Source organism: Argiope bruennichi, chromosome 1 (genome assembly GCF_947563725.1).
Source record: "Argiope bruennichi chromosome 1, qqArgBrue1.1, whole genome shotgun sequence".
In the NCBI taxonomy this organism is placed as follows: domain Eukaryota; kingdom Metazoa; phylum Arthropoda; class Arachnida; order Araneae; family Araneidae; genus Argiope; species Argiope bruennichi.
The window spans coordinates 32,894,899-32,966,987 of NC_079151.1; the positions used below are offsets into that span (position 1 = coordinate 32,894,899).

Consider the following 72,089-nt stretch of genomic DNA (forward strand, 5'->3'; position numbering starts at 1 on the left):
AAAAACAATAACCCTCAACGGCGGCGGCGAATCTCGCCAATGGCGGCCAACCATCGCACACTTAACCGTTTGTATTTTGCGCTTGCTTATTTTGTTATGTTCTTATGTCCAGTGTCCAGGAAGTAACCACATAAATAAATTTTTAATAAACTTACTCTGCTGTGTTTCTATTGATCTTTTAATAGTAAAGATACTGAGATATTTTTTTAATGATTCAATAATTTTAAGTATTTCTTATTAAAAGTCACATTAAATTTAAAACTGTTTCTCACGGTCACCCTTTCAGTTTCATATAACAATAATGAAAACAATCAAAATCAGAAATAAGCATATTGAAATCATTTATTTCCAATATTTTTCTTTATTTCTTTTTTACATTAAACATTTGATGTATGCTCAAAATTTTATTTGATATCTCCTTATAGGATGTAGTTTTAGGTTTCTTAGTATTTCAAATGCATCCATAACCGAATTCCTAGATAAGAAACTGAAATTCATAACTTTGTTCATTATTTTTTAATCCATTTTTATTTTTTAATATAAATATTACTGACAAAGTCAGTTTCCTTTGCTCTCAACAAATGACAGACCATACATTCTGAAAGGATAATATGCATGCATGAGAGATTGACATGAGCAACAGATACTTCCCAAATACCTCAAATTATTATGATTAAATTTTTTATCTCCTTTTCTCTCTTGCACAAATTGCAAGGATGTATCCATGACAGATATGTAGATGTACAAGATAGTGACTGAGGTCTGGTACGACATTTTGATCTTAGCCAAAAGGCCAAGAAGCAATGGAAGTATCTGGTATATTAACTTTTCAAGGTTGTACAAATATTTAGTTAGAGCCTTAATGGGCAGTCATCTGTAATTAAAGATAATTATGGAGAACCACCACCATATGATGATTACAAAATTCAACAGTTATTTTCCACTGATGCCCATTTCTGAGAATCATTTTTCAGAATCCATAAGCAGGTAAATATCAAAGAACCAACATTTGAATGCATATTTGTCATACATAAATTCATATGAGTGACAATTTCTAATCGTCTAGTATACTTATAAAATTATGAATGTTTGATTAAAATTGCTGATCACATTAATAAACTGACATTTTGGAAAATGAAGTGTTTTGTACAATAAATGGATCAAATGAAAATAACTCAATTTAATTATTAAATAAAATATTCTTTATTGAAGGAACATCTGGATTATATATATATAATTCACATTAAAAGTATTTATTATGTACAGGCTGACTTCAAAGCCAGCAAAACAGTTTTAAAATAACAAAGAAACTGCATTTATTTCTAAATATATGGAAAATTCTGTGGTGGCATAGGACTTCTTACAGCAGGTAAAGTAAATGCAAATGGAGGAATTGTAGGAGGTGGAGTTTGACTAGGCAAAACTGGTGGATGTGGACTGGATAAAACATGGAAGCCTTGCTGCTGATTAATTATAGAAGGTGGAGGAGTTTGACAAGGTACAAATGGTGGAGTTGGACACGGTGACTGGTTGGGAACGATTACTGGCGATGTGATTTGAGGATACACATTATGCTGTGTATTTATAGGTGAGGAATAGAAAGGATTGGTTGAAATAGATTGCATTATACCGGAAGACTGACCTTGATATCCATTTGAGTTTGCAGGTGTAATATTTCTAGGTGGAGAAATATTTAAACTTCCTGATAAACTGGTAAGAGGATAATTTGATCCAAGTGGAAAATGAATCTGGTTGGCTGATGATTGATTTGCAATATTCTGCATAGCAGGTCTAATTGCAGGAGGAGCACCAAACATCGGAGGTGCAAAAGATTGAACCTGATGCAGAAAAGGCCTTGTGTTTTGATTAGAATTGTAATTAGGAGGAGGGTGAGACAAGAAAGAAGCAATTGGTTGTTGTGACTGCAACAGAAGCTGTTGTTGCAATGGAACATTATTTTGAGGTGCAGCCATAAGGGATGAAGGATTTTGTTGTACACCTGTAGAATGGGGTGGAGCAAAGTTTGGTGATGCTAAAACATTAGAAGTTGGAAGAAATGCAAAAGGTTGATATGATGGCACACTACTTTGTGGGAAAGTTCCAATAGGTGGAGGCATTCTACTTTGCGGTAAAGGTCCAAAAGTTTGAGCAGATGGGCCATTATTATGTGGAAAAAGTCCAAGAGGTTGTGAAGATGGTATGTTTCTAGATGAAAAAGGTCCAAAAGTTTGAGGAGTCGGCATACTACTTTGCGGAGAAGAGCTTAAAGGAAAAGCTGGCCTATTATTATTTGATGAAATAAGCCCAAATGGTTGAGGTGAAATAACATTTCTTTGTTGACTAAAAATATTAGATGACGGTAGTGTAGAACCAAAGGTTTGAGAAGAAGAGTAAGAATGAGATGATGATGAGCTTGATACATTAGATGCAGGTGACTGACACTGATTTCTTCTTATCCGATAAGTTCTTCTTTGATTGTAAGTAACTGAAAAATATACAACAATGAATTATAATGATAAAATTAAAGAACAGACAATTAATAGTCTATACTTATAATAAAGCTCAATGTGAGTGTGTGTGTGTTGGCGCTCTACAGGCCAGACCATTCAACCTACATCTACCAAATTTAGCACGTGTATACCTTGGAGGCCGGGAATGTGCACCTGGGGGTTATTTTTTCGAATTTTTAATTCGAATTTTATTTATTTAAAAATTAAGCAAAATTTTGGCATGTTTCTGCTATAACTTCTGAAAATATTACCGCACTAAAAAGAATTTTACATGAAGTTAAAGATCAAAAATTTATCTTTTAAATGATACTAATGTTTTAACCTTAAAATTAAGTTTCTATTTTTAATAAATTTTTATATACATATTTTAACTATATTTTTCAACAATTTTTTTCGTACAAAATAAAAATAAAATTTAAGCTGCATGAGCACGTTTCGCATTCATGGGAAAAAATTAGCTTTTTTCAAAGTGTTGCCATCACATTGATTAAAGCTCCAATTAAAAATAAATTTAATCTTTTGGGAAATGAAATCTTGAAAAATATAATTTTCAGCACGTGTCTGTAGGAAATGAAACAAATATGAAATATTAATTTTTCTAAAAAATAAATTCAAGAAAAATTATTTTGTGATCTTTTACACTCTCTATATTATTAATCCAATAAATCAGTTTTATTTTAAGGCAAGTTTTGTTTAATATGAACAGGATATCCATTCAAATCAGGGCCACACAGTTAATTTGTAAACAAGCAATTGTTTAGCAGATAGAAACAGATCTGCTAAAATGGTCTAAATGGAAAATGATTATATTTTATGTAGTTTGATTTAATAAATGCTCTAATAAATAACGAATTTTTGATTTTACATAAAGCTTCTGCTGTGGAAATCACGTTTAACAAAATGTTCTTGAAACACTAATATTTAAAAAAAAAAAAAGAGTTAATTTCCAATCAACTAAAGCAGTCACTTAAACTGGCTGATTTAAGAAAATTTGAATATCACTATTCAATAAAAAAAGGATAATTTTAGATTTTCCATCAATCATTTCAAAGAAAATACGCCAATCAGCGCGCAGGTTCCTCAAGATTAATTGACCTAAGATTATGAAAATGTTGAGCTTTTCTAAATTTTTAACATTCAAAACTTCATAAATCAGTCTTAGTTGATCGTGGAAAATAGAACATTCATTCATTTATTTAAAATTTGGTATGTCCAGAATATTTCTCAGAATATGATACCTTATTGCAGTAAATTTAGACTTCATAATTTTTTAAATATATTTATAGGTCGGAACAAAATATTATTGATTTCATTTCAATCCTTTTGAAAGCAAAACTAAAACTGAATTTTATGCTGAATCTGAGAAATTTTTATTGAATTATTCTTTGAGATATTACATAAATTATGAAAAATATTTTGTAGTTTACATAAGACTTAAATACCGATCGATTCTGTTTGCAGTACTCATATTCAATAATAATAATAAATAAAGATGATAAATAAAATAAAACGCTTTTTTTCATTAAAAAATATCTTTATATTAATTGCAATTTCAGCATTTCCACTTTAAATTAAAGTTGAAGTTTTACCGGAAATGACAACAAATTAGGAAAATATATATAGTAAATTAAACGAAACGATCTAAACAACGATCTATAAGTTTGGTATGACTATCAAAATTTGAAGATTAAAAATGTTTTGTTTGAGAAGCTATTAAGAGACCAGTTACTTAAAATATTTAATTGAAAATTGTAGCGAGCGGTAATACTGACGAACCAGCTGGTCGCCAAAGGCGGTTAATAATTAATAAAATACAGATAATGGAGTACAGAATTTAGAAGTTAAATATTCAAACTGAACAAGACTGGTAGGATGTGCAATAAGTGGTTAAATATTTAAGGTTGCAAATTTTATAAATAAAAAAGCATTGAATGCATGTTTATGGATACTTAAAAATGAGCCAACATTAGCAAGTTTGAAGTACTTTGAAATCAATCAAGGCATTATATATTATTTTTTTTCAAAAACTGCATTATGGAACATTATTATGTAAGAATATTTTTCATTAGATACTATTTCCATTTTAATCTTAAATAAATAAAACATCATAATAAAATGTGAATATATTATGCAGTTGACAGAAATTACATGCAACAATATAAAATAGAATAATTTTGCCTTCATAATTCCTTTTTTAAAGAGAGGGGGGAAGTTATAGCATACCATTTCTCCTCTCCATTTTATTTGGTGCCACATCCTCCCCTTCCTCGTCATTCCAATTTCGATCATTTCGTCTGTTCTTTGCTCTTCGTTTTTGCTTGGCAAGTTTTTCTTGCTCATCATCTGAATAATCTATTTGCTGCATCAGATACAAAAACATATTTTAACGAAATGTACATAGGTTTACACTCTAATATTCATATTTAAACCTATTTTCAAAAGCAATGTTCAAAAAAAATACAAATCAAGAAAGCTTTTAACTCATACAATACAATTCCCGAATATTCTGTTAAAAAATTTTTATTTTATTGTATTTTTGATGCAATTTATCACTTTTAGTACAATCAATTAAACAATTGCTTTAAATTACAAATTAATCAATAAAATTTCTTATTATAAATTAATTTTCTTTCCTTATTTCTACTTTATTATTGTCAATTGCCGTTTAACTTGATTTACAATTTCCAAATATTATGTTAAAATGGATTAGTATACAGATACAAAGGATTATTTTTTTAAATAGTACACAATGAAAAAATTATAGTAATGAACTCATTCACAAAATATAATGATACCCATTTAAATTATGAATTATATAGAAAAAGATATTTCATTTCAAAAGCTCAATTAAAAATGAGTGTTTCAAAAATTTTGGATATTTTACAAAGTCAAAGATATAGAAACAATTAGTCTCGAAATATATATAAGGTTGAAAGTTAGAATAGATTACTTCATTTTTCTAGTGAAATCTTATCATATCAGCTCTTTTCTAATTGAAAATTGGAGTCAGGGGAATTATAGTTAAAGTGTAAATATATATATATATATATATATATATATATATATATATATATATATATATATATATATATATATATATATATATATATATATATAAAATATAGAAAAATAGTCAAAATGTTTTTAAATTAGACTACTTAATATTAAAAAATTTATTATTTGTCAGGCAATTGAAGCTTTTTAAATATCAAATTAGGGTAATTTATGTAGAAATCATATTTGTATTTCTAAAATAATTGTTTCATTTGTTTCCATTAAATCAATAAGAATATTTTTAAGACATATAATAATTTCAAAAATATAACTTTGAATATATGAAATTAATAAAAAGCAATATGAAACAAAATTTATACTTGATTCTATTACAAATTGGGCCAAAACAAGAAAATAAATTCAAGCTTAATGAATTTTAACCATTTTGAACAAAAATAAGAAAGAGAATCTACTGCAGAAAAAGTATAAATCTGTCATCAATTTTACCATATTTGAAAGACTAGCACACATTAATTTATCTACATTTTAATAATTAGACAGAATTCGACCACTTTACATTGACAGCATGCAATTTCTAATTATTCAAGCAATTCAAGACATTTTTGTTAGATCACAAAAATTATGTATCAGAAAACTGTGAATTTAATACACTTACATCATCAGGAGGTTCATTATTATCCTTCCATGAAGCATCAGAACCCTTCTGCCTGAAACAATCATTTTATTCATGCATCAGTTTTGCAATAATTATATATTTATTTTTTTAACCTTAATTCTTTTTTTTTTCTTTTTTTTTTTGCCATTTTCATATACTGATAGAAAAACAGATGTAATTGCAGAGATGGGGTTTGTGTATTTTACAGATGTAGAAAGAAGTGGGGAAGGTGGGAGAGTAAAATTATCTACATCTTTTCAAAACTTTCAGCCACCATCTGACAGCACATTCTTTTATGTAACTTGTTTTGTCTTTCAATGGATACAGATGTACATAACTTCAATTCATTTTGAGTGATTTCAGTGTTTTTTTCCTGAGTATTTTGTGACCAGAATATCATGCGACATAGAAGAGTTGGTAGACAATATCTAATGAAAGAAGAGATGTTGGAAGTCTGTGGTGATAATTCCGGTTCAGAAATTGAACCTGATGAAATTCATTCCTATAATACATCCAATTTGCCCAATGAAAACTGAATCGCTCTTAATATTGCAACAACTGAATCCAAATCATCTGATACGAAGTCTGTTCATAAAACAACAAATAAAAATAAAAATTTAGTTCAAGAAAATATTTTATTGTCAGCTGATAGTACAGTTCAGAGGAGTAAAATCAGTAGCAATATTCAAACTAAAGAAAGTAATCCAGGATGATCAAACAAAACTCAAGAATGAAGAAAACATATCTAAAGTGTGGAAAATGAAAGAGAAGTAGAAACAACAAATGATGGTTCTGATTAGAAAATGGGAAATATTTTGACAAGTGTTACAGGGAAACTTCCTCAGCAAAAGATCTTGCAAGAAATTAATATAAAATTGATCTAAGAAAAAAATAACTGATGGCAACATAGGCAGTGCATGGATAATGTTTATCGATAAAATATATATTGCATCGCATTTAATGGTGCATCGAAGAAGCTCTTAAGAAATCACAAAATCCAAACTGGCATTTATCATTCAATGAGTTAAAATGCTTTCATTTCATTGTTATACACTGTTGTTATAGGTCTTCATCTGCAATAGGACTCTCGGTTTTGAACTTATCATCAAACTTAATTGCTGGAGCCTGAAATTCTTCTGAGTTAATGGCTGAGAACAGATTTCTGAAAATTATGAAGTACCTGAACTTCGATATAAAATCAACGAGATCCAAAAGATTGCAAACAAATTCATTTACCCCAACGTCAGATGTCTGGATCACATTTATAGAAAACTGCTCAATGTCTTATAAATAACCTGAAAATATAGCAACAGACAAATAATTGTTTGTATATTGTTATCATGTATTTTTGTAGTGTCCTAAAAAGTCAGTTAAATTTGGAAATAAATTTTGGCTTGCTACTGATGTGAAATCAAAATATTTAATTAACAGATATCCCTACTTAGACAAAGGTGAAACAAAGCCAACCAGAAGACATGCAATTTTTCGTTTGATGGAAGCTTACTGCAGTACTGGAAGGCTACAAATAATTTTTTCATTTCACTGAATTTAGTAAAACGAATGACGACAGCCGGAATAAGCTGTGTTGATACAATAAATCGCGCAAAGAAAGAAGTACCTGATTAGTTAAAAAAAGATGAACTCCATTCTAGTAAGACTGCTAAGCACTATATACCACATATTTCTGATCAAGGAAAAATGAATAAAAATGTTCTCCTCCTAAGTGCTTTATGCCCAACACTGGAAATCACATATAATGCAAAAAACATGCCTGAAGTTATGAAATATTAAAATTCAATGAAATATGGAGTTAATGTTTTGGAACAGATGCTTGGATAATTTATAAAGAGACAGATGGTTATAAAAACATCTATTGCCATAATTTTATTTTGGACATGGCTGGGAGCTTCGAAAGATATACATTTCTCCCCAAACTTTCCTCTTCAATTACTTTCCTTTTACTTTATTTTATGTTAACATTATTTTAAACCTCCTTTTTTAAAAGATACTTTACTAAAAGTTATACTTTAAATCTATTTAGATGTTAACAAGTTAGGATAGTGATTTTACATTATCAGCAATCTATGAAATTTAAAATATGTTAAGAATTTTTAAAGTTAAAACTTGGCATTCATATTCAGAGTGAAAAGACATCAAGATACTTACTGCTTTAATACATCCACAAGTACATAATGGGTAAGTTCATCATTTTCTGGTAAATAATATACATCTTGTCCTGCAGTAACACCTTTATCATATATGTCCTCAGCCTTGTTGAATCTAACAGTATAATTAGGCTTGCTAACACTTGCGAAGACATCATGTATCTGTTAATAAAACATTAAACATTTATAAAATGATAGCTTTATTTCAGAGAAGTGAAATTGAGCACTTATACCATCAGATATAAACTAGAGTAAATGTTGCAAATTCGGAACAGTATGGAAATAAATCGTAAATCAGTAACTGATGGCATAGAAAAAAAATAGAAAATGCAATATAAATGCTTCAACTGCATCATCAGGATTGAAAGCAATGTGGATCACACAGAAGAAAAATAACATTTTCTGCTACGGTATATCCCCCTTTCCCTTTTTTACTGATGTAAATTTTTAATTTTTCCCATTTACTTTGTTCCATTACATAGCATTTGGTACATTATATTGTATATATGATATATCCTTCATTTGTTAATACTATAACAAAAAACAATATTGCAATCCTATTGTGAGGTCTACTTAACTTTTATCCCCTGAAGAAACAATATATATATTTATGTGTGTTTTATAACCTTTTGTATTCTGATTTATAATTTTTTATATATGAGATTTCACTTATTAAGATATGGAGGAAGTTCAAAATGTCTAACACTCTTTTTACTCATTCACAGTCAGGGAGGCTTCCTTAAATAAGATTAACACTATCCCACCCGTTCATTCTCAAAACATAATTGCAGAAAATAAAACCTAACTTCCTAACACTTTCCATCTGGAAGAATCCTTAGCATGTCATTAACTGTTTTACCATTTGTATCCCTTCAACAATGCATTGTTACAAACCATCTCATTATAGATTTCTTATGACGAGCAAAGATAATTCAAAGTTGTATAATTAGAAATAATGCCACTGGAATAACAGTCCCACTTTCATTTTGGTGTTCAATATAATTTCATTAGTGGCTCATGTATAGATACAACACCACCTCAACTTTATTCAGTGTATTAATTTATTTTTAAATTTTCCATGTTTTAAAACACTTTTTGGAGAGGAAAGGTTTTTAGAACTTTAGGTCTAAGTTTCATTTTTAAATGTTTTGAAGTTTTTTTTAATCTTCAGAAAAAGAAAAACTGTAAGGAGAGACTCCTTGAAAAGATTCTAAGAGACATTGTTTACATTGGAATCTCATTTTTCTCCAACTTTATATGCACAGTAATATTTGAGCATGTTTCAGTTCTTGGTTGTTATAGAAAATGCAGTTTATTGTTCAGCAATTTCCAGAATTCTGTAAGACTTTTTTTTCCGTATGCAATCTTATTTGAGTAATTTCTGGGTTTTTTTTGTTTTTTTTTTCGAAAAAAGAAAAAGATAATAAGGGATTTGTAAAGATAATAAAATAATGAATAATATTATATTAAAAAATATGTATATTTGTATGTGTGTATAATCAGTATATATTACAAAGAGAAAACAAAAATAATAGCACTGTAAAATATGAAATCATTATATGTTTAATAAAAGTAGACAAGAAATGCATCAAAAGGAATTGAGAAGTTTATTTCCAACAGTTTCTAAAAATTTTAAAAATAGCACTTCCTTTCTAAACAAATTTTATAAAAGAATACTTTTTCTAAACAATTCATCAAAAGAAAAATTCATTTCTTACTTTTCCAAGTGGTTTATCTGAAGACAGAAACAGAACAGAATCTACATCAACAGGATTTGAATTTCCATCAGATGCCACAACCACCAAATATTCATTACGTTCTAAAAAAATATTAGTCGATTATAGAAGTTCAAGGAAAGGAAATGTAACTAATATAAAAAAGACAATATACCCATTAAAGAAAATATTTTTTTCATATTTAAAATTACAAACCTTAAAAACGTATTTACCAATTCAAGAATTTAAAACTAAATGGACATACGTACCTTTAGATATAATACTATGCAAAACTTTTCCTATTTTCTGTAACTCAGTAGCATTTACATTAATATCTAAATCCTCAACAGGAGGTAAATCCTGAAAAAAATATTTCAAAAAAGGATTATTAACCTAAACAAAGATCTAATTATAAAGCAATAAATTTGTAAATCAAGATATTTAAATCAATGTCAACTTAGAAAATTAAAACTACAAAAGGTAATTATTTAAAAATGCAAAAACCATTTCTAACGACTTATTCATTTCCCAAATCTTTTTTATATGTAATGCAAGTTAGTTTATGATATAAAAATTTCAGAAAAATGTCATGCATCTTAAAATAGATACCCTAAAATATGAGTCTACATAAACTAATCTACTTGTCTTAGATATGGATATTGAACTCTGGTTTTTATAATTACAACAAACTGATTTTTTTTTCCTCCATATTATATAGAAGCATTTAACTCCGTTTTCTAAGGCACTATTTCCTTAAAGATTAATTTTAAATTGGTGGATTTTTAAATTTTCAAAACAGCACAAATATTACATTAATAATAAAATCTGAAATATATAATCTTTGTATTCAAGCAGAAATTATTCCTTAATCTTGAAGGTGATACTCTTTTAAATTAATAATATTTTAAATCGGTTGTCATTCCTTATACAAAGGCACTTAAATGTTCATGATTTGCATATACCATAAGTAGAAAATTGTATGAATTCAATTGAATAGCAGTTATAAATAACAATCAACAATGATTTATAAGGTAACATATACAGTTTTAATTATATTATTATTTGTAAATTAAAGCAATGCCAATTCAATTACGTCTACAATGTCAATGACTTTAACAGCACAATCACATTATTCTAAATACTATTTTTGTTGTCAACATTCCTTTTTCTCCATTATACAAAGCTTACAGCACTGAACAATGTAGCAGTGGAGAGGATCTTTTACGTCTTTTAACCTCTTCTGCTATAATGATGTGCTATGTGTATCACTTATGCTTTTGCTAATTAATGTATAGCACCAGAAGTTTACTTCATCTGGATTTTAATTTCTAAAACAGCATACTCATTGTGTAGACACATTCTCTGTTTTGAATTGAGACTGAAAGAAAAAATAAATCATAGAAGGATAGTTCCCTTACACCATTTTTTTATTATTGTTATATATTATTCCATCTTACAAAACTAATCTATATAAACTGCATATCTTTATTCCACTAATCTAACCAAAATATTCAATTTCAATGATCGAATAAATATTGTATATTATTTGTTTGATTTTTTCCCTAGAGAGAGAATTCTGAATATGCTTAAGTTTCGCATGAGTTTAATGCCATTTGAAAATCGTCCACTGTTTATGGCATCGTCTTTTTTGAGGGGCAGATACCATATTGCATCCCCCTTTTGGATAGAGAGAAAATCTCCATAATTCTTACTGGTATAAAAGGTGGTGTTAAAGATAAAACACCTCCATTCAGAAACTATTTACTGAAATTAAACTAAAACTGAATTTAAACTATTTATATAACCCCACTAGTAATAAAAATAGGCTAATGCTTCTGAATGTGCACCAATTGTTTGGAATATAAACATAAATTGTTAGCTGAGAATTGTTGCAGCAAATAAGCAGGTCCAATAGTGCTCAACCTGAGATACAAACAAACTTCTAAGCATATTCGAACTGCTAGCCCTCATCCACAATTATCTTGCTGCAATATGTTCTAATTTACTCTTTTAACTGTTTTCTTTGTTATATCATATTTGGAAAATAGAATATCACTATCCAAGGAGAAAAAAAATGGGATTGTAATGTTTCAACTTACTATAAAGATAAAATTATCATTATAGATAGGGGCATTTGGAAGGTCATTATTTCAATAAGAAGGTTCAAAATACATTCAGTACCAAAGAAAATATCATTACAGGCACTATAGATAAAATAGATAAAATATAGAATTCATTATATAGATAATATTGTAGTGCAGAGTGCACTGCATTTTCCCCATTGTTAAATGCTAGGGAATGAAGATTATATTTTTTCCAGGCTCTTGACAATGTCATATTGAAGTTTTAATTTCTTATTATACTTCAAGAAATTTTTTGTGGAATCTTTAAATAAAGTCCTGTGAAATATTATGCAACATATCCAATATACTGAATGATTATGCAAGGTTATTTTTATTTCCTTCATGAGACTATTTTAAAATCAGTTAAGTTGTACCTAGTGTTGAACATGCTCATATAACCAATCATTATAGTGTTAGAAATAACTATAAATAGAATTGTTTTTAAGGCTTTTAAAATAACATATATTATCACAATTTAAAATTAAACACAACTAGTTGCTGAAAGCAGGTAATGTGAAGTTAATCTGATATAGCAGCACACACATGGAATAAACCTACTTCAAATTGCCAAAAAAAAAGTCAGCCACTTTTGCCAATACCAATAACTCCAATTTTTTTTTTTTTTTTTTGAAGACTATTTATAAAGATAAATATAGTAACAACTGCAAATTGCCAGAAATTTAGAGAATTTTTTATTAAAAGATAAACGATGACGTCAAAATAGACAATGCATATATATATTTGCAATTTATAATATTAATACTTTAATAACAGCATAACTAAAAACAATAAAATATTTTCTAAAATAACTAAAGGAGAAAGATAATAGGAATTAATAACAAGCAATATACCTCTATTAATAATTCTCCTTTAGTCTTCAGAGCAGGTAGTTGAGAAGGCGCCACACTGTAAAGGAAAGTCAAAATTTGAAGAAGAATATCATTTTAATTCATTTTTTCATTCATCCAGTTTAATTTTAAACAAATACAAATGATGTACATAAATTATTGCAACTTATAGATAAGAGTTGAAAATGTAAATAATTGTTACAAATAGCTTCTGTGTATTTTCTTTCAAACTATTACTTGAATAATTTTTCATTTTAAAAAATGACATGTAATAGCATGTCTATAAGTAAAACTCAAAGTAATATCCAGATTTATCCAATTGTACAAGATGTATTTAACTTTCTCAGGTTTACCGCTCGAACCTGGTAAAAAATTCCTATATGTAAATGCAGTATGAGAGGAAGTGCACAAATACACTTGTATTAGTTACATTAACCATCCTAGCTTTTATCAGCGAAGCAATCAGTAAGCAACAATTCAATATTATCTGAAATAATAGTATATTAAATGAATTTTTATATTTACACACAAAAAAATATTTTCCTTTTTTATTACCTAGAATTTTGCAAGACAAATTCGCATATTAGCAGGAGGGGGAATGTATTGATTATGTTCTCTAATTTAAAGTCATGAAATATTAAGGACTCGGGTGAAATGAAACAAAAAATAACATTCTTAAATATTGTATAAATGATTTCAGGAAATTTGCAGCAATGCTTCAAAATCTTTAGAAACTTCTCAATTTACCTTAAATTTAAATATCATATAAAACATGATTCACATTTTATTGAAATTGCATTAAGTCTTATACAAAAAAAAAAAACTGTTTAACCTACATTAATTTTTTTTATGTTTTCAATGGGTAAACAGTTAAAAGGTATTGCAAATATCATACAATATTGTATAGTACATGTGAGCTACTAGGGAAGTTAAATCTCAACCGACAGCCTAAACCAGAATAAACCCTGTGCAGAAAAAGGTGCACAACACTAAATGATGATAGAATAAGTAAAAGACTGAGTATAAATCAAAGAAGAAAATCCTCTGGAAATATACAAAGAGAAATGCCACAATGCAATGTGCAACTGAGTATGAAGATCATTCGACACAGAAAGCAGGAATTTGATTTAAATGCATGAATTTCACAAAAGAATCATCTTTAAATTGAAAATAAAGATTGAAATTAAATCAAGCATGTTGGGACAATAGAATAAGGGAGAAGTGTAATTTCGAATGATACGGTCAAACTCTCGCTATTTGGTAGCAATGGCATAAAATACTGACAGAGAAGAATAGGAAACAATTTTAATCCTGACTGTATTATACCAACTGTTATGATATAGGGTTGTATGACAGCAAAAGTTGTGGTCAGAATTTGTTTGATTAATGGAAATATAAATGTCCAAGAAAACATAAATGAAGTGCTTGTTCCTACACAGCTGCTTTTAGCATGTGATCTTTTCCTAAATAATATAGAATTTATATTTCATCAGAATTTAGCTCCATGTTATGTTGCCATACTAAGGAAAAACTGGTTTCAAGACACTACTAAAATGACCTGGAAACAACCCAGATCTTAACTCAATTGAAAATCTATGAAGCAGGTTAAAGGCATTTGGTACATAAAAGCAAACTAGCATTAAAGCCAAATTAACTGAAGCAATAACTTCTTCTAGTATCATAAGCAATATAACACACGAGGAAATAAAAACATCATTTGTGAATATTTTGTGAGATTGGAGGTAATCAGAAAAAAAGTGAAAAGAAGTTGAAAAGGTAAGGGTAAAAGAGCAAAGCAGTTTATATACTTTCTTAATTTTAACCCTTTAAAAGGCCATTTTTTTCTAGTCATAGTATAGTAGAATATTTTTTGGAATGAGACTGGCTAATGGATAGTGATTCATTTAACTTATCAGATACATTTAATTTGATTAATTAATTTACTGTGTTAATTAATAATTAAGTAACAAATCAAGACATGCCATTCTGACGTGACAAGGAATTGTAACATCTAAGTTTCTGTCATATTGAAAAATTAGTCAGAACTTAAGCCAATCTACATAACTTCACCCAAAGATAGATGAATTTGGTGGGAAGCATACTTCCCATGGCCTTACAAAGGGTTAATCTATTTTCTTTCCTTTTTAAATTAATTTGTAACAGTTGATTTTTTTTAATTTTTCTATATTTAATTATTGTATCTTAAATTCATCTGATATACAGATTTTACCCCTAGAATCTCTGTATAAAATTATTGAGCAAATAAACAATACATAAACTACCATTAAAACAAACAAAAATACAAACTTTTTATGTAAATTATCATAAAATTCATCCCAACTTGAAGAACTATCACTTTCATAATCAGATGAATCCGATGAATAATGAACATTTTCACGGTGGCTTTTACTGTCTTCAATGATGAGGGCTTCACTGGGTATCTAAAAAAAATAATAATAACAATAATAAATTTTAATAGCCATGGCTTAATAGCTGGCAATAAAGTTTTATTAGACACCCAAAAAAATATCAATTTTGAATATAGCAGATTGCACGTCGACCTTTAATGCTCTCTGATTATATAAATATATATATACATACACAAATATATATATACATACACAGATTGGCACTAGATGCTTCCTCAGGATAATTATTTCCTTTAACCCTTTCACCACTAAGCCAGCTGAGCCTGATTTTGAAAGTTCTATATTAATGGGCTGTTTCGGTACCATTTTCTATTTCAAACAAGAGGTGCAAGATGTAAAAGAAATTATTACTAAAGATGCCCTCACTTTACATCCTGAATTCCACATATAAAAAAGAAATTGGCTGAAAAATAACCCATAAGTATAGAATTCGCAAAGTCGGGTGGGCCCAATTAGTAGTGAGAAGGATAAAGTAATAAAAATTCATAGTGTCAATAGCATTGCCACCAGAGTGAAGCATTTTTATTGAAATTATTATTAATTGCATTTTTATTAAATAGCACAAATATTTCCCTAAATATGATTAAGAAATTTGGGAACTGCATAAAAATTTAGATCTGAAATTTCTTTAAGAATGTATTTATCGACTCAAACAGATAAGAGCAATTCTTGTAGACTTTTAGAGCATTTTTCCACTATAAATATATTTCTCTCTAAAACAGTTTAAAAGTTAACTATTAAGCCATCAGTGGAATGTATACTATATATATATACTCAAACTCGTTTTTGTACATTGCTCATGATAAAAAAAAAAGTATCATGAATACTTCAATTAAAATACATACATATTAAAAACCATTGAAAATATTTATGAAATACATACACAATTTATAATAACATTTGATAAGTCACAATTTGATTGCATATTTTATTACTTGAAAATAAATTTGTTTAAAAAATATGTATTAAAACTTCTTTAAAGTACTTTAAAGAAAATGCAATAAATAACCAATTAATTGAAACATTTTAATTCATGGAAATATTCTCAACATTTTTTTATCGCAGTAATGCATAATCTAAAAATGCTTAAGTAAATATAAAAAAAATTTAGAAACTATTTTTTTGCTTTTATGCAATGATTAGAAGGCAATTTATAAACAAATTTATATATAAAGAAAAGAAAAATTTAAGCAAAAAAAAAGAAAAATGCATTCTACTTTTGCTATTTGCATTTGTAAAAAAATATAAATAATTTAATATCAGATATCATAATTACTTGCATATGCATCCCAAAAGCCATGACCAAAAATTTAAAAAAATTAAAATAAAGAGTAAAAAAAAAAATCTAGACAGAATTTACAAAACCATGAACAGAAATTAATGAGAACACAATATGAGTTTATATACAGATAAACTTTCTGAAAGAAGATTTCAGCAGTATGATACATTTTCTATTGTCATTCTTACATGTATATTAATAGTTTTACTTATTGGTAAAAAAAAAAAAAAAAAAAAAAAGGTTGAACAGCTATGCTATTCTTTTTTAACCAAAAGCATAACTTTAAACTAAAGAGTAAAATGAAATTATCATGAAATTTATTAGGTATATGATATGACATCATCCTTTTTCATCTAAGAGTATACATTTTTTTTCCCAGTCAAAATAAAAGAAATATTTATTCAAAATATTTTTCATTAGAAACATTTGTCCATATGTTATGCAAAATAACAAACCTGATGTAAGAAATATACCTGTTTTGAAATAATACTATCATGGAATCAATTTTCCATTTCTGCATATGATCTATAATGCTTTCCGAGTGCCTTTAATAAATCAAAATACTGGTAATCTGAAGAAGAAACATCTGGTGAACACAACCTGAAGATCAAATTATTTCTAGCTTTTTGTTTCCAGTGCATCTTGAGTGATTTTATAACATGTGATTGAATACTATCATATTTAGTGGGAGGGGGGGAGGGGACTTAATCACATTTTAGCATATTCTGAGCATTATAGCTTCTTTTAAATCATCTGAATTCAGTTATGTTTTCCCACAATTTTTATTTGATTATGCTCATTTGGTAGTCCTACCAAGTTCACAACACAATTTTATCATCATGAATACCCTATTTAGAGACTGATAGACCTGGTTCTGAATGTATCCATATATTCCATTATTTAGGATTACTGCAGTGAATGATTAGAGAACAATAGCAGTACATTATTAACATCTATTTAATATTTACACACATCAGCAGATAAATGTGTTCCAGAAATGAAAGTAGATTGATTTATAGCTCTAATTCAAAAAAGATGAATTCATCTGCGAGAGAAATAATTAAAAATTTAAGGAAAATATAGATAACATACGAATGTGACTTTTATTGCATTGCCAAAAGATAATTTATTGTGTATGCCTGAATTATGATGAATTATTTTTAAGCTAAGTTTAAATAATACTTTGCATTCTCTAGAAAGTCATGATATATTACAGAGTTGATAAATACAGAAGCAGGATGTAAACGTACTTTACCTCATCTGCCTTCATAGAGACAAAATGTTACAAATCATAAAAAGCCAGACAAAACAAAAATTTCAACAACAGAGCTTTGTTCTCTTGCCTTTAACTTTTACAATACAAGATGACCATTCTAATCCTGGCCTAATAGCTAGTTTTTAAACCATCAGACATAACATTTATGCTACCAATTCAGAAAATGCTCAATATGACTTAAAGAATGAGAATTTATGTTGCTTGAGTTGATAAAAGTACTCTAAAAAATTAATATGTCTAACTTTTTATACAATCCTAATGTGCTATTAATAATGTTTAGTAAATTATTCTTGATGCACTAACATTTTAAACAAAAAAAAAGTTCCACTCTTCAATGACTTAGTTATAACAGCTTAAATTTCTATAATTTAAGCCAATCAACAAACATTTCAAAGAAGTAATTTGTATATATAGCAAGATTTCCCTCAATACAGTCAGAGAAATAGTCTAAAATAATACTGAAATCTTAATAACTTAATCAATATTTACAAAATGGATTTTTTTTAAATTTTACAATATCAAGAGTATTTTTCTAGCTAAAACAAACATGATGGTGGAGTTATATAAAAATTTTGAAATTGTTTTCCGAAGTGCAAATAACACAAAATAATTCTTTACAGCAGGTGATTATGGTTAGCATATTAACAGACTGCTAAACAAAAGTGTTTAAATTTGTTTCAGGTGTTGCTTTTCAAAAATTGAAGATTAAAATAAACAGATCAAAGATATATCTGAAGAAGACTACTATAAGAAAGTGAAAACACTGTCAAGTGAAGCAGGTCTCTTATTTAAACTATCTCGTGACTTAATTCTAAAATGTAAAAACAATATTATTAATTCCATTCTGAATATATGTTCAATAACAAAATCCAGCAATTCCCAAACTTGTACTAATATATTTAATGTAGTTCCTAACTACTTATTTGTGTGAAATGTAGAAATAAACAATATAGAAAGTGGCATGAGACTGAACTGGTCAAGTTTTAATCTAGATATAAATATTCTTGAGGAGGGCAAATAATTTCAAAAATCACAATGCTTATTTTTAGCATCCTGATTGTGCATTTTTGGGTGCAAAAGGGTGATATGCAGTAAGAATCCTCATATTTTCAACTCTCTCTAAAGTATTGACCTTGACTTCTATCCTGTTAGACAAATTTTCTTTCATTTCATCCTTATTGAAAAAAAAAAAAAAATACCTCCTGGTATATGCATTTACACTTCTGAGAATTAACAGCAAATAATAATAATAGAGTTTTGTTTTGTTTTTTTTTGTTTTTCTTACTTTATAAACAAGATACTTTTAAGCTTTTATTGTAAATGTTACAAATTTCTGACATACACATGTATATTATATATGTATGCATGTTTGTATTTTTCTACATACATATTTAGTTAGCAGACCTCAAAATATATTTTATAAACCAAGTGGTTTAAAGAACTGAAATGGTTGGGGGGGGGGTATCAGTCATGCCACTTAGAACATTTTTCAACTGAAAGTATATGCCAACTTTTAAAGATTAAAAATTAAGAGCGATGATTAGAAAGGACACCCTGCCAATATAATAACAAAAAGTAATTAACTAGAAGAAAAATCATTCATAATAGGGCTCAATAAATTATTACAAAAGGCTCTTACAAAAACATAATCAAAATTCTTGATGATAATGTGCTTTAAATCACATTATCATCATGACTACTCTGAAGCATTTGACATCCCTCTTAAAGAAGAAGATGGAAATGAAGAGCAGATTTTACTATGGCCAAGAAGCCACAGACTGGAATTTATTTCCATCCAGTCAGACATGCTGATAAGGCCACAAGAGGGATAGAAGTAACAAAATCCGCCATGTACCTTTTCAGATGTGACAAAGCACAAAATTCATTGCTCCAATTAGCCATTTTGGTAAATCAAATATAAACCATTTCTGTGGCATCCACCCAAACAAACCTTTCTTAGATATGATGTTGGTTTACTGGAGATGTGGCTTACTCACCATCATACAAACTTGAGATTTTTACCATCAAATCATCACATGCCTTTAAATAAAAAGTTCTTATACAATCAACTAAATATTACAGAAAATAATATACTAGCAAAGATTCTAAGAATTGAACCTTAAATCTGAAACATAATGTTGCAAATATCAAAATATTTCAGTTAAGGGTTATTAACAAAGTTAAACAAAAAGTGGGAAGGGCAAAAACTTTAACAGAAATTGATTTTTGTCTAATTATAAAACATAAATCGAAAAAAAAAGTTACTTTTTTTCATTTAACTTCTTTTGCACCTTAATTTCTCTTAAATGTTAACTATTTGCATTGGGCCTATAAGAAATACATTGTTGTGAACATTTTTATAAACAAAATGCCATATAAGAAGGGAAATAAGAACTTTTTGAACGATTTCCTTTTTGAATCCTCATGACAATTTCAAATAGTTCAATCCTCATGACACTATTTTTGAATTTTACATGCACTTTATAAAGCTTCAAATGTATATCTAAAACTTCATCACTTGGTTTATATCAATGAAACAATAATACGTAGATTTTTAATACAATTAATTAAAATATTACATAATATTGATATTTTCTAATTAAACTAAATCTCTAGGCAGCTGTACCTAATTTTATCTCAATTTAAAAAGAAAATAATTTAAGCTCTCATCTTGCCAAAAAATAAAAATTACAAGATTCTTATGGTGAAACATACCTAAACAGATTCAAATTTTTTAAGTAATTCGCTTTTCTAAAAGTTATGCTTCTGTATAAGTAAGGTTTTAACAATCAAATATTATAAATTAATATTGGATTTGGAAAAAAAAAAAATTCATTATTCAAAAAATTTTTATTGATAATAGTTTGCCATTATTTGGAAAAATTTATTCAATATACCATTACTAGTTTTTATTCAATATGTTATCAACTACACATTATCTTTCAAAAGCAGGAAAAGTTAGTGCAAAATCTATTATTTTTAATACTCAAAAAAAAAATCATCTATACAAAATAGTTTTTTTTTTTTTCATTACTTTTAAACTCTAAATGAGGTGCTATCTATACATAAATAGTTTTTAAAAATCCCACTGCTTATAACAAAATAAGAATAAAAACTTCCATAAAACTACTGTTAAGAACAAAAATTTCATGGAATCAATAATCAGACATATTTAACACAGATGGAAATTACTTGGTGTGAAAAATTCAATAAATAAAAGAGGGAGAAAAACCTCGGCTGAAATATTTTCTTTTGAAGGCATTTCATGCTGGTGACTTTCATTAGAATTCATTTTTCTGGTTAATAACCCCTCAAATGAATCTGGTGGATTTGATACATCAGCCATACATTCATCAGACTCTTCTAGTTTAGTAACTTCTTCCTCCTAAAATAAAGCCTATTTTTAAAAGATGTATATTCAAAGAAATAATTTTATTTCATTAATTTCTAAGCTAATAAAATTCAGTTAGAGTATTATATGCAGCTCTGTGGTGAAAAAGTGTTAAAAGTTGAAAGAATAAAATATTAAATGCATTCAATATTAAATTCAGACTGAATAATATCTTTAGTCCCTAATGTTTATAAATATTAGATGCAAAGTAAGAACCCTGATATAAATAAAAACTGAAGGAGAAATGTCTCCTGAAGAACATTTTGCTTGGGGTTCATCTTTTGCTTATGGGTGGGACAATTGCTGAACCAGAAATTTATTTATCTTTGCATATAGGCTAGTACAATTGTTATACCATGAGTTAGTATTTCCTTCCCCCATGTAAACTTTCCAGCAGTACTCTCATTGCTGTATAAAATCCTTTCCCTAATGCATTGTACCACATAGAGTCAGGATATTTCCACCAGCAGAAGTGTAAAATCAGTGCTGGCTCTAAAAAGTTTTGTTAACCATGTTTTGGCAACTTTTTTTCCCAAAAGAAGCAGTTTTAGGATGCACAGAATGAGTAAGCTTAATTTTATTCCTGAATTATACTAGACAGAATTGAATTACTATTTTCTATACTATTCCATAATTTTTAGAAGTCACATTTTCACGTATTAATAATACTCCTCTTTAATAGCAAAGGCAAGTAGCCTGTATCAAGAATTCATGAACTCAAAGCTTTATGATGATGTTCTTAGAAAAAGAATTGAAAACCTTTAAAAAATAAAGATACTTTTCTTAATAACATGGTTTTGCAACTAAAATATTATGTTGAAAAGTAGTAATTTAAAAACAAATTATTGATTATATTGGCTTATAACCATGAACTAATGTGTAAGTAATAATCAACACCAGTGTATCGAATTCTAAGTAAAATATACCCAATTTTACTTTATTGAATTATATTTTTAAAATTTGATAATTATTTGTATTTTAGAAAATTTTTGAATAGAAAAATATATTTCTTAATTCAACTACCAATTATATTAAACTCTAAGGGTATTTTTCAAAAAAGCAATACATGTTATAAATAATTGGAATTCTCAGCAAAAATTTAAATTTTTAATGTGCATACTAAGCATTAAAAATGTAGTGAAGTAATCCTATTTAAACATATTACAATAGCTTCAAGCTATGTTAAATAAAAAGTATAATCAATTTGAGCATTGTATATTAATATCAAAATACTCAATTATGAACTATATTAAATGAACTAAAAGAGCAATACAAAGCCGCATCTAGACTCCAGATAAGGATAAAACCACAAAAGAACAACCTGCTTACTACTATAATGGGCAGTGATAATTCATTAATCCTATGGGTGGTTGAAATCAAAAAGATCATTTTGAACAAATGTGGTGAAAAGATTTGAAAAGCATTTTTGAATTTTTAAGAGCCTGCAGTTCGAGAAATTTTTCAGAGTATTAACCTTTATGCTCCATTCCCAAAACCTAAACAAATAGGTTTCAAATGAAAGTTCAAATTAAAATTTGCTAGTAATTTAAAAATCAGTGTGACTTTTTTCATTTAGATTTTTAAAAAAAGCGACAATAAAAAATTAAAATAATAATAATAACCTTCGAAGAAGCAGCCTTTTCTTCTGAATAAATTTTACATTCCTGACTTTCTGATGAGTTTGAATCACTTTTTAATGCTCTCATGCAGTCCTCAGACTTTGAAAATGAATAATTTTGTGGTAAAGATTCATCAACAAAAAACACTTCATTAGCCTCCTGTTTGAGAGACACTTTCTCCTGAAAAAGAACTTACTTTTAAAAGCAACATCTTTAAGAAAACAAATAAATAATAATCATTGAATAAGGTTAATACTAATTAGAAATAATAGATAATTGAGTACATGCTTATTGGGTATTTTAAATTCAATAAACATTCAACAGGTTAAAAAAAAATCTATATGAACAATTTTTCATGAAGATGCAAATAACAAAGCAAAAAAGTCTTTTTCCATTAGACATTAAAAAAAAAATTATAATGATTTGAAATTTTCAAAAAATGCTCCAAACATAAAAATGGTAAGTGATAATGAAAATAACCTTGTAGGAAGGAAAGTTTTCTTCGGAAAATATTTTAAGATCCTGACTTTTTGATGGATCTGACTTGCTTATTGATGTTATTACGCAGTCCTCAGATTTTGAATATGTAGTTTGTGGAACAGATTCATCATCTAAAAACACTTCAATAGCCTCCTGTTTGACAGATACTTTCTCCTGTAAAGAAATTCACTTTTAAAAGCATCTTCAAGAAAATACAATTCATCTAATTACTTCTAAACTTTAAAAAATAATATTAATAATTGCAGAATAAGGTTAATACTAATTAGAAGCAATACAGAAAAATGATTGCATGCTTAAATGTTGGCTATTTTGAATAAAATACATATTCAACAGTTAAAAAATTAATCTTTATAAACAATCTTTCTGGAAAATGCAAATAACAAGGCAAAAAAAGACTTTTGCTATTAGTCATAAGCAAAAATATAATGAATCAAAATTTTCAAAAAATGCTCCAAACATAAAAATGGTAAATGGTAATGAAAATAACCTTGTAGGAAGGAAGGTTTCCTTCTGAACATATTCTAAACTCCTGACTTTCTGATGAATTTAATTTGCTGGTTGATGCTCCCGTGTAGTCACCAAACTTTGAATTTATATTTTGTAGAATAGATTCATCATCTAAAAACACTTCAATAGCTTCCTGTTTGACAGATACTTTTTCCTGAAAAGAAATTTACTTTTAAAAGCAACATCTTCAAAAAAAATACAATTCATCTAATTACTTCTAAACTTTAAAAAATGATATTAATAATTGCTGAATAAGGTTAATACTAATTAGAAGCAATATATGAAATTGATTACATGCTTAAATAACAGCTATTTTAAATTCTATAAATATTCAGCAGGTAAAAAAATTAATCTTTAGGCGCAAATAACAAAGAGTCTTTTTCTATTAGCCATTAGCAAAAATATAATGAATAGAAATTTTCAAAAAATACTCCAAACAAAAAACTGATAAGTGAAAAAAAAAAATAACCTTGTAAGAATTAATGTTTTCTTCCGAAGGTATTTTAAACTCCTGACTTTCTAAAGTATTTGATTTGCTTGTCGATGTTATTATAGAGTCCTTAAATTTTGAATATGTATTTTGTGGCAAAGATTCATCAATCAAAAACAATTCAAAAACTTCCTGTTTCACAGTTACCTTCTTCTAAAAGAGAACTTATTTTTGAAAACAGCACACTTAGGGAAATAGAATTTCCAAACTTTATATATATATATGTATATACTGCTGAATAGAGCTTATAATTAACTAGAAGCAATAGTAAAAATTTACTGCATATTTAAAATTTTATATCTTGAATACAATAAATATATGGAAGTGAAAAGATCAATTGATTTAACTAATATTCTACAGATAGAAATTAGTAAAAAATATATCAAGATTTTTTTATTATTTATTACAAAAAAGATTAGGAATACAAAATGAATAAAATTATAACCTGGCTAATCAAAGTAATTCGTTCTGCAGACATGTTATTTAATTGACAGCCACGTACTGACTGATTTGTTGATGTTGCAGAAGCATTGTCTAGTGAATCATCTTCATGATGCAATTCTGACTTCGTAATCATTTTGCAATCCTTTATTTCTACAGATTCCTTCTGCAAGAAAATTTTTCTATTAAAATATAAGTCAAATATTGAACTTCTATAAACTTTATGATATTTTGATAAATAAACAATCAGTAAAAACTGTTATATTCCTTGGATATTACTGATGAATTTATAACTATGCTTTCTTTTTAAAGAATAATTATTAATAATTAATATTATAAAAACTAATTTCAGTAAATCTAATTTTTGAAAAAACCAGATACACAAATTTTAAATAAGTAAATTGTGAATGCAAGAAAGTAAAAGGGTGAAAAACAGAATTAAAATAATGGCTACTATTAATGTATGGCTTTCAAGTTTACAAGCATTAAATAAAACTACAAAGCTAATCAACAATTTTTATAAAATAACAAAATTTTTAATAAGAGAATAATTTTAATTATTTTCAAAGAAAAATTTCCACAAATGTGATAATAATAATATCATACTACTCAATAGTACTAAAAGTATTTGTAAAAGAAGTAAGATAGTTATCATAATTACTTCTTATTTTCAATCTCCAAATAATTTATATAAATAATCTAGCACCATAAGTATTTTTCCTCATCTAAAACAAATTGTTTAGAATATAAATTGCATTTCTTTTCAAATTAGTTTATGAGTCTGTGAGTGATAATTCTGAGCTGAATCCTCCTCCTAGTAAGAAAAAGAATTAATGATCTATATGAAGATGACTGACTTAAGTCTTTATTTGCCTTTGATATTCATTTGCACTCATTTTTAAATACCTAGAAAAATGGTCTCATTAAAGCATTCTTTTGACATACCCTAGAACTCAAGGTTTAGATGAAAATCTCTCACATAATCCTTATTGGAATTCTTTCCATAGAAGGAACATTATTAAGTTAAACTTGCAAAATAATATACTTAATTTCTTCTTATGAAGGAGAAAAATATGCATTCTATTCATTAGTTTATAGATGAATTTGGCCAAAATCAACAAAGAAATGAAATTTTAGAATCCTTAGTAATCTTTTCTTGAATGATAGAGCATAATTATTATTTAACTATACAAATTGGTTATATTTTTCCAAAAATCATATTAAATTTTTGCAAATGATTCTATAAAATAAAGCGAAATTATTGGAGTTATTATTTTTGGATAAGGACTTCCTAAAATTCTATTTAATAGCAGAACATTTTTTAATATATTTGAGAAGTTCATTTTTTAAATTGAGTTCATATTATTTCTTTTATTTGGCTCATAAATCAATTTAATTTTCATTAAAAAGTTCCCATTTAACTTCTCCTGATCATAAATTTTGTTCAATAATATTTTTAATTTTTTTGTTTAATTTTTATGCAATTTGTAATGCAGAAGCAGCACTCATGTGCTAGTTATAATAGAATAACAAATACACTCTAGTTTTTATTAGTGGAAAAAGCAAGGGGAAGTAAATAACAATTCAACATTACTGAAATATTGGTATATTAAATAAATGTTGGTATTTAAATACAGAAAAAATATATTTTTATTTATTGCCTAGATTTTAGCAAGACAAAATTTCATATAAAAAGAGGAAGAAAGATACTGATCACTAAACCCATGCTCTCTAATTTAAAGTCATATAAAATTAAGAGCACGAGTGAAATAAAACAAAAAATAGCATTCTTGCTATTAAAATGCATATCATTTAATGATTATTTACTTTTTTTTTTTTTTTGCTAATTTATATGTTTGAGCATCAATTTTGCCAATTTCAATAGATTTTTCAATCATCAGTTTCATTTATTCCTTTTACAACAATTTAATTTGTAAAAGCTTCTTCATGTTTTTTTGTTTTAAGTGAATATTTTCTACTTTTCTAAAGCTTCATAATATCTTGCATACACTAATTTTGTAGACTGAAGCAAATCTCTGGAGATTTGAACATTTAAGATATATCCATAAAAGTTTATGGCATCATGCACAATTTTTAGACCAATTAAACAGTTTTCTTTCATATTTTAAATAAACATATCCTTCTTGATACTAAATCCACTTCCCACTGCAGCATTGCCATGTGTACAATGTTAGAATTCTTTTTACAACTTTAAAAAGAAAATCAAAAAAATTCTTTGGATCTCGGAACATTAGAATAGAAATAATCTAAATGTATTTTTTTCATAAAATGAAGCAAACTATTCTTTGTATTCACTTTTCTTTGTAACCAATTTTTTTTTCAAGAAAATTTCAAATTGGATCTTTATATGTTCTGAACATGTAGTAGAAATATGTGCTTACAAGTAAGGAAATTGAAATAAATAAACCATTACCTTTTCATGTAATATTACATTGATTTAAAAAAAAATATGTATTTAATGAAAATGTAGCTTTTAAAACACCAAAATTTTTGGACATGCATTTGAATAAATTTTTTGTAATATTCTTTGCAAATATAAAATACTTTTTTTTTTTTTTTTCAGTTTTAGTAGTTCTATTACTATTTAAGCAGTTGTAGTCACTATTCCAATATCGGTATTTTTCTGTTCTTGGAAATTGGATTGATCTATGCAAAAGAAAAGGGATTAACTTCTGTAGTTTAATGGTTCTGAACTGTATTTAATTTTTAGAGCTACAGCCTCTGAAAAAATAACAAAATTTAAAATTTCCTGTACTTTTCCAGTGTTTTTTTTTGGGGGGGGGGGGTAACAGTCCTGTTATTTTCTCTGTTTTATACATATTTTTATATTTTCTACTTATTACCAGTGCCATGGTAACCCTTAGAAATTAATCCTCATATTTCTTTCTAATTCTGGCTCAAAATTCCAGTTGAAGCAATTACACCTACTAAAAATTTTTTTAAAGGCAGTCAGATATTTTGCTTTCTTGCATACAAAACACTCAAAGAAAAAGTGTTTAAGTGCAAAAATCATTTGATTTACAGATTTTGTCTCCCTGAATTCGAAAAACGCAATTTTAGAATTATGTCTAACAGTAAACATAATAAAAATATTTTGAATTAGACAAATAAAATTCAGTGATCTTACAGTTGAAACTGCAGAATTTAAACACCTTTATAACTAAATCATAACACCTTAATCAAAATATGTGGATAATAATATAGAGCAGCTTTATCAGTTTTATTATGTGTTTAAATTTTAAAAATTGTTTATTGGAGAACCAATACATTTCTATGGAATACAGTATTTTTAAATGTTTCAAAAAATTAAAAATTTTAATATTCATAAATGTTGATTCACAGATCAAAAATTTATTATTTTTTTAACAACTAAAAAAAAAGAATATTTTTCTTCATCATTTGCTATAAGATTTATTCAAATGTCTTGCAAAAGTGTAACATTTTCAAAACCGAGTTCAAGAAATTAAAAAAGTTAAAACGTTCAAGAATTGATGATAATATGAAATGAGAAACAGACAAAAACCTTTATACAACAATGCACTACGATCAATTCTTCAAAAATGGAAAATAATAGCACTAATCAAAATTATCTCAACACAAAATTTATTTTATTAAATGTATTAAATAAGTATTTGAAACTGAATTCCTTGTAAGTTATTTTGATTATGCTATATATAATGAATTTTTGGAATAAAACTGAATCTATGAAAACAATCTGTATCGATAATATAAAATTACATATAAAGAAAACCAGATTTTTAAAAAAAAAGATATTTAATTGATAAAAATGGTGATCAGACACAATTTATAAATTACCAAGTTTAAAAATAAAATTAATGTATCACAAAATATAATTACTTTTTTGAAAATCTTAATTTCAAGATTTCATTTTTAAATTGCATTCTAAATCTGTTGTTCCCTTCATTTTGGCAGAAAATTCTTATGTATTTAAAAATAATAATAGGGAAAAAATCATAAATTATTTTAACCATCATCATTTATTCAGATAAATCTTTTATGGTTCGATAATTTCGTCACTTTGAGATGGTATAAAAATTTTTATTCAGTAATTAATTTTGAAGTTTTTATATAAACATTGTGCAAAAACCAAGTTTATAACTCATTAAAAATTAATTACAATCATGAAATAATTATAAAAAAAACTTTTATTGTTAGAAGAGCCGCCAAAAATGTATTAAGTGCAACAACCTATGGTTGCAAAGATCGCATTTTGTTATGCAACAATTATGTATGATGATAACAATTATGCTGCTTATAAATTGAAAATGCATGCAATATTTAGCTAAAATGCATAATAAAATATTATATAAAATGTGTAATGCCTTATAATGCAAAATGTAAAGATTGGAGTATTCTCCTTCAAGTTTTCTTGCAGACATTCAAATAAATATTTCGAACATTTATAAAGAGGGATTAGTTATAATGCTTTTATCTGTGTCATGCAAAATAGAAAAAGTCATATAAAATACAAATTAATTTCTTTATAATTTTTACTGGCAATTTTTTTATTATTAATTTTTAACAATGATATTTTATGATGATAACTTTGAAAGCTGCAACCTCAAGAAAGTACCTTTCATATCATCCGGAATTTAAAAAATCCTAAAATTATACAGGATCACTTTTTTTCTTTTGGTATAAATGATTTGTTCCTCCTGAGGGAAAACAAAGAATTAAATTATATTCGGATGGTTGATCTGCATTAAATAACTACTTTATAATTTAATAAAAATCAAAGCAATCATATTTGCAACAGTATTATTTAGAATTTACGTAAAATGATTTGGGAATGAACCTGGTAATCAATCGGTTATATGCACGTGGGAGATATAAACAAACGATCACGTTACAAATTCTACGTTTTTAACATGAAATTTTGAGGTAAGGAAATTATAGTATTGTTAGAAATTTAATGATCAGCTTACTAGTAAAATGAGCGACTTACTTTTAATTTCATTCCTTCTCAAAAAAAAAATTATTAACTGAAAATAGAAAACCAGACCGGATGCTCCTTGTCTTACCAAACAAACTAGATACGATTAGCCTAATGTTATTTCACGTGGTTTGATATTTTCAGCGTACAACACATGGTTACTAGAGTGAAATGGTGGAATAAGTATAGCCTGCGCATGCGTGATCTTTTTGGAATTGGTGCATCAACCTTAATACAAAAACAATCCTGCGAAATAAAATTGAAAAAAAAAAACTCACTTAAATCTAATGAAATACAGTTTTTTTCAGTGTTACATGATTTTTTTATTATTATTTAAAGATTTTTAAAATGTTCCATGATAATATAAGATCCAAATGTGGGAAATGAAGTCGGTTCTTTTCAATCCGGATTCTTTGAACGTATTTGTTGTCTATAGTGATAAAACCATTCTAACAGGGTTGCCATGTTGGCATTTTTAAGGCCAAAATTCAGAAAATTGACCGTGTCTCAAAATATTTTAATGATTTATTTAATTAATTTCAATATTTTAATTATTTAATTAATTTTATTCTTTTTAACTTTATTTTTGGTTTTATTTTAGAGTTACTAATAAAATCAGTTTTAAAGTTTCCTTAAGAAATATTTTATATGTCATAAAATACTTATACTCATTGGCAATGCTGGCCTTTTGCTATCAAAATGTCTTTGAAGTGTTTTAAAATTTTTGTTTGCAAAATATCATAAGCAAAATGCTTGTAGGTAAACAGGGAGATAAAACAAATTTGATTCTTATCATCATTATCTTCTTTCCATGTTATTAAGAACTACGTTTCCACTGATCGAAACAAATATGTTTGTGAATTGCCCTCACCCTGAAAATGGAATTGGTATTAAATTTTAACAATTCCTTAAAAAAGTTTTGCTTTTGTTTCATTTAACATAAGCTATACACCAACAATTTTTCAAATCATAATAAAAACATTTATACTTTTGGGGCAAAAGGAACAGAAAGAGGAAATTGGAGCTCCTCGGCATTGTTCTACATGATGCCATTTGGACTCATGGATACATTTAAGAGAAACAGTGTGGAAGAAGTTAATTTATCAAAAATCCTTCATTATTTCAATCTGTTTCATGAAGTCATGTGAAATTTCAAAAGCTAACATAAAGAACTATTTTTAAATATGTTATTCATAATTACTATATATAATTAGTCATCAATTCAGATAATTTTAACTTATAATTCATATACATATACAAATCTAATTTACATTGCATTTGAACTGAATCTTAAAATAACAAAATTTCAACATATAAGGCCGAAAAGTGAAGAAAAAATGTTTTGGAAATTTGCCTTAATCCTAACCAGCTTCAGTATATTTTAAGATTTAAGATTTAGTAATGTCAACTCTTGCATAAACTAAGTAATTGTTTTACATTATATCAGAAAATTTATAAGATAAAAATAAATTTGAGGTAAGCCTAGATTATAAATTTCATTAAAATGAAGCCTACCAAAAAGAAACCTTTATAAAAAAAATGAATTCAAGTAAGAAAAGAAAATTTGTTAAAGAACAAATTAGTAGAGTAGTTTAAGAAAGATGTTTTTTAATGTATTATTGCTATTTCAAAAAGAAATCAAATAAAAATACTTATATTTTTTTCTGAAAAATATTATGCATGCAGACTTTACTACCTTAATGAACATTTTATTAAAAACATGTCCTTTAATTTAAAAAATGCATAATACTATTTATATTTATTTTATCACATTTCTGTTAACTATCTAAAGTGCAAATTCCAAATGCACAATTCTGGTGTACACAATATTTTAGAAAGGGGTCTATTAAATAGCAAATATGTAAATTTTAAGAAAAATTCTAAATGAAAGTTTATGAATGACAAGAAATATGAAATATTCTAAAGAATGAAAATTTCAAATCATAAGCCAGATGAACTCTCAGTAGATAAAAGAAAAATATTAGCAAAAAGTTGTTTTCCATAATGTAACTATTTCCACTAACATATAAGCTTATATGTATAATGAATATTCTTTGTTTGAAAAGCAGTCATCTCAAATTTATATAATGTTTTGTACATTTAAAATGTTATCATATTGTTTGTCACAGCAGCTAAATTAGAGACTCCTATTTTTACTATAATAAAAGTACATATAAAGAGCTGCATATAATGAAAATTTTCAGTATGTATTAATAGAATAAAGAGTTATCCTTGCTACATTAATGGAATAGTCTTTGCATCCAATATTTTGTTTATTTAGAAGTAATTAAAGTTCCCTAATTCTAAAAAATAAAAATAAAAAGGAAGTGTTGGTTGTTTTCCATTCTTCTTTTAACCCAAAATTTTTTTCAGTGAATATCTTTGAAGTTTATCTTCTACACCAATAAAAAAAAGGTTACAAACAAATCCAAATTTGGACAAATTCAACAAATCAAATCTAATATTAGATGCAGATGTCATATATAAAGTTTTGAATCAAGTCTTACAAATCTCAACTGTGTCGGCATACATTAACTTAGAAACTTTGGGAATGAGTAAACAAATAACTTTGAAGGCACTGTCCTAGAATGTGATGAAGTGTTATGAATGCCTATCCCTTATTCTTATTATCTGAAAGATTTTGAAACATTGCATTTGTCTGAAATTCAATGAATTTTGGATATTTAGATATGTTTAGAGAAATAATAGCCAGTAGTTATGACAAGAAATTAATACCTAATAAAAATTTAATTGCTTCAGTAAGTAGTAAAGGATCTCATCATATTTACTAAGATCTAATTCAGTTAATAGTCCTAACTAAGTTTGAAATATTTTCTTTATAATACCAATAACTATGCTTCCTTTGGTTCTTCCATTCAAAATTTTCAATTTGTAAAACCTGGGTCAATTAAGAATATAAAAAACAAAAAAAATTAGAAATCCATTTTTGAAATAAACAACAGATCAATAAACCTTTTAAAAAATTATAACATAAAGACCATTATAGAATTTCTGATTCTTTATTTTCAGACACAGTTAATTTCTATTTGTTATCCAACTAAATATTTGCATGTGCATCTTTTATATACTAAACTATGATTCGATATTGTGCAGTTGACTTTTGTTTGAATTCCTTTAAGTAGCAGAAAGAAATTGCATATATTTATATAATTCTTGTTTTTACTTTTGATTACATATATACTGTAATTAGTGATTTGTATAAATTTTTACATTAGGAATAGATTAGATTAACCACAACATACTAAGATTTATTTTTTTATATTTACTAATTGGTTGATACTTCTGATATTCATTAAGCTAAAAATATTTTTCAGTTTTGTATTAATTAAATATTAACAATGTAACTATCACAAAATATTTCTTATTATCATGCAAAATCTTAATATTTTTAACGCTACAGGTGAGATATATCATCTTTCAGATACTTCCAATAACAGGTTTCTGTCGACTAAAACTTATCTCTTATGCCAGTTTAAATAGGTTGATAGATATGTATTAGAAAGTTCAATATCTCGTTCGTAGTGTTGAAAGTGTTAAGAATTTGTAATGAGACAAAAGTAGAGTTATCAGCTATTGTTGGTTATGTGATATAAATATTGTTTGAAAGAAAGTATGAGAAAGCTTTTTTTTTTTTTAAATCATATGTAATATTTTTATGTGAAAAGTACTGATATACAAAATAATATTGCAGAAATTATGTTTACATCTTTTGGTTCAATTTATGTATTTATGAAAATTTAATCCATTCTTTATGAAAATTAAATGATAGCATTGTAGGTATGAATGAACCTTTCTTATTTCTTGGTAATTAATATTTTCAAACCCAGTTCTCACTGAAAGTAGGCTACATAATTTTGAAAATTTCTAAATTATTTTATAATTCAATTTATTGATATTTTATCATATAATTTCCTCATAAGGTATGACATAATTTTTCTTAATTATTTGAAATATTTTATTGGCCTCAAATAATTTTTTAATTTTATTTTTTTAATAAGTATAATTTTTTTTAGACATTTTCTGATATCTAAATAAAATTTTTATATAAATTTAAAAAATAAAAGATTTTTTTTTATCTAAAAGCAATTTTTTTTTAATTCCTCAACTTTCATAATTACAAGTCTTCTGACAATCTATATCATTGTCATGACAACATAATCATTAAGAATGATTTGAAGTACTCATAAAAATTGGGTCAAAAAATTTTCTATTTAAACAAGGCCAATCATAAGAAGCAAGAATAAAGGTAGAACTATTTTAATCTAAACTTACCAACCATCTACTTTTAGTAAATCAAGGAGAATATTAATTCCAAGATTATGATTAATATATATGTATATGTAATCATATTTTAGCAGATACGTGGCCGAGAAAAAGAAACTTTTGGAATTTTAACTTCGATTTATTTCATCCTAAGAAGCATAATTTGTACAAAGAAAAAGTGATCAGAGATACTTCAATCTACATCATGACACAAGACCAAAAGAGAAAGAAATTTTTCTCTTCAGTGATTTTACTATGAGATTTTGAAAAGAATTTCTTAGACTCGTGGAAATTCATATCGGAAAGAAAAGAGAATATAAGGTACCTTTAAAAGAATGTTTTAAGCGTTTATCCCTTAACCCTCTCGCTGCATAATTCTTTTACCAATATAAGTTCAAAAATTGCAAACGATTTCTGCCAAACATCTTTGAGCTTTGAAAAGAGTGTGTAAACAGAGAGATAGAGCAAAACAAGCTTCTATATTTTGCAGAACCTTGGCAACTAACATTATCTGTTAATCCAGATCTGAATGAAACAAAAATAACTGAAATGAAACAATGAATGAGAAAAGAGTTGGCTGCATAGCTAAATAGATGAAAAAAATGCAACCCGAAGAAATTGTGGGTTGCGCAAATTTTGCTACTTTTACTTTGCCTGTGGAAATTGCGAGAAGGTTAACTCAGAGTATGAGACAATGCTGAAGCCATCAGTTTTCTAGAACATATGTTAATAATTAAATAAAAAGTGAGAATTGGATCAGGAAATAAAAGAACATTTTAGAATGAAGTTAATATATGCTAAATTAAGGTATAAACTGGAAAATAAATTAAAATTTAAATTATATTAAATGATATCTTTATATATATATAATGATTTAAATACATATAAATAATGATGGGAGAGGAAATGCAATAAAATGAAAAGTACCAATCATAAATTAATTTCAGATTCATTTAAAACAAATAACTTATTTAAACTATAGATTGTTCTAATGATGTAACGAGATTTATTCACCACAAGAAATAGAAATTAAATATTTTAAAATCACTTAAAACCTAATTAATTTTAATATTAAACTTGATTTTTCTCCCTCAGCACAGATCTAATTGTATTGTTTTACTAGGATTGTATTTTGTTAGATCTAATTGTTATCTAATATATAAAAATGAATTTTTGTTTGTATTTTATGTGCTGCCATACTGTTCATCCAATGGCAATAAAACTTGGCCAACTTATAGCTTGCACTTGCAAAAAGGTTATAAGCATAGTACAATTATTATATCTAATATATAAAAATGAATTTTTGTTTGTTCATATTTTATATGATGCCATACCATTCATGTGATTACAATAAAATTTTGCCAATTTATTGCGTTGAACTTAGAAAATCCATGTTTTTCATATGGCTAGTTGTAAGTTGAATGCTCATGAGTCAGACAGCCACAAAATGTATTTGTGTTTGCTGAAGATGGAAAAAAATATTTTCTACCCTATACTTGAATAATAAAGCAAAAAAATAAATAAAATAAAATAAATATTATTTATACTTCTCCTTTAAATGTTATTTAATTTCATTGAATGTATTGTCGATAAGAAAATAAGTATCATTCTTTCTACTATTCCTAATTAAACAAGATAGCTATTCCAACTTTCAAACGACATTTCCAAAATTATTTCTTCTGCAGCAGCAGCACACTGGGTACCAGCTAGTATTTAAATATTTTAAAGTTTAAGAATTCAGTTTTAATCACATGGAAATTACTATAAAAATCATATGTAGCTTTTCAATCATATAGTTTCAAAAAACATTCAATAAAAAAAAACCTGAAATATAGCAACAATCAAAATAGTTTTATCTTTATACAAAAGAAAATAAAGCTATTTGTAACAAAATGTAATTTACTAAAACAACAAGACAACTGGAAATGTTCTTTAGTAATATCCAGAGATTTACTAGTCAAAAAATAAATAATTTTGTGAAAACATCCAATTGATAACAATATAAATTAATAACATATACATAAATCCTTAAAAATATATCATTTACATAATATTATCTTCAGATTTATATAAATCATAATTTCGACGCTTGAATTTTTTTAAAGAAGGGGTTGGTTCTTCATCTCCAACGTTGTTATCAATACAAATATTTTCTTCTCTAATTTCTGGAAAAGCAATGATTTCTACTGGCTTGGAATGATATTCTGTCTTAGAAATTGGGGTACTACAAAGATTTTGAGAACTTGTAGAATTTCTTATGAAATCACTTGACACATCATTATTTAATGAACCTACTTTATCAATAAAAAAATCATCTGTTTCCAGAATCTCAAATTGTGATCTTGTCTTGTCAATAACAAAGTCATCTGAATTTGGACTATCTGGCCGTGAGCCTACTTTGTCAATAATAAAATCATCAGAAGGTTCAATATCCATATCAGCTTTTGAAACTTCACTAGGTATATCATCATCTTCTTCTTCATCCATAGAAATTTCTTCTGGATTAGTAGACTGATAACTCATATCAGTATCTGTAGCACAGAAGTCACTAATTGAAAAACTATCTCTTGATTTATTAAGAACAATAGATAATGGATCTGTTATACTTAAATTTTTACAGAAAATCTCTGTCTGAGGATTATTATAAGTTTTTAAAACAAAATCAGATGAGCACTGATGCTCTGGAATATAAGTTGGAGCAGTGACAGAGAAATTTTCTGGTACAGTGAAATCATTATTAAATAATTTCCTCACATACTGAATTTCCTCATCAGTTGGTCTAAAGTCCCATCTCTCTTCACTTCCTTGACCAGGCATATAAGAGGCTTTATTTGATACACTCAGAAGATGATCAGTACTTCGCAGAATGCTTAACCACTCAGCATCATATTCAATTTGAACTGTGTCACTTTTGCTCTCAATATCTACAACCTGCAGAAAACTACGCCTTGGCAAACATTTATCTAGTGCCAGAAATTTTGTTTCGGGTCTTAACTGGTCATCATGTGGTACAATAGCTGAGAACTTGCAATGCAAATGTGCAGAAAACCAATAAGATGGTTTCAACTTCCTTAATAATTCTTCTGCTGGCTGGCTTCCTAGCTTATTTGTCTTCATTTCCTCCCTGAAAAAAGGTTTCCACCGAAGAAGTTCTTCTTTGTTCCCGTAATTATATACACCAGTAGGCCAATCATGGGAAAGACAAATGTCAACAGGATTTTGTAGCTGCTTCAGTCTGAAGACATCGAGATTTCTAACGTGATAGATACTTTTCTTTGAAGATTCATTATATGGTGGGGATTCAAAATGGCCACGTAAATAATCCCGAGCTTTATAAATACCTGATAGCCCAGCTATTCTCACTCCAGCAACATTGATAACATTAGCATATCCCATATAAAAAATATTAGGGCACACCCAACCTCCGTATGGAAGTTCAGATAAATAGTTTGAGGCTTCGTGGTTTCCTCCAATAAAAATGGTTAATACTGGCGCTACTTTTTCACCAGAATAATACTTATAAAACGAATTCATGGTCCTATATTTGGGAGGGACAGCCATACACTCTAGATCAGCAGGATTACGTACAGATTGAAAATCGCCGCAAATTAACAACATATCTATTTTTATATTATTTTTCTTCTCCAACAATTCGATAGTTTCATATATCTTATCTAGCTCTCCATGAGCGCATCCTTCGACGGCGATCTTCATGCTTACAAATAATTAAACAATAATTAACCGCAAGTAAACAAACAAATGAGTGTTGAAAAATTATTATCTACATAAAGGAACATACCACGCGGTAAATACATCCGTTCAAATTAAGTGGATTCAAATCCATGCTATCAACAAAACGGTTCATCGTTCATAGTGAACTATTATCATAAGCATTCAGCGAATACGAAATCAGTTAGCTCTGGAACGAATCCAAACTTACCGATCATTCATCAAAAGAGGTAGAACAATTTGACGCAATAGCATTGTAAATAAAAAGAGTTCCACACATTCATGACTGAAATTGATCGAGTTATGAAACTTTAAATATCGCTAATTTTTTTTAGACGATGTCAAATTTTTTTAATAGTCATCTCGATGAAAATGTGTCAATCAATGCTAGATACTTTTTCAACACAATTATTGATTAGTCTAAAATAATGAAATCCATGCTTCATAATTTGGTTATTTGTAGTCTCAGACGATTGGAGCTTCTTTTGTTGGTATATTGAAGATGTTTTATTAAATATAATGGATAGATGATTTTTCAAAAGTTTAAATATTGATTCAAAGGGGTATAAAATATAATTCTTTGCGACATTCAGGGCATTTTACCAAATGAAAGTATATGCCTACCTCCAACAGCCATTACGTGACAAAATACGACGTTCTATGTATTTTCTTGTTGAAATTTTTATGATTAGGGTACATTTTGATTCTGACAATGATCTTTCAATTTTTTTTCCCCTTCAAATATTACAAGTAAAAAAGTATGTATATTAATAAATGTGCGAAACAAAGAATTGTCCAGCTATTCCATAAACTATTTATAAGATATTTATCATCCGTAAAGTCCTTCTCAATAAGGTATTGAGAATTTTTTTCAAAAAGTTTCATAGGCTTTTTTATTCAATCCTAAGTAATACTTCATAAGTATGCATAGCTTTTAAGTACCATTTTTCAAGGATTTTCACTGGTATAATATTGCCCATATAACTAAGCAAATGATCGATTTTCGCGAAGATTAACCAGGGAGGTAATTAATGCATTTCACAAAATTGAATATTTTGGACTTGACTAAGTAAAAAAAAAAAAAATCTGAATCACAATCATTCCTGTATATATTGCAGATATTAAATAATTTTAAAATCTTAATTATTTTACTTATAATTTTTATTTCTTGATTCGCTGTTAATATGATAACTGATTATTTGCAGCAAATGTTTCAAATGCCTATAGGTGAAGAAGAAATTAATGGTTTCTAAAAGGAATCAGTACCGTAGCCAGTCCTTTACTTAATGATTTTCATATATTCATAATTTTTAAAAGCCTCCTGGTCATTAAACATATCGATAGATCATTTTCATGTTTACTTTGTGTTGTTATAGTTATTTGTCTTCTGAATTTTTCTTTAATTTCTGTATATAAATATTTTAAACAAAAGTATTAATTTTTTTTTCAGATAAAGACTGTAAAATATATTGATAATGATAGTTTTCAAGTAGTGACTTTATACATAACACCATGGAAATTTAAATAATTTAAGGAATCAAATCAAAGAATTTATTCAACGATTTTACATATACAGATATCATATCATATGATATGGTTGTATTAATCTTATGAGATACAGTTCTAACCTATTATTTTATAAAGCATGAATATCGGATTATATAATCAATATCTGTAGAATATTTAGCAAGACTTTTTAGCCACACTTTTGATATAAGATCATATTTTTTTCATATGTGAATTTGTTTATTATATAAAATGCATGAAATAGCTTGCGTAATTTCATTAAAATCGTTCTTAAGAAATAAAATAAAAATTTGAAAGCAAAGAAAATATCTACAAAGCAAGTTGAATCAAGATCATCTTAAGAAATCTGAGCCGCTGGACTATAGTAATTAGACAAATAATCAACGATTTTTATATTTTGCACAGATAACATCATTGGATATTACATCATTGTATACATACATCAAAAATGTATTGAATAAACAGTTTGAAAAAAAAATAAGAGTCCAATAAATGCTTTCTTAAGAAATTTTTTAAAAAAATATCCTTCTTTTATTCTGTTTAGACAAATTTTTATGTGATTTTATTAAGTGGTTTTCGTTACTTTCTTACAAGTAACACTGCTTTAGTTTTGAATGATACTGTATCAGTCATACTTTTTATCAGAAAAGTAATAGGCATATAAAACTAATATAGACCAAGAGTATCACGTGCTTGATATCATTTTTAAATTTGATTAATACCGACTAGTAATCTTATCGACGTCATTCATTTTCAATCGGATGATATACTATATCAATCTGACACAAAGTATTAGCTCAATATGATGAAGTTCGTCGTCCTGTCTCGGTGTCGCAATGGAGATATGACTTTTTTTAAAGTATACAAATTACATCCCTAACCATAACTATCAGTTCCTACAAGTAATGGTACACATACCACTGAAAAAATCCCAGCTTTCCCTTATACTAATTATATCAGCAGGCCATTTTCTCCCTCTTCTAATCCGTCTGTTTGTCACTATTAAATCAAGACGAATAGTAATCAATAATTCTTATAAGAAGCGAAATCCCAATTTGTAATTATATTTATAAAAATATCAGTCGATGATCTCGGCTAGGATTGGATGACAGTGTATCAATCTAATACTTCGTATCCGGTAAACAAAATATCTGGTGCTCAGTATCAGCTCTCAGACTAGAATGGTTCGATAGGTAATCTCCTCAAGCTGATTCGTTTTCGGTCGTGTGATATTGTATCACATGTTGCAAAGTATTAGGGTGATACTTGTATTAACATGAAACAAAGTATCGTACAGTCACAGTATTACTAAATCCAAGTTCATCGTTCTACCTCGACGACACTATACATATGTATTATAATTATATAACTATATTATAACTATATATATAATAATTATTATTAATACTATTCTATATATAATTATCTCTTACTATTACATGAAATAAGAGTATTTTTAATACTATATTTATTCTTGCAATCTTTATTAAGTACATAAATTTGATGAAATATTTAATGAACAAAGAAATGTATCAAGCCTTAAACAGTTGTTTTTTGTTTGTTTGTTTTTCGAAACAAATGGGTAATTCAAACAGCAAAATTATTATCAGTAAATTAATGGAATCATTGAACATGAATAGAATTTTCCGTATAAAATGATTTAAACAGCATACTTAAAAAGAAAACATTTTATCTTTTTAAAATTAATAGTATAAATATTTTCTTAATAAATGTTAAAAATAAAACTCTTGCTATCAGTCTTAAGATTTATAAAAGTCTTTACTTTTTAAGAGTGATTTAAAAGATAAAGTACACAATTAAAATGAACAAAGTTATAAGTAACGAGAAGTTTGGTTAGACAATTTTGTAATAATCTTTGGTACAGATAAGTGCTTTCAAGGTTCCACTCTTTATTAAAGCAAAAAATTCAAAAATTATAAATGAATTTAAATAAAATATTTTCGCTACTAATATTCAAAGACGCCATTATTTTTGCTTCCTATTTCCAAATGCTTAAGTGAAGAGCATTATGGGCACTTTTTATGCTCATAAGTTCAAAGCTGATTTCGAAATCACAATGGAAGTGCCGTTATTATTAGTCATGCTATACTTAGTATATTATATACTAATTTCTCACAAACTACAACTGAGTACTTCAAAAAATTATCCACTCTTTAGCTGAAATAAAGTTTATTAAAAAAAATGTTAATCTAACATGAATTTTTAACCTTACATCTAATCAATGTCTTGTAGAATAAAGGAACGGTTGCAATAGACTGACAAATCCTTATTTACATTACATATTATTTCCCTTAGATACAGTATGGCATTAAAATATTTTAAAATTACACTTTAAGTTATTTAAAATCTCAGTCCCTAAAACTAAATATGACGGAAAGCTCAGAAAGTCTATTCTTCTATGCCTTCTTAACTAGTTTGCAGTATCCTCTCTAACGTAAAAAACACATCGCAATTTCAAGCTTCTTTACTTTAAATCACTTAATTCATCTTGAATAGGTTCTTTTCTTCATTCTGAAATTGTATTTTTTGTTTCTATATGCTTTTAGAATATTTCGAATTGGTATTTTTTATACAAAATCTATATTCTATCTATATACATAATCTATCTGATATGAAAGTTCCTTACATCACCATATTATTTTTCTTTAATTTTTTTAATCCGTTTAAAATCAATTATTTAGAAACATTTCTTCTTGAAGATTTCAAAAAAAGTCAATATTTTCATTTCAGAGAAATTTCCTTTTAATTATGGCCCAGATATATGGTAATTTTATCAAAATCTTAATTTATCTTCCTAACTTTCTGATAAGATTTTGACTATCTAAATATCTTGATAAAAAAGATATCAGTTCAAATCTTGGATAATTGAAACTCCCTAAAATCAACTACATTCAACAAACAAATTCACAAAAATAAAAAAAATGTTAAATTCTATTAGAACGCAATCCCATTCTTTTCCTTGCAGTTATTTGCAATATTTTCGAATACTTGGGCATTCTCCTCGCATACAAACAATTCATATTTCTGATAAATGCATAGTGAGGAAACTCATTCAAAACTCAGCAAATGAAATGATATGCAAAGTCCTAACAATCATATTTCAAATATCTAAAATATTAATGTATGCTAATATTTTTCTTTTAACATTTTATCCCTCCTCTTCTTAGCAATTTTTTCACATCGGCATTTGAATCTTTGAAAAATCAAACGTAAAAATGCTATTCGCAGTTTATACATTCAAGAACAATTTTTTTATGACATTGAATGTTTCCAAACACTCATAAGTCAGTTTCTCTAGTAAAATGTTTTGTGTTTGGCTAATTTTGATCAATGATAAGAAAAAAAAATTCAGTTAGCATCTCTGCTATACCTCAAATTGTTAGTTCAATTCTGAAAGTTACACGCACTCACAATGCAAACATCATTATTAAATTTAAAATAATCACATTACATTTTGCAAAAGATAATAAAAAATTATTTAATATGCCTTTATATCATTTTATACGAGATACGTGTTAATATACTGCTATGAGAATAAGTATCAGTGTGTAACTACTTATTTTATCATTGATAATATAGGTGACATCAATCAGGTCTTTCTCAACAACATCTCTCTATAGATATTTTTCAAATGATATGCATGTTTAAAAGGGGTGATTCTACGATCATGGGACAAACTTTGAGGGGTGGTTCAGCGTATCAAAACATGTATTTTCTGAATAGATATGTAAGGTCTAACATGAGGTGTTAAGGCAGGAACGCAAAAAAAGACATGGGAGAAAAAATGTGTTTATTTAGAAAATCGAAGCAAAATGCTTCTTGGCAGCAGTACAAATATTCACAATAAATGTTCCAAATTGCGACTACTAACAATAATACGAATTACAGCTGTGAATGATTGGCAATGCAGCAGCCTTGTTGCTCAATTATCCATTGCGGCTGTAAAATCCCGTTTCAATAGCCCGTTCGCGCCTTGAGTCCGGTGCATTTTGCCCTCCTTCACCTCACTTATGGTTTCCCGGGGTTCTTTGATTTCTGTTCAGTTTACCAGCAATTTGCGGGAAGCTCCCGATCGACGTCGATAAGCGAGAATGGCCTTACAATGGGTCAGACGGCAGATTTACGAGCATATCCGTAAAGGCAACGGGCCGTCCTAACGGGGCTTAAGTGTGCGCGAAATGTCTGCCATTTTTCAAAGCATTCGCCGATCCCTCCTGTGACGCTACCAGGCATGTAACATGTACCAGGCACTATTAGTGATAGCAATTTGAAACATTTATTGTGAATATCGTATTGCTGCAAAGTAGCATTCATCGGTGGCCTTAACACTTTACTTTAGACTCTACAGTCCTATACAAAAAGTACATGTTCTAGTACATTCAACCACCCCTCAAGGTTTGTATCGTGAACGTAGAATGATCCTGTATAATATCACAAACCTAATTGCTGGCTAGTTACAAGCCCACATCATATTTTTAAGATGACTCATTTTGGGTTTATAAATTAGTCCAATTAACGTTATAATTACTTACTAGAGTTAAGTTACATAGGGGCAAATTTTAAATCTTCATTTCAAAATACATACAAATCATAGAAAGAAGAAATGCCCGGTGCAGTATATTTATAACTCGTTTGAATTTCATTGAAGTTTTTCATCTGCAGAAGGTGCTGTCTTAAGTCGTCACAGAGTCAGTTACAGTCAATGTCATCAGAGAAATGATCAACTGTTCTCTTTGATTTTAGTGCCTGGCTTTTTGATCTACATGAGGTCTTGGTTGTTGAAATGCCGGCGTTACATTTTTACTATTAAGACATAAGTAAATGTTTTGATGACCTTAAATTAACGATACACCTGGGTAACACCTTTGCATAAAACCATCCTAAGTTTAAATTCTGTCGATATCCCCCCCAAAAAAAAAATATTTAAAAAAGTTTCTATTTTACTAAGAGATAATACACATTGATTGCATGTAGAAGGCTGCTAGTGATGAATGATATATTTTTGCGCTTTTTAAATCTCATGACATGAAATATTTTTAATAATGCTTATTACAATACCATAATAACTATTTAAATTTAAATTCTTTTCTTATGTATAAGAATCATATTCAGGGTTCTTTAGTCATTTGAATGTTAATGGACGATATCATGCTTTTCTGATTGTATGCTAAAAATGAGAGACGCCCGATAACCTTCCTCTTTATCAGTCAATTCTGCCAGTTTGGTATATCTTAATATATATAAATTACGTGTCACGTTGTTTGTCCGCGATGAACTCCTAAAATACTCAACCGATTTTAATCAAATTTGCACACCGTGTGCAGTTTGATCTAACTTAAAAGATAGGATAGCCCTTTTTTTGAATTTTTAATTAGAATTTTAATTATTAATTAAAAACTAACTTTCCCGCCTAAAAAATCGTTTCATTTTCCCCACCGCCAAATGAGTACGGTTTCAGTTTTTTTCCCCAACAGTCATGAGGCTAGGCTTAAGATTTTTCGGCTGATTATTTAAAACGATTCTATTTATTTTTTTAATGTTTGATGCATTTAAAATTAAACATTCTTAATGAATCGATCTTTCACATTCATTCTTAAGTACTTTTGAATTAAAATAAAACAGAATAAAGGAAATTAAAAATTTCTAATCTGCATAGCGTTACCCCAACTGGCGTAGAAACACTCACGCATTTGCGTTACGTTTCGAATCCGAATGTTAGAATTATTTATGATCCTATCCGAAAACGTTTCTCTGGATTAAGATATCGTTTTGCACAATTATTTTTTAATGCATACAATAAATTTGATACGTTGCAACGGATAAAGTATCACGATCTTATGTTTGAATTTTGTATTACTGTGCACGGTGGTAATTCTCAGAAATAAGATATTTTATTTGAAAATGATTAATTACAAACGTTTTAACGGATCACTGATTAATATAACATACTAAAATTCTGCTTTTTTTTTAATTATAAAGAAGTTTGGAAAAATACTTGGAGGTGCACACGGATAATTATTACTTTTCGTTTTGAATGAATTCCGATTCTTTATTTGACTGTTTACTAAGAAAAATGTTGTACGGCAATAACATTTGTTACCATCATTGAATTTTCAATTAAATGATTTTATTTCTTTTGTTAAGCATATCGTAAAAAAGGTAAGTGAACGAGCCAATAATAAGTTCCTCTAATCGGATAATAAAAAAATATGAACTCATTTGTATGCTAAATGAAATTTAATCTTTTTTATATAAATTATTGAAGATATGATAATAAAAAATGGTTACAATAATCGTTTCAGTTTTTCATTTCTTTACTAATAAACTGCATGTACGTATCAAGTTATGTCAGCTATCATCAACTCAGCTATCATTCACTTCAGCTACAATGCTTATCATTATTTAATAAATGTTTCTGAAACTGATTTCATTTTGTAAATGAATTCTGAATTATTGCAACAGACAAATGTATCAATGACGGAATAAATCTCATGGCAACTTCATGTGTGGAATATAGAACTTTTTTTTTTAAATCTTTCCTTTAAGCTGAGGAAGCCAGAATCGGTATCACTGAAGTTAGAGGATTTATTATACATCATAAAGGGTTTATACTAAGAAGGAAGGTTTTAAGAAGGAACAAATTATTTGTTCATTATTTGACAGTCACAATTATCTGTTAGCTCCAAGCGATTCTAACAGATGGCGGTATCTGTTGACTGGATTGAGTAAGTATTCTAACAGATGGCGCTGTGTTAAAAGTACCAACGTTTCACATAAGCTACAATTTAACGGCATAACCACCACGTGTTGCTGAGGCTAAAGTATAAGTTAAATTTATTTCTCAGTAAACGCAATACAATGAAATTCAATTGTTCTTACTTTTTCAATTTTTGGTATTAGCATAGCCGACCACGTGTTATTTAGACTGAAGTATAAATTGAATTCATATTATAGTAAAAGTAATACAGTGCAATTCTTCTTGCTTTTTAATTATTAGTGCTTCATTGTTCAACAATCTTTAATTAAAATGCATGTTTAAAACAATCATACTTATGGCGAAGTGTTGAAACACTTCGATTGGTCATAAACATGCGCGTACAATTGCAAAATGATCCATCAGCACAAATATTTTCTGAACAATTAGTAGATATTGGGAAAGGTAAAATAGAACTGCAACCAAATACGCAATGCATTAAACTGCCAGACAATTTCTGCACTGTTCTTGAGGGGAAAATGAATTGATTCAGAGTATTTTTCCGGATATACAGAGTAATTACTTGAATCATAACTGGCTCAGTTATCGGGCTATTTTGGCAGCCAAAAATGTTGATGTTGACGAAATTAACAACATAACCTTCGATTAAAGATTGGTTCACCTATTATTCTCCTGTGTAATTTGAATCCATCTCGATTATGCAACGGTACGCGTTTAGTCATCAAAAAGATCACCGGAAATATACTTGAAGCTACCATTTTAACTGGAAAGTTTAAAGGAGAAGTGGTCCTGTTGCCACGTGTTCGGATGATACCATCAGAATCTACGATACCCTTCAAAAGGTTACAGTTTCCAATTCGTTTAGCTTTTGCCATGTCTATAAATAAGTCTCAAGGCCAAACAATGTCCATTTGTGGTTTAGATTTGGAAAATCCATGTTTTTTTCATGGGCAACTATATGTTGCATGTTCACGTGTAGGAAAACCGTCAAATCTATTTGAGTTAGCTAAAGACAGGTTAACCAAAAATATTGTGCACCGATTAGGGCTAAATTAAATTGAAATTAAAAGTATTTATAATTCAAAATAATAAACATTAAGATAGTTTTAAATCTCTTATTAATAAACATTAATAAAAGATTTAAAACTATCTGCCCTACCTACCTCATTTATAAGTTTAAGTGTTACGTGTTTTTTACTAACAACTTTGTAATGTACTCATTTGTTACAAACTTGAAAACAAAAAATAAAGAAATTTAAATTTATTTTTTTTGTATTGATTTTTGCTCAATATCAACGGTAGTAGAAAATCAATCATGGAGGTCCCCATGTTTTTTTACAAATGGCATCTGTGTAAAAAAGCATGGTGGTCCCCATGATTGGTGTTCTCCTACCGTTTCCCTTGAATAGTTTACTACTATGTAATATAACAAAAACCTTAGCCACAGCAACGAGTGGCCGGGTCTGCTAGTATATCCATAAAACCTGTTCAACACTCAGTTCGTAATATTGTGTGTAATGATATAATACAAAAAAACACATACATAGATATATCGACAATCCTCATGAAAAATCCCTTCATATTTGTTTACGTTGTTCTGTCTTGGAACTTAATATGAATATTTTTATTTTTAAGCAAATTCATCAAGTAATTTTAAAAGGATAAAACCACTGAACAGAGTCAAGAAGGAGATAGAGTTTTTAAATTAATAAACTATTTTTTTTTTCTCACCTTTGAAGTTTCGGCGGGAGGCAGTATTTCTTTAAATGCGATTTCTTATTTAAAAATATGCATATTCTTTCTAAGAAATGCAATTTCCAACTTGACATTTCAGTATGCGAACTGCAGTGACCAGTTGGTAAGGCCTCGCCTTCGGTTCCTAGTCGGAAACCGATATTACGAATAATCTCAGTAAAGTGAGTCTAAAGCATGTTATATTCAATGCCTTTCCACGTTTGAGGAATGGAAGTTTGAAGAGAAGAGTATCCATTCAGGGAAGAAGATAATTTTCATCATCTACCAGTGGTTCAAAATTATTCGGTCCACTCCCAAAACAGTCCTAGTAATATTTAAAAATATGACATTGCAATTAAACTAAACTTTCAGTACTTTATGAAATATGGGGATAGATTTGTAAAAAATTGTTTAACCTTTTCTTTCTGGGTGGTGCAGTTGCTGTGCTAAGAAAATTTATCTCTGATTTCACTAATCTCTGCTATAATCACATAGATGATTTATTCCCTTATTTTATTCAATCGCTCCATGTATAACTTCATGAACATCTAAGGATATCACAAAATCTATCTTTCCTATCCTATCTTTAGCAACATGCACACACCCGAATTTTGTTCGACCAAAAAACAAACTATTCGAAGAACTACCCTTTTCTCCAGCGGCAAAGATATGTCAGACACGTCTATAGAGAACATTCTGCTAACCTTTTCCCAAAAGACAGGAAAACCGAAGGCCTGTGAGCAGTTCTTAAATGCTATGAATATATTACTCGTTTCAGAAACCCTCTCCAATAAGTATTGGACAGTTTTAATCCGTAAAGAGAAGATAGCAAGAAATACAGTTTTCGGGATTGATTTATTCAGAATTTCTTTTCCCTCTTCAGGCGTTGATGTTGTTTTTCTGAATCGCACAGCTTTGTTTTAATTCTAAATTTGTATAATATTTATACTAGCCGTCTTTAGCGACCAGCTTGTTCGCCAATATTGTTGATTTTTTTAGATTAAACGATTAATATGGAATGGAATTTTTTTTTTAATTTCAATTTAATTAATACGACTTAAACAACCATTATAATAATTTTTTTTTAAATCTTGATTTTAACATCAGCAAAAGCAGGCGGTTGAATATTTTGAAGGATGAATTTGAATTTCGTAACATTAAAAAATCGATTGAAGTGACCATTACTCTTAAAAAGCTTTTTTCAAGCCAGCCTAAACCTAACATTAAAAGCATGTGGTGGTAGCTTCATAAGCCAGATAACAACCTCCGGAAAGGAGTGTACACTTCTGTCTAGTGGCTTTGTTACTCGGCTATGAACCCTAACGTTCCGATTTCAAACCTCAAACTTGCACAAGCACCGTAATATTGTAAATTAAACTAGAAGAATTTATTAAAAGTAAAGAAAAAACAAACTGTATAGACATGAAATCGATATCATTAAAGAGATAAATTTGTAAGATATTGCAACAACCTTTTTGAGAAATTAATAGTTTTGGAAGTCATCTATTTCCAGTATGTGACTTATAGCAAGTATCTATAGCGATAGTTGTTTATTTTCACCCTTGATGAATAAACTTTCCGATTAAAGTTTATTTCTTAATTTCTTTTATATCTTCTGACTGAATGAAGTGTTTGAAAGGCGAGCAGCATTTATAATATAATAATTTTATTTAATGAGCGAAATTTTGAATCAAATGCAACTGTAAAAACGCCGAATAAAGCAGTCTACTGAAACTTGTAAGTCGATATGTTCACATTTCAATACTAGCAAAGTAAAACAGATAATCAGGTATTCCTCTCACCTTTCTTTTTTATTATATTACTATAATCCATTTTATATTATCTTATTTTTCCCCAACACTAATTTCCTTGCAGATAAAACAGAAAGATATTATAATATCCAGGTTCAAATCAAATTCTTAACTAAGTGAAAATAAATTAACTATTAGGTCACGGAGATGAAGGACCATGAGTCCAGGTGCTCCGTCGAAATAATCATCACGTAGTCGTTACATTTCATTGCTGCCATTCCGTAAAAAAGAGCGATTTCTGTACCACGTACGTTAGCGTTTTATATATATATATAGAGAGATAGATAGATAGATAGATATATATAGATACTGCTTCACTAAAAAAATAATAATCGCCAACTTTAATGTTACCATCATTCAGTACTTGTATAAAATGACGCCCAGAGCAAATACCAAAATAGAACCCCTTTGAAAAACTACAATTCGCATATTCCCCCGAACAATGAAATTTTAAGTCAGAGAATGCTAAGATTAAAATTGTAATGAAACTTAAATAATAATACATTAAACTACTTTTGGACTATGTGAATGAATTCTCCAAACTAATATTAATTTATTAATGCTATTTAACTTTGATTTGATATTTGATACTCTGAAAACATTAACTGCAGCATATAATCCAGGTATTAAAAGAGAAAATATAAAAGAGAATAAGCAAGTAAAAAAATTACTATTTGAACTAAATTTTGATGCATGAACAAAATGAAAATATCCAGTATATTTTGCAGCTAATTAAGTAAATGATCCAGGCCTTTGCATTAAGCTGTTAAAAAATTTAAGCAGAATGTTTTTTTCTAAAATATATAAGATAATTCAGATAAATTATAATATAAACAAACATGAAATTAAATTACAATCTCACATTCGCTAATTATAAGACATATTAAAGCTGAATTACAAATTGCTACAGATGCTTTTTATCCTGAACTAAACAAAATAACAATCTAATGAGCTGCAAATCATAGATACCACCTTAATCATTCATTTACATTTAAAAAAATACATCACATGCTAAATACAATTTCAAAATATAAATAATCACAAGTACAAGAAAAAAAACTATTTCAAAAGATTATTACAATAATGGCATTTCTTGGTGATTAAACATTATATATTTAACTACTTTTATCACATTTCTGAATAATAAATTTACAGCTACAGATACTTTTAAAAGAAGCATTTATAGTTTCTTATGAAATAAGGAATAGAACTTGATCTATTGCTTTAAAGTTAAAAATCTTCAAATATTTCATGTACATTTAATAAACATCGCATGATAAATCAAACCATTTGGACAGGACAAGACAAGTCTGAACTAACTTCATTTATAACCGATATTTATATATACAACATAAATAATTAAAAATAGTAGTAAGAATGTTATGCAGCCACAGATAAAAAGAAAGAAAACCTAATATTTATATATTATAAAAACACTAATATCTTACAGTTTAAGAGTAAAGCAAAACATATGATTAAAAAAGTTGATATATAGTAATTTTTTTATAAAAAGAAAAATGATTTAAAAACTTCATAAAATAATTAATGAATTAAATTTCTTCAACAATGAAAAGCATCATTGCAAATTATATTTAAAAATAACACATTCTGTTCTGAAATCATATCTAAAGAACTTAAAATAAAAAAATTCAAATAGCTGTTTGCTTAATCCTTAAATTCATGAATTTTTATTTTTAATAAAGAAAATTTGAAATCAACCTGGAAATGGGTACAGTTAATGCAGAAAATAAAAAAATCTTACGAGTTTGTAATTTTTAAAAAACATATTATGAACATCATGATGAACAATCACTCCTTGAATTCTATAAATCTACTACATAAAATAATATCTCAAACATAACTTTTCATGCATCCATAGATAATAAAAGATGACATGACTACAGGTTTAGTGAACTTATGCAGAACTGATTTTCATATTGATGTATTTTTACAACACAAAAAAACAACATTTTCTAGCAAAAATGTAATAGTACATGCAAAAATATAAATATTATTTGTTTAAAAATTTTTTTTAATGATATTAACTTTATTGCTGTATAATTGTCTATTTTTAAAAAAATGATTGTGCTTATTTTACAATTTATTTTATTGTTGCACAGAAACTCCAATATTTCATCAGATTTTTTTTTTCTATTGCCTATTGAGTAAGCTATGGCTTACTCTCCCCACCCTCACCCCATGATTAGATTTTTGTTTAAAGATACTTTTATTAAAATTTCCTAAATTTTTTACACTTAGGTTAACTTTGAGAACAAGTAATGATGAAAAACTTTTAAATAGTGTTAACAGACTTTTTATATTGGATGTTTAATCACTTCTTCCTAAAATTAAATTCAAATCTCAAGCCAGATAAACATGATATATAGATATCCTATTAATAAATGAGGTGCATAACAAAGTAAACAAGAGTACAAATCTTTAAAAAAGGTACATGTTACACACCCATCAAAATTTGAAGTTTAAGAAATACTTTGCTGACTAAATCATTAAAAGCCGCATAAAATATTTAATTGAAAATTTTAGCTCACCATCAGTTTTGATAAGCTAATTGGTTACAAAACGACAGTTAATTCTTCATAAAACAAAACTAGCAAATCTAATATAAAAACATGCACAAAAAATTTAACTGGTTGAAATATTTGATTATGTAGCAATTTAACCTGCTTATCATTAATACAAAAATAGGATTTACTTAGAGGCCATGAGCAAAATATTACATAAAGCAACAAGATTAATACTGGCTCCAAAATTACAAAAAGTAAATTATATAATGACAAGTTGTATAATAATTTGTTTATAATTGTATATAATCTTATGAACTGCTAGATGATATTTTATGGAAACAAAAATAATTTAAAATATAAAATAAACTTATTTACAGATAATGATTAGATTGTGATTAGTGCTAATAAAGAGAATAAATTATTTAATAAACTTGTAAAGTTGTTAGCAAGATAGTATTTACAATGCAAAACAATTAATTTTCCAATACATGCAATTATATTACCCAAATTTTTTAAAAAAACTATTTTTTATATAAAAATATTTCTGAAATTTTAAATAGTTAATAGAAAAATTATTTATAATCTTAAAAGCATTTAATGTTAACATATTAACACTCGGAAATCAAATGTGGAATAATAACTGTGGTAATAAAGAAAAGTATTTAAAGCCGATCAGATTTTATAATGTGGCAATGACAAGAATGCAAATAAGATAAATTGTGCAAAAAGTTTGCTAATAACAATAACTTACATATGTTTTCCTTTTAAATTCTTTAGACAGACAAAAATTATGACCTAGTTATTTTTATTTTACTTATGCTTGAAAGTTTCCAAAAATTTAAAATCAAAATTTAGGCAACTTTTCTAATTATTTAAATATAAGCAGCAAGGAAAAGCAAATCAAAGAAATGGGAGAAAAAAAATTGTTAAACATCTACACTGTAACATTTTGCTTTGAAACTGTAAACATTACAAAACATGATAATGAGAGGTTTTGAAAGGAGAATGCTGTTACGCCAGAAAGAATAATTTACTTTTGCATATAAAAAGCTATTAACCTGTAAAATAAACATACCATTTAATGAAAAAAACTGGATTAAATATTATACAAAATATAAATTCTTATTTATTAGTATTTATAAAAAGGTCATTAATATTCTAAAAAAATTACTAAAGCAGGATTAACATTAATCATATTTTTCCCATTCAGTCACTGTAATTATAATAAGCACCAATATAGTTTTTATCATCTGGTATAAATATAATACATTTTAATTAAAATAACTAAATTTTATCCTTAAAATATTGGCTATTTATAGATGACAAATTTAAATTAATGCATCCTAGTTCTTATCCAGGAAATTATAATAGACAAAGTCATTATGATTATATAACTAATACACCAAAATTCTCTTTAATCTTTCTTAATCAATCTTTTTAAATAATCAAATTACAAAACAATTATGTAAGAGGCAGATTTAAATATACTACGTAAAGTACAAGAATAAGTAAAATTTAAAACTAGATAAAATAAATAAGATGATTACAAATGATAGGACAACTCCCAAGATTAATGCGAAAAATATAATTTTCCAACATCAGAGCTCAAGAAAGTTGGGAATAAAACTATACAAACCTTGTAGAAAGTGTTAAATAAAAATTGAGGAATTATATATTTGACTTATATATTTTACGCTTTTGGTGTATTAATTCAAGATAATTGTGATTATGTTTATCTTCTATTATTAGCAATCAATAATAACCTGGAGATTGGCGACGATGACGTGATGGTATTTCGACGGAGCACCTGGACTCTTAGGTCCTTAATCTCCGAAACCTTATAATAATTTTAATAATTTAGTACTAGTATTTATGATTTAAACATGAATATTTAATTACCTGGATATCTATTAGACTCTGTAAGGGAATATGGTTATTAAGATTAAAAAAAGGATAACATGCATAAAAATATTATATTACTAATTATGATATATAACTGATTAATTTTAATTAGGTATCCATTGCCTGCTGTAGGCACGCCTTCGTCGATTCTGTAACCTGGAGATTGATGGTGGCAATTGAATTGTATATACACGTCTTTTTAACCAAGAATACTATAGTTTCAGTATTATATAATTCCTTTACTAATAATGAGAGAATGTTTTTTTTATAAGGTTTCTGAACAATTTTTAAGTTCAATATTCTCTTCTTCATATAACTAGAAAAAAAAAGACTTCAATAGTCTTAATATTTTAATTAACCAAATTAAAAAGCCAAGTAAAAACCAGTTTTAAATTAATTTTCAAAAATAGATGCTCATTAAAAACCTAGTGATGAATATTGCATTATTTTTAAGACTATTTTATTGTTCAATTATTTTATTGTTTAATAAAAATTCTGTAATTTTATTACTTACTAGCTATTTTCTTTACTGTACATTCAATGTTCACGAGTTAATAATTGATTTATAGATTTCAGATAATTTATAATCCCTCCTATGTTTAAAATCATTGAATAAAATTTCATAAGAATCTGAAAATATTGTTTTTAATAATACAAATAATTTAAGTAAAATAAAACAAAAACCATTTTATAATTTTAGTTCTTTAAAAACAAATGCATTCAACTTATTGCTTTTCATAGATATAAAACTAGGTAGGTAATAATAGGTAATCAATGTTAGTATTAACATAACTAAAAATTTATTACCATCTTCAATTTCATAAAAAATTAATGCATTAAAAATATATTTCTTATATTATGAATTAAAGAATATATTGAAAAAATAGTTAATTTGTGATAAGTAAAGAAAGCTTTAAATTCATACAATTATGTTCATTCTTTAGTCATACAAGCTTTAAAAATCGGTTACACTTGTTTTATGGGTTGTACCATTGCTGCGCAAGTTTTTAAATTATAATCATTATTGCAAGTAATAAGAATTACTAAAGATGTCTCTGAGAATATTGTTTTTAATACGATTTTAGAAAAATAAAATATATAAAAGCAGTCTTTTAATGACAATTCTTTAAAAATGCAAGATAGATATGATCTTCAAATTTTATTATGGAATTATTTTATTATGGACATCTAAATGCAATAATCAAATTCGTCTAGCAAAGTATTAATTGTTCTGGTGGCTGCAATATCAACAGCAGGATTTCTTCTAGGAATCGGTACCATAACGACTAATTTCTTGTATTATATCCATTTTTATCATCGAAATTGCTAAAGGAAATCGCGTATTCTACCTGGATTACACGAATATATATATTAAGCGCATTTAGGTATTAAATTAATTGGTTTATCCAAGTCTAAATCGTGAAGTGGTGTGAAAATGCACTTTAAAATCTGGCCATCACGTAATTGCCTATCACCTTTGAGCGAATCCGATGATCAGGATCATTTTTCTGAAAGTCGATTACCTGATACTATTAAAGTGTGCGTTTAAGATTACTTAACTGCAATGTCGATAATTCGTATCTTCATAATAAAAACAGGATTGGTTCATGCTTTCGATATTCTTTAAAATTTAATCAACTCGTAAATCTCGAAATTTAACTACGATACATCAAGTACACAATTCTGGAAAATTTACAGAATTCGAAGTTGGTTTTAATGGCCATGGGTTATAATTATAAATTCATATTCGTCTACAAATCCTGTTTGAGAATCGCTTTCAATTTGAATTATGATAATGGCAGGTTAAATGACTATTATGTCGCTTGAAGTGAATTGCTAATAAGGCGCTATATAGTGAATATTGCTTCCTACTTCAACTTTGTGTGTGTTATTTCAATATTGTGGTTCTAGAAGATTAAATTAAATTGGAAACGAAAGTGGAGATTTCCAACCAAGCAGCCGATAGCAAATCAAATAAAAATAGCCTTGTTAATTGAAAGCATTTGTATGAAAATACAGAACATGTTACAAATCGTAAGTATAATATATAGCAGCATTATTTAACCGACCCTAAAACAAATATTAAAGTTACATCCCCCAATTTATCTTGGAAAAATCAACGGCTTATTTATAAGAATTAAGACGGTAAGTGATTAATAAACTTAATATTTAGTGTAATTGGCGGTAAAAAGATGTATTTAAATCCGCTACTGAAAACTAATACAGAGAATTCGTTCATTATTTCTATATATTCTGCATTTTTCCCCATCTGTAATTTTACCATCCAATTCCATTCACTTGCTCAATATCTTCATTTTGGACCACTTCTGCGCCAAGCTGAAAGTTTCTTAAGCTGCATATCATTTCGCACTTGGATGAATGTTTACCCGGTGATGAGATCAAATACTACATTACCGAGTAGCATTCATCGGAACACGAAATTTTGTTACAAAAGATACTCATTCTGGATTCCAACCTAGAAAAAGAAAAGAAATTCATTATGAAAATGAACAATCTAAAGTCTACATTTGATAATGCTTTGCGACACTTGAAAATTTACTTCCCAAATTTAACCCACAACAGATTAATATTAAATTTATTCATTTGTCCGTATAGTCCTCCGATTCTTTTATGTTCCTTTGACCACCTTCCTTAGCCGCCATTAAAATGGACTATCCTCAAACTGATTCCTCTATTCGTGAAAGCTAGAATTTCACCAGAAACTGTATGCTACTAATCCAAATAACTCCAAAAGTGCATCCCTTCCCAAAACCCCTTAAATTTCGTAATTTAGTTAGGAAAAGGGTTTCATTCAATTCGGGTTCCCAAATTAATGAAATTTGGGTTTACAATTCTGTAATGTTTTAAACAAAATCATTATTGATAATTCATTCATTCTTCAAAATCATTATCGAATTACCCATTCTAAATAAGTTTTCATTCAATAAACTCATGCAATATGTTGGAATTTTACGATGTCGTTGGAACATCTACTTGTCAAATTCTCTAAACGTAGCATTAAGTGGAAAACTCATAAATCGTCAGATTCCTTAATTATGGAAATCCATTAAGATTGAAAATTGTAATATAGTTTGTATGCCTACATATTTTGCATGTATCGATGAAGCAATTTGATAGTGCTACATTGTTAATTTAGTTTACATTTAATAGATTTCAATCAACGTTTTACAGTAAGGAATTAGGTGCGTACTTCAGCTTTTGCGAAGCTTCCGAATGTTCAATTGAAAGTCGCATCCTCGAAAAATTAAGAGATTTAAATTTTCAACAACCATATAAATATTTAAGGAAGAATTGAAAATTTGTTTTCGTAATGAAAAGTCTAAGTTTGCCGATTAATACTTAGAACCGATAGATAATTGTATATGGTTTCGTTTAATGGGAATTAGTGGCGTATACTGACATGTGCGGAATACACATCTGATAATGAATGCTCTTCAAGCAGCAAATTGAATGCAATCTGCAGTTAATTCATTTGAGTTCATCCTTTAATAGCTTTGAAACTAGACTGTTTTGGCACGAAAAGTTAAGGGCTGTTGACTTAATGTTAAAGTCATTTAATGTTCCAGGGCGACAAAGAATCCACTTTATGGCATAAGCAAAGCTGCTCAAGTACGACCGTTTATCAATCTTTCAGCTTATAAGTTAGCCTACCGACGATTCTTTTTATAACCCGATTCATTGCTGGTTGGCAATATTAGTAAACAATATTAGTTCTGTGTTGAAACTGTATTCTGTTCTTATTAAACCAACCCAAGCAAGCTTAAACTTAACCTGCTTGGACTGTTTAACATGAAACCCAGTTACAAGTCTGGGGTTTGGTATCGCACTAGAGCGAGCTTCAAATTCATAAACCTTCCAGCTCCGACAATTAAAATGTCGGAGTGTTTTAGTGTTGCTGCTTATTATAAATTTGTTTCGGAGAAAAAGTGGAAAACGAGTGTCCATTTCATCCACGAAAAAAAAAAAAAAATTCAACCAATTTGACAGAAATGGCATCGCCTTTAGTCTACAGGAACCTATTTATAATCGATAAGTTGGCCGGTTTATCGGACGATTAATTTTATTCTTAACCTCGCATACAAATAAAAATTGAAACAATTACAGAACATGGTTAAATTGCCATCTCAAACCAATTTGGAACACCGCTTTAAGATTCAATATTATACACTTAATTTCAAATTGTTAATTTGTTGTGTTAATAATGTGTAATTCAATTAATTCTGCTACCTAGGATCTCTGTATTCTCCGAAACAAAAGCGAAATGCATTATAAACGTACAAGCAAAATTTTATAATCATTTTAGCTAAATATATAAAGTACATTTTAATGTCTTCTGAAAATGATATTCCAATTATATTTAAGCACTTTTCAAATGTTCTAGGCGTTAGTTTCTTGAAATTAAAAGGTTTCGGAACAGACAGGGTACGCATTTTACACTTAGAATAATTTTTAAATGTCCAAATTCAAATTAAGAATAAGCTTCGTTTTTCTAATGCGCACACCGAATTGTCCCATTTTAAATTAACGTTTGAATGAAATTGTTCTAAATTTGTTTAGGGAATAACTAAAATTAAGTTGCCTGGAATAATTTTAAAATGCAATTTAAAAATGTATTTCTTTGTAAAGACTTTCGCAAGATATTTCAAGTATTTAAATTTTAATACATCATCTCCGATTCCCAAATGACGCATGGAAGATATTTATAATGGCTATGATTGTTGTACCTTTTATGAATTAGTCTAATCAATATTCAGCAAGATTTTGAACTCCCACTTTGGGAAATTCACCTGGCGTGTTTATTTTAATTTTATACCCCATGTGTAATCATGCATGTTGTATTCATGGTGCCTATATTCCCACACGATATTCGAAGTGTTCTAAAAAATTTATCCAAATTCAAAGACATGCACGCCATTCCCATACATCAGATGCATTAACTGTCGTTTCTTATTTAATCACGAAGACAAAGTGCAGATACCCATCATAAAATCAACTCATCAAAAGATTAAGTATATTCAAAAACGTTCCCCTGAAGTAGCACTTTACCTCAAGGTCGACACGAAATTTATCCCCCCTCCCCCTTCATTTCATCCGTTATTCCATCTTGGATCTTCGAATTCAGTGCTACACTAGAAGGAATTAGGGATATTGGAAGCCAACTAGCATGTACAAATTACTTCATAAGATTTTTTTTAATTTTGGGTAGAATCACTTTTTAACTACATGTGTAATATATTCCATCACTACTAAACTGGAAAATGCAATAGTATTTATATGAAAAGAATTTCAATTTAAATCAACACCAATATTATAAAATTACGCATTGATTGTCTATGATCAATGATTCTTACATTACGTTTTAATAGGAAAATTCATAGTTGTAGGTAAAAATTCATTTGAAGATGCAACACTAGATGGCGCTATATGCCCAGTTAGAATCAAGTGTAATCTGAATTATTAGGATCGATTCACTTTCTGAACTGAAGATATCAAAACTTGATTAGTGCCTATACTCAATTATAGATTTCGCGTAATATTATATTGCCAGAAACCCCTCTTCATTCTACTGTTAAAATATTTTATAGGACAATTTTCATCTACTATATATTTATCGCATTAATATATTCCTTTAAATGCATTTCTATTTTAATTATCACCGCATAAGACAATTCTAGGCTTTAATTGTATCAAAAAGAAACACTCCACTGTATAAAATTCATTAACACATTTACTAGATCAATTGCAGCAATTTTGGCTAACTAACGTGGCATTTCACATTCATATTTCCAGTCGACATAAACCCACTAGTTTAACACCCAATTATGGAAGCTGCATTATTCAGTAGCCGAGGAATTCGGCACATTAAAGATCAGTTTTGTTTGCCAATGCTTACCGAAATTTATACTAACTTTTATGATTAACAGTCAAACAGCTGTCACTTTAACCAAGCAACCTTTCGTACCCTTACCGTGTAATGCTCGTTACATTATGAATTATATTATAATTATAGCTAATTATATTTCTAATTAACTCTAGTTATAACTAAGAGTTCAGTTATAAAAGTTTTTAAAATGTTCAGCAGAAGTTCTAAAAGGTTGATAAATCATGCAACACTTCTGAAACATTAGGACACAATTATTTTATTTTTCTTGTCACAAAAAATACTGAAATCTTTATTATTCACAACAAAAATCGCTTGTCACTTGCTTTCGTAGATACTCACCTAGTTCAACTTCAATGCATGCAGATGGCGCTACTATATCTAAAATCATGCATTTTAATAAGCCGTTCTTATTTAACACTTCAATTGTTCAGCAAAATTTTATTTTTTCGCAAGTATATTAGAATGTAATTTCATATAAACAAACAATTCTGTAAATCAACTTTTGCGTCTGCTGGTTTCTAGTGTGAATTTCTCAATTTTATTAATAAAATGGTCAATATCAGGCAATATGTAACGTTCGAAGTCGTTATATAGAACTAATAATAACAAGTTTCCGAGAGTAACTTGCTTCATATAATCCATAAGTAATGCTTTCAATGTGAAGAGAAATAATTTACTTACGGTTCAAAAGAAACGTTGAGAAAACGACATTTTAATAAATCATTTAAGAGTGAAACACCGTGAACGTAGTTTGTCATTTCACAGGAAAAACTTACAAAAAGGCACACAAGCCACCAGCAGTCACAAAATCGAGAATCCTAATGTTTAACGACTTTCCCACAAAATTCCTTTCGTTGTCAGTTATGGAAAATAAATGGGCGAGAAGCAATTTTTTTGACGTTTGTTTAGGGATATGGTCACCAGGCTACAGCAACGATCTTCAGTTTTAGCCAGAGATAAGGAGTGCACAGGTATCCATCCGAGCGACGAGAGTACCTTGGAGTATGGATGAGTGTGGATCTAGTCATGAATAAGTATGGAGACATGGACTAAAATCCCACTCACCCACACATCGCAAGGCTAAAAGCATCAACAGGTATGCTTATCCAATATGTAGGCCGACGATTCTTCCATCCAAAGCACATCTGCGTCCCAAATCACCGCCAAGAATAACTTCTTCCATGCGTCAAGATGGCGGCGGTAGAGCATCGCCACTAAACTTCTCGAAGAGTGGTCGGCCAATAGGGATGGGCCGCGGTACAATTTTGAAAAAAGCGATTATCACGGAGCCCCCGTGGTATGCCAGTGCACCCTCGGGCCATTTTCTACTTCGTCAAACCGCCCGGCGAAGAATGTTCGAACTGAGGCCCACGATCCGCTCTTCCGACGGCCGAACCCAGCGCGGCGCCAATTGAAAAACTTTCAACGGTCATCGCTCCGACGCATGCGCAGAATGGAGACATGTGACTGCGCTTTCTCTCCGCCCCGATCGTCTCCGAACAAACTTTTTAGCGAAGCGACCGGCGCAGTTCTACTCATTCTTGTGCGGCAGAAGCGGAGAGAAAAAGTTACGGCGAACTTTTAATCACTTTCAGCCGTATGTCGGAAGAGTTGCCGATCGTTTGCGTCGAGACCAGCGGACGAAGCGAATAGCCAATGGCCGAGAACAATAGTTTTTAGGTTGTTGGACGAAAGTGAGGGGTTTTCTGTGGAAGGAGATGAAAAACATCGGAGTGTGAGCGGGTAGCCTCGTCGCTGAGGTGTAAGAGCGCCGGCGGGCCGAAAAGCGCGCCTTTGATTGGCGCAAGGTTGGAGCGGGACCCTTGTCGAGGGTATGGGAAAAGTCGTGTCTACTCCTCCTCCCCCAAACCGGTTCTCTACCGCACAATGCTCACCCGACGGGTTTTCTGTGCTTCGTTGAATGCCCCTTGGTTAATGGGGGGGGAGCAATTTTTTTTCTTTTGCGAAGATTATACTGTGGATTACATGCCTACCACTGTCAATGTCGAAGTTCAGATTGAACAAAATTATTTCATTCAAGTCGTTTGGTATGCGAGATGAACCAATTAATGTTATACATAGAATTTTTCACTGCTACCCCAATCAATTTAGTAGTTTCCTCCATTCAACTATCCAACTTAAATTCAGTTTGAATATTTAATTCCGAGAAACTAAATGCCTAGCTGGTTATTCCATGTATTACCGATACTCAATTTTACCTACTGTTTTCTCATACTTCATGTTACTTCGCAAAAGTAGCCTAGAATGATTTGAATTCTACTTAACTCTTTCAGTTCAATGTAAAATGAAGAGGCGCAGTTTTCACTATAAATGCAGACTACGAAATTACGTGCAATTCAAGCGAATCTCTTCTAATCAGTTAAATTTTTGAACTGTGCGTATCCTTATAGGAGGAAAAATTGGAAAAGCTTTGCGAAATAGTTTCATATTCAGGATTAACTATAGCGTTTATTAGTGCGCAAATCGAAAATGAAATTGACAAAGTTTAGACACGTACGAAACGAAAATGCTTAAGTAATTAAAATTAGAATAACTCGACTATTGTAGTTCGAATGAATTTCAGCACTGTTCCGAGAATAAAAGTATTTTCATTGCAAAATACGGTTGCTCGGTTTGAAACGCTCAGTTTCTGTTTGAGAAGTGCTTTTACTAACTGAAGTGAAAGTAACACATTAAAACTTTAAAAAATGTAGCTCAAAAATTTTCAAAGGATTTCTAGATGAGATTTACTTAAATTGTACGAACAGATTATCTTGGAATACGAATTTTAAAAACAGCGTCTTTGTTTAAAAAGCATGTTGCATTGCTGGTCATCAATGCAACAGCTGTACACGAAATAAGGTTTTAATATTCACATGTATATCGGATATGTACCTTTTAGAGGTTCAACTTTTTTTAAGACTATTTTGACTAATTTGACACAAGAACTTGCGACGATTGTTAAGATTAGTCAGCAGTTGCAAGTTAACCCAAAATTTTTAAAGAATACATACGCGCATCGATATCTGGACCGTTTGTTCCCACATCCATTTCTATTAGGTAAATTTAAATATAACCAGAAGCACTTAGAATTCTGTATTTAAACACTTTCGTATAGAAAAATGTATAAATTTATCGTATCCAAATTATTGCGAAAGCAGTTTTTTTTTAGGACGTCTTGTAAGGTTCAGGCAATTAGTTATAAGCGAAGTTCAGATCGCAAAAGTGAAGATCAAGCCGTTTTAAACCGAGCTATCTCCGATGGTCGTACCTGATAATATTTACATAATTTTCTCTCTTTATATTAAACTAGAACTCGGAAGGAGCATTGTAAACTTTTAAAATAAACTAGACAGACAGGTTAACTTCAATGTTTTGCTTACCTACCAGAAGTTGCAAACTTTACAAAAATTGAGAATACCATCGCCATTATTCATTATAATTTAATATTCGGCGTATTAAATTCGAATACCTTTAATGCAACACTGATCAAAAGGTAAGGCATTCATAAGCTAATCAACGAAATTAAGTCGCGTTTTAATAATTTAACTTAAAAATTCGTTAGCGATTCGTTTTTATTCTCTTGAATACTAGTTGTGTACATGTTAAAATGCTATTGAATGAATAAGAATTCAATCCGGCTGTTCTAACAGGATATTTAAGCATTCATCTAAAAATCTTTAATAATCGTTTCATTAGGAAAATGAGAAGTCATTGACTCGCTAATTACAGACAATTTCGTCTGTCGCTGGTTCAAAAAACTAATGAATCATTCTGGAATTGATACTATCAAGGGATCTATACGACACGAGAGCAAAATCATTACGTTAACCCTTCAGCAACCGTACCCATTTTTGAGGGCTTCACCACACGATCGACCGGGGGTCGGACTCAAACTGTCAGGCGGTTACTTTGCTATTTGTAGAGAACACGAATCATCCATTTAACATTAAAATGCCATTATAATACAAAAATTCTAATCAACTGTCTTTTTCTCCTCCGTTTTCTGCATGAATATATCGAAGGAGTGAGTAAAAATTTTACATTTTGTAACTACATTTAAACTTAAGATTTTGAATATTCATTTGTACATTTGCAAATAATTTTATCATTCCTCATTAGAATTAATTTACATAAATTTTAGTTAGAATCAATTTACATAAACAGTTCACTCCCTTTCTTCACGAGCAAACACATTTTCTGGGGCATTCACAAACCGACTTTTTGTTCCGATTCTGTTTTAGATCAGAGATTTTCACCGGTATCTGACGAATCTCGTCTATACACATTTTTACCATCAATTTGAACACTTGCGATCTGCTCCTCGTATTCGTACGTTATCACAGCCATGGCATTAAAGTACTAGCACACGCAAGAATCAATTTGACCCTAACACTCCCCTATTAAAATTAGATGCATTATCCCATCAATATATACTGCAATAATTTGCTAAGATGTCTAAACAAAATTGAAAGGATGGGTAATCAGAACACCTGCGTGGTTAACGGGTTAATCATATATACAAATCATGGGATATAGCAAAATAAGGAATGCAATCATATAAAAGAAAAAGCTCATTAGATTTAATTACAATGGTTTGAAAATTTCAGAACAGAAATCGACCCATCAAATCCCTGAAAACTACTTCTCTTATTTATTTGCATTAGAAATAAAATTTTGAAAATACTACGAGTGTAATTAATTTCAGATTAAATTGCTTTACAGTTGATTGCAGTCAACGACAAATTAAGATTTCAGAGAAATAAGGAGATAAAATCTGAAAAATTAATTTCTTTGTTGTTACATAGTGTAACATTATGAACTATATTACGGAGTAGAAACCGAGTAAAGGGAAATTCTGCTTCGTTTTAAATTAAGATTATTCAAAAATGAGGAATTCCTCAATTGTAACTAAAGAAACAATCATAGTACAACTTTTAATTTCTCCCTCTCGCTAGGCAAAGACATTTGACAAAACAATCACTTTTACAATACAAGGTAATCCAATTCTTGGATACAATTAATAAAGTAGATACAACTCCGAATGAATCCCAAATATCAGTTTAAATACAATCACTGCGTCAGTTAATTCAATTCATGAGCATATAGTTCAAGGGCAAGTATTTAAATCACTTAATTTGAATTATTTTCAATCCATTATCTAATACTATTAACTTTCTTTAATAAAGCTAATGAATAATTTTGAACCCTCTGTCAAACGGCTATGCTAGAAAATCTATTGGCGAAAACAAGACGTTTTATTGAATTCATAATATTTTTTTTATTACCCAATAGCAAAAATAAAGCCTATTTTGTCAAAAAAAAAATGTAAAATATAGCAAGAACCTTGCAGTTAAAAAAATTGAAGGCCCATGTTTTCGAAGAGGTTTCGTAGTTCTTGAAATACAAAGTCGCCAAAAAAATTTGCGTTGAAGATTAATAAGAATGTTCGTTCGAAAATAAATGCATTTAATATTTGCATAAAAAAAGATTGAAGTAACACCTTTGAAGCCGAAATATACCAGTTAATTAAAAAAAAATGCGGTTTTTTTAAATAGCGCCAAGAGGTTAATCAAGCAATAATCGTTTAGTTTAAAGGTTTTATCAGATGAATGTATAATACAAACTTATTTTTCAGTTCAAATTAGATATTGAATAAATATTGGGGGTTCGATTGATAAATAAAAAATTTCGTGTTAACATTGTGAAGTATTAAACTAAGTAATCTGTTGATTACAAATATTTTAATTTCCTATTCAGGAACTGCAAATTGCAGAAGTTATACTAGATTTGGACAATAAATATAGACAATAAATTTTAACCCTTTAAAACGGTCTTTCTAGTCGTGTTATATTAAAATATTTTAAAGCCATTTATTTAGCTTGTTATTATTGGTTAAATATAGTTCGATTGTGCGAGAGGCAACTAAAGGCATCCAAGTTTATCATATTGAAAAATTTGTCCAGACTTAAGCAAACCTATACAACTTAACACAAAGATTGATTAATTTGGTAGGAAGCGTACTTTCTACGGCCTGAGAAAGGGTTATTTGAGATTTTTCGTTAGAGAATTCTACAGAAAAGGACGAGAAAATAGCATCAAAATTTGTGCAAATGCGATTCAAAAAATCTGTAGCTTTATAAAAAGCTTAGATAATATTTCTTATAAAACTGTTAGAATTTTAAGATAAGCATTAAAACATTTCGCAATTTTGCAGAATAGTTTTCGACGTGTTCACCTACAAAGTCCCTACCTAGTCCACTTCAAAAACTATGAAGACATGCAGTTCATTTCTTATTCAGAAACGACAGAACATCGAATAAGATATCGTATCCCCCCCCCCCGAGATTGAATTTTAACATTTAATTATTGCGTTCTTCCAAAACATTTCATTATACAATACAGAACATAGCAAGCGAATTGTTGCTGAACTAGAGTGCACTGTTCATCAGCAAGTTGATCAAGATAGCTAAATGCAGTTAAATATTACATTTCGCATAAAAAGGAAAGCATCGATTCAATATCAGAAGTTTTTTTTTTTGGCAATCCCACAACCTGCCAGTTATTTGGTTGAAATTTTACTTCTCTCGATTAATTTTTTTTAAGACTTTACTATTTTCATTCACGAGATTTATTAGTAGACTAAACAAGAGATGTTCTGCTCAACAGTGTACTAGTTATCTAAACTATCAGTGACCACAGAACAATGAGATTTAGTATTTATTATTCTACAAGATACTCATAATATTTGCAAACTAAATGACTTACCCACTTGATGAGGCTCCCTCATTATCTCGAATGTAGTTGCTGAAGAATTCAATTTTCGAATGAATGAATGGATGGATGGATGGATCAAGGCATTGTCGAACCATTATCACCCAACGGCGCAACTGAAATAATTGAAACAGCTAACAGCAAAACAAAATATAAGGGATAACAATTATCGTCTACAATATTACACTAATGCATCAAGACTTAATCCAAACCTTTTATACAAATTAATACAATACCATCTAACTTTATGCAAATTGCCATTTAAAATAATTATTTGAGAAATTATGATATAAAATCGATAAATCCTGTTGATTAAAATGTCGGAACTAAAGGGGTTAAAAAAATGTCTAAAAAAATGGTTAAAAAAGTCCATGCAATAATGAATTAAATTGGCTTTAATTAGAATTAAAATGAAAGATAATAAAGTACAGGTAGTAATAATGTTACTTAGGACTAATTAAAAGCAAATTTCATTATATTTCATATAAAGTTGTAAAATAATATACATTTAGAAACAACGTTAATTAATCAATCCACCCATAAGAATTCAAGGATTGCTTACCTGAAGGTCCAGCATGTTAACAGCTCCGAGTCCAAAAGTGAAATGACCAAAAATTTTGCAATAGGATGCTTTTCTATCGCTGGACCCACCAATTGCCGTCCTAGGGGGGCTAAAGCACTGACCATCCCTCCAATACCAACCTTCTCATAGGTCCTCTGTTTAGAATAAAGGGGTACGAAGGGGACTAAGGGGGTGAACTTTGAAACCCAGAAGAACCAAGGCTTTATCTCTTGGTTCGAATTTCTGACCCAGACATTGGTCAGGGCTACCAATTTTCAACACTTTTCTTTTTTTTTTCCGAATATTTTGATATACAAATGAATTATTAAAATTCAATTGCTCACGTAAATTATATCAATCTCGTTTAAAATCTTTTATCCATTTCAGATTTTTCTTTAAGAATACTAAATATTCGATCTTTTATATAGAACTGGGAAACACAACATTTTGTTCGGAGCAATCTATATATTTCTTGGTGATGAAGAATTTGAGAATTTTTCAGTTTTCTTTTTTCATCTTTACATTTTAAAATACCATAACTATTTGTTTATATTGATTATATCTGCGTCTGTCTTAATGAATCTTTCTTCCGATTAAAACAAAGTAATAAATGAATGAATTGTAAACGTTTTTCGCCGAAATCATGAAACTTCCAATCATTCCATTGATAGTTCTTGCATTTAAAATTATAAAACTTTGACTATGCAGATTTTTTTTGTATTTCTAAATAACAAATGAGTGTTTCTGTAAAAAAGGAGTGAAAGAAAATATAGGAAAAATGAATATTAGAAAATAAGTTTCAATTTTGTGTTAACATTTTCAAAAGACAGTATATAATTTACTAAGGCAATGAGTGAACAAATACCAAATTTATTCATTCATTCATTTCCTAACCAAATAGAATGTTCTTCTCACAACTTAATCGTATATCATTTACCACTTGGCGAATTCATCTTGTCACGTAATAAAAAAGAATCAAGTATACATTGGTTCATAATCTACCACTGATTTACATGTTTACTTTCTCTCATGCCAAATACACAAAAGGAAAGTAATTTAATCGTGAAGAAATTCTAACTTGAGATTCTGATGAATCATCACGTTTCTGATCTCTCTGAGTCTGAAAAACACATTTTTGGAATTATGTCGATCTGTCTGTTAACACGATAGCTCAAAAAAGTACCGAGATAAAGAAATGAAATTTGGTACATGGGTTTTACTTAACATCGAATTTTTAGATTTCTATCAAATTTTGAACAAAATCCATTCAGAGGAAATCTGAGTATAAATTAACACAAAACGTATGGGCTAGACAGATAATATTTGGTACATAGTTTTAGCATCTAAAATATAGATCTATATTTTAAGCCAAATTTATCAAGGGGTTCATCGTCCGTCGGTCTAAACTTTCGCATATTACTTAAACGCATTAACTCAAATACGCAACGATTTAAGTAAATAAATGAAATTTAATATGTTGTCTTGTGTATACAATTGTAATTTAGTATCAAATTTTGGTTCCAAAAGGTCAAAAAAGATACATAAAAAATACAAATTTGCTTTCCTAATACTTGTGTAAAAACCATGTGCCAACTATTAACGGGAAAAAAAACATCTCCAAAGATTGCATTCTAATATATTCTTTCGTAATTATTGTTCTTCAGTGACATGTAATTAGTACACAAGCATCCGCTTCTTTAATGTGTTACGAAGCACACAACTGCATGCGTAGGACTATGAAAATAAAAAGCTGAGCACTAGTGGCTTTCATAACTTTGACCAATGTCCATACTTTTTGCGTGACTGGAAGGGGATAACACCTTTGTTAGAGAGTATACAAGAAGTTTTGAGAAGACCAACCCCGCTAGATAATTTTAAGATCATGCAAAAATTCACACAACAAATAACTTACGTTACGTTTTAAAGTTACTCTATTTACAAACGCGCGAATTGATATGCCTAAATACTGGATCAAGAATTTAGTACAGAGTTGACTGATCTAAGTTTACAATTCTGTGGATGAAAGTACACGCATCAAATTTCATCTGTTTAAAAATATACATTTTTCAGTTCTTATATTCTGGGTCGTATTAAGACCTCCGGTGGTAATACAAGTCTCCCGGACCCCTTTTCCAAAATTTCCTACACCACATATATTTTTTTTATTGATCTTAAATATTTGTATAAAAAAATTTTGTAACAAATTCTAATAAGTTGATTTTTTAAAAAATATGGGAGCGTTTCGAGTTGGTTTCAGCATTCCTCCTTCAAATAAATAATTAAAGATTCTAATTTTAAATTAAATAGTAAAGGGAAAAAAACTTCTTAACACAATCTTAATCTATTTAATTACAGAATCGAGTACTTTTTAAAAGACATAAAATATAATTTTTAAATCAAAGAAAATACAAAAAGAGAAATTTGATTAAAGAATCTGACTTTTTTTAATATAAAATAAAATGATTTTTTTAAAGCTTTTAAGCAACATAAAACGTGTAAAGGATGATTACTTAGGAATATTAGAATAATGCTTTAGCATTTATTCGATAATTGATTTGAATTTGAATCAATTTATATATTAATGTACACAGAAAATAACATAAAAGAACAAACTGAAAATTCGAGGGTCCCTAGGCAGTAGCCTATTTGATAATTTGGTTCTGATCGAATTTACATGCACACTGACGGATTTCTCTCAGACAATTTTTATTCAAACTTCAAGAGAATTTCTAAATTTTTGTATTAAGACCTATATCAAATTTCAACCTTCTTTCTTGTTGCGTTTTCAAATTACTCTTTTCAAAGACAGACAAAATTCTAATCGAATCTTTCTATCATATTTCCATATCATTGAGCGTTTTATGTTCACTTTCTTCATATGACACGAAAGAAGTCTAAGACAGTGAAGTATGCATTTTGGAAAAAAAAAATCTTTTCTTCCTCTTTCCATTTTGTGCATCCCAAATTTGACAGTAATTCGTAATTTTTGCTTTAAAACCGAATTCAAAATTTCATTTGTTTAGCTGGTTCCATTTTTCACTTATCTTATTCCAAAAGAAACATAATTCCAAATATTTATTAAATTTTTTTGTTTGTTTATTCAAGAAGATCTAAAACGTGGTGATTTATTAAAATCACAGAGCAGAACGTTTGACGATTACAAAACCCTTGTTTTCTAAATTTTTTATTAAAAAAATGGAATCTTGTCGAAAAATTGAAGGTAGATTCCTTTCTGTCTAAGTTATTACTTCTATTTTTAATATTATTCAGCCGTTGCATAGTAATGAAATACATTTCTTAAGAATAAAATTTAATTGCAAAATCATCAAAAGACATATTTTTCATGTTACACTATGAAATATAAGGTTTAGGTAAATTTAACATTTAGGGTTTAAAATTTAAAATTGAAATTTACTTCCCCCTTCCCCATCAAATTTCTTTTCTGCTGATAACAAACAACATTTTTCATATCATAATAAAAGCAGCTAATTAGAAAAAAATGATAAAATAGAAATATTTTATTTCCCAATTAACAATTCCAAACGGATATCAAATCAAAGTTCACTATTCCGCTATAGAAAATAATACATTTTTTTTATTATTATTTTACTGAAAATTTACAAATATTTTGTAGTTTGATATTTTTTTATAACATCAATATTTTTTTGTGTTAAATAAAAGATACTACCTTTCAAATGAAAATTTTAACAAAAATTTAAATACCAACTACATAATGGTGTTAATCTCTTAACTCTTATCTAATTAGTCGTCACCATCCTTTAAAAAATGTGCTATTTTGCTAATTCAATCAAGTGTCCATAGAATACTAGAGGTTTTTGTGGATTAGTCTTTTTCTTTCGAATTATAACGTCTTAAAAGGATTTAATTTTAAATATTAAGTTTGTGATTCCTATTCGATGTTCCTATGATGTAAGTAAATTCGATGTTCCTATGATGCATGGACACAACGATAAAGGAGTTAATAGTATGACGTCACATTGTATGACAAAAGAAACTGTGCAAGCAAGCTATATAATATCTTAAATTTACACTATCTTACCCTATGATGAGGCTTCATGTGCATTTTTCTCCTTGGATTTCTTCACAAATACCAAAAAAGAGAGTACCAGTAGAGAACGTTTAGTAGAAATTGATTGCATTGAAATGAAAATACTTATTCTGCAAAATAAACCTTTCTTACTTTATAAATGAATCGATTGCACGTTAAAAAGTTTTAAACACAATGAATCATAATGCATTTTTCTTTGGAAAACTATGCCAAAAGTGTATTTTACTGAACAACAAAGAATTCATTTTTTCCTTTTTTGGCATTAAAATTACCATACATGCGGATTTCATCTGGACAGTTTCAATTTCCAACTCATATTTGCAATATTTCCTGGATTTTCATAATATCCGGATCTGAACCAATGAATACGGCAAGAGAGAAACAGGATTCGTTATAAGGAAAATTATAGGACATTTTTAGAAACAATGTCGCGATTCTGCCGTTAAAAGAAAATCAATTGTTATAGTACTTAGAACAACTTCTTCTGTATTGTCAATTTTTAGAAACAGAAAATGTAAACGTTTTTAGCATTTTTGTTTAATATATATATATATATATATATATATATATATATATATATATATATATATAT

At 28.4% G+C, this 72,089-nt stretch overlaps 2 protein-coding genes across 2 annotated transcripts; both read right to left on the bottom strand.

Moving 5' to 3' along the window:
* Positions 1–1,179: 1,179 nt before the first annotated feature.
* Positions 1,180–30,097, bottom strand: LOC129968883 (uncharacterized). The gene is made up of 14 exons (XM_056083204.1): positions 29,952–30,097; positions 24,969–25,130; positions 24,014–24,187; positions 23,506–23,679; positions 23,029–23,205; positions 21,248–21,400; positions 15,339–15,472; positions 13,035–13,089; positions 10,330–10,420; positions 10,064–10,164; positions 8,347–8,507; positions 6,181–6,232; positions 4,734–4,869; positions 1,180–2,485 (listed from the first exon to the last, which is right to left on the bottom strand). The coding sequence occupies exons 1-14, from the start codon at positions 29,961–29,963 to the stop codon at positions 1,323–1,325; spliced, it is 2,745 nt and encodes a 914-aa protein (XP_055939179.1). The 5' UTR covers positions 29,964–30,097; the 3' UTR covers positions 1,180–1,322.
* A 4,237-nt stretch (positions 30,098–34,334) lies between these two features.
* LOC129977223 (lariat debranching enzyme-like) lies at positions 34,335–38,030 on the bottom strand. Its single transcript, XM_056090544.1, has one exon. It carries the CDS (start codon positions 37,935–37,937, stop codon positions 36,267–36,269), a length of 1,671 nt encoding a protein of 556 aa, XP_055946519.1. The 5' UTR covers positions 37,938–38,030; the 3' UTR covers positions 34,335–36,266.
* Between the last annotated feature and the right edge of the window lie 34,059 nt (positions 38,031–72,089).

What these genes read in the sequence shown, in the direction of transcription:
- LOC129968883 (XM_056083204.1), bottom strand. An exon ending in AAAACTTTCCTTCCTACAAG is followed by an intron (nt 23,206 to 23,505) that starts GTTATTTTCATT and finishes GTTCTTTTTCAG; the next exon opens with GAGAAAGTGTCTCTCAAACA. An exon ending in ATAATGAACCTCCTGATGAT is followed by an intron (nt 4,870 to 6,180) that starts GTAAGTGTATTA and finishes TATCTGATGCAG; the next exon opens with CAAATAGATTATTCAGATGA.
- LOC129977223 (XM_056090544.1), bottom strand. Translation starts at nt 37,937, where the DNA reads ATGAAGATCGCCGTCGAAGGATGCGCTCATGGAGAGCTAGATAAGATA.